Source organism: Sorex fumeus, unplaced genomic scaffold (genome assembly GCF_029834395.1).
Source record: "Sorex fumeus unplaced genomic scaffold, SorFum_2.1 ptg000072l, whole genome shotgun sequence".
In the NCBI taxonomy this organism is placed as follows: domain Eukaryota; kingdom Metazoa; phylum Chordata; class Mammalia; order Eulipotyphla; family Soricidae; genus Sorex; species Sorex fumeus.
The window spans coordinates 14256801-14321617 of record NW_026606129.1 but is presented as its reverse complement, the minus strand read 5'-3'; the positions used below and the strand labels follow the sequence as shown (position 1 = coordinate 14321617).

Here is a 64817-nt window from a genome sequence, read left to right as displayed (position 1 = left end):
GCAGGGCACGCTGACTCTAGTTCAATTCCCGGCACCCCAGAGGTTCCTTGAACACCACTGGGGATGGCCCTGGCAGTCCCAACACTATAGGACCCCTGCATCACACACCCCTCCTGGCCACGGCTGGCCGAGAATCACTGGTCTTCCCTGGACCCCCGCCCCCCTGAGCAGACCCTGGAAGGCCTCCCCAGAGAGAGAAAAATAAGGTTAATTTGCATGGGCTTATTCAACTACGCCACACAGGGAGTCTCAAAGCTGGTCAGAGCAGGAAAAAAGTCAGAGGATAGGAAAGACATAGGGTTCCACCTTGTGTTCTATCACCCCCAGGGACTATGGGGCGAGGGGAGAGCTCTGGGCCCCCAGCTAGGGAGGCCTGCGGCAAAGGAACCCCATGGACCCCCAAGGCGCCTGGGTGTCCAGACCCCCACCAGGGAGGAAGGAGGCCCAGACCAGCAGCCCCTCTGCCTCTGTGTGCCAGATGACGCAGGGTGAGGGGGTGCGGGGAGGGGGGGGCATTGGGGGAGTGGGTGCTGCCAGGGGCCTGCGTGCAGGGGGAGACGCCTAGTTCCAATGTGCCTGGTGGAGCTTTTTAGCGTCGTGGGCGGTCCGGACTGCAGTGATCACTCTCTCCTGGTGAGGAAGAGAAACTGCATTTGAAAGAGATTCACCCACAAAGTGAAGGGCCTCTTTGGGGGGTAACTGCGAGGCGCCACCCCATCAGCAGCTGTTGTGGGGCCCGGTGTGAGCGAGGTCTCTTGCTTTGGGGGATGTTTTCCTGCCAGCCCACAAGGTCACACCGGGTTCCAGAAGCAGGTTTGGAAAGCAACAAGGGGCGCTGGGAGGGACCCCGGGCTCAGGCTGGGACACTGCTGCCACCGTGTGGTAGAAAGCGGGAACAGCAGCAACAGGCTGTATGGGTCCGCCCTCTCTCTCTTTTCTCCGGGGGGGCTCCCAAGGGATAGTGGTCCCTTCTCTATCCCAGCGGCCTTTCCCCCAGCATGGGAGGCCGGCTTCCAAGTCATGGAGCGATCCGAACCTTGGAGATTTTGAAGGAGCAGGTGTTGGGCTGGGCTGCAGCAAACGGAGTCCAGGGGAGGGGAACCACATAGAAGGCAGAGCCCTCCCTCGACCCTTGTCTTCTGTTTTCCCCCTTTCCACTCCACAACATGCACACGTTACAGCTGCACCCCAGGACTGAGCCTGAGTAATGAAGTTTGTCCCCTACCCTGCCCTACCCAGGGGGATGGTGACCCCCAGGATTGCAGGACCTCCATTCTTACCCCCAAGACTTATCAGAAACCTGGGGTCCACTCGGGAGAAACACCAAATGTGTATTTGCTTAAACCCAGAAACCCAAATTCAAATGGGGGGATCCTGTGGGATGTCTCACATAGTTTGTCCTCACTGAGGCTGGCCTGGGGATTTTTTTAAAGACAGGTTTTTCTTTTAAGAGGTTTTAAATTTTGATGACGTGTCATCCATCATTATTTCCTCTTACGGCACCTTCATTTTATAGGCTAAGAAATCTTTGTCGACTCCGAGATTATGGAGGCTGTCTTCCATTATTGATGCTGGAAGTTTTAGAGTTTTAGCTGTATACTACAATCCATTTTAGTTCCTCTGAACTGAGAGGCTCTAAGTTCACCGTTCCCTCTTATGGACGCCCAATCATTCCAGCGCCATCCTTCATTCTGTGAAAAGATGATCACTTTCCCATTGATTTACCTTGGGTTCAGGTGTCAAAAATCAATTGACCGCTCCATGTGGGTGTATTTCAGGAGTCTGCTCAGCTATTCATCTACCTTTATGCCAATATCACACTCGCCTGATTTCTGCCGTGGTGGACCACGTGACAAAATTAAGTCCTCTATAATTTCCTAAGGTCGTTTTAGCTAGCTAGTGAATCAGGGCCTCTTGTATATAAATTGCAAATTAATTTTTCACTATTCCGTTGTTGTTAAAGGGTGCTGGTACCTGGAGCGGTTGTACAGCAGGTTGTACAGCTTGGCTGGCCAGGGGCCAGGCTGGTTTCAAACCCCAGCAACCCACAGGATCCCTAAGTGCAGAGCCAGGGGTGACCCCTGAGCACTGCCAGGTGTGGCCCCCAAACCAAACCAGGCAAAAAGAGTGCAGTGTCAGTATCTGGCAACAGCTGCCCCACCCTGTCACCCCATCCTCTCCCTCCACCCCGACCCTCCTGCTAAATGCAGCTTTAATACCCAGAGGGAGGGGCTGGAGCGATAGCACAGCGGGGAGGGCGTTTGCCTTGCATGCGGCTGACCCGGGTTTGATTCCCAGCATCCCATATGGTCCCCTGAGCATCACCAGTAGTTCCTGAGTTCAGAGCTAGGAGTAACCCCTGTGCATCGCCGGGTGTGACCCAAAAAGCAAAAAATAAATAAATAAAACCCAGGGGGGAACTTGGAAGTGGCCATTGGAGGCCTCTGAGAGTAAACAGTGGTGGAGCTGGGGAGGGGACAGGCTGCCTCGATCCATGGTGGCAGGGTCTGCAGCATCTGGGTCCGTGGCTGGCTCTGGAGCGGCAGCTTCTGTGTTCAGGTTTGTCACTGCATCTGCTCCCGAGTCTCATGTCTACGTGCTGCTTCAAGTGGGGTCAGGAGAGGAGAGACTTTCCATCACAGCGGCTGGTCACTGGCCCTGGGAAATTAATGGTGGATTTCTGGGCTCCTTAAAAGTCCCTCCAAACGTGTGATTTCCTTTTTAATTCCGTTTATTTTTGTTTTTGATGGACACACTCACGGCCCACTCCTGATGGGCTCAGGGAGCCAGATGGGATGCCAGGGATAGAACCTGGGTTGGCCGTGTGCGAGGCAAATGCCAACCCACTGTGCTATGGCTCCAGCCCAGAAAGTGCGATTTTTCTCTCGACACCATCAGGTCAGGTGCCAAAGCTTCACCTCCCTCCCATGTGCTGACGACTGTCCTGCAGGGCGCACCCCTCATGCCCCTGTGCTGCTGTAGTGTCAGTTACTTTGGGTCTCCTGCCTCGACCCCCAACCCTGTCCCAGTGGGGACATCCAGAGAGCAGCAAATGCCATGTCCACAGATGAACTGCATCCCTGGCCTGGAGCTGTGCTCAGGAGTCTGGAGGGCATGAGCACATGTCTACTATGCGAGAGCACACGCCTTCTAAGCGCAAGGCCCCGAGTCGCATCCCTGGCACCACCTTGTCTCCTAGCATCACCCAGAGCACGCTCTGTGGGGTCTGGCCCTGGTGGTCCCTGAGCACAAGTGCCACGCTGCCAGGTCTGGGGTCTAGCCAGGAGTTACCCCCAGAACCATTAGGTGTGACCCCTATAAATTAATAGTGAAAGTAAATAAAGGAAGGGCCCAGAAGGAAAGCTCAAAGACTTTTTTTTTTTTTGGCTTTTTCAGTCACATGCAAGAGAGATTACTCCTGGCTCTGTATTCAGGAATCACTCCTAGAGATGCTTGGGGGACCATATGGGATGCTGGAGATTGAACCTATGCTGGCCACTGTCACTGTCACTGTCCTTCCGTTGTTCATCGATTTTCTCGATCGATCGAGCAGGCCCAGTAACATCTCCATTGTGATACTTTGTTGTTTCTGTGTCTGGCATATCGAATACGTCACGGGGAGCTTGCCAGGCTTTGCCGTGTGGGCGAGATACTCTCGGTAGCTTGCCGGGCTCTCTGAGAGGGGCGGAGGAATAGAACTCGGGTCGGACATGTTGGCTGCGTGCAAGGCAAACGTCCTCCCTGATGTCCTATCGCTCCGACCCCGTAAGCTCATGCTTTGCATGTGAGCGGCCTGTGTTTAATCCCCGACACTGCACTGTCCCAAGCACCACCAGAAGGGACCCACAGGAGTAGCCCACAAGCACCTCAAGTACCCTCCCAGAGAGCCTGGTGCTGGGGAGCCCCGTGGCACGCAGCCCCGAGAGATAAGAGAATCCCCGAGGGTGGGGCCTCGCCGCCTTCCAAGGCCCGTCAGGAAAGAGCCTGTACCAGCGATCAAGTCACTTGGTCGGCACAGATGTAGCAGCAGAACCTTTTAATACCACTCGAAACGTGACGTGGAAAGAAACGGACATGTGTCGGGGAGCTGGTGCGCGGGGCGGGGGGGCCAGGAGAGTCCTGGAGGGGCGCATGGGCCCCCGCAGCCAGCATCCACGCACAAGGGGAGGCGACTTTAGAGTCCGTCTCAGGCAACAACAAAGCCGGGGAAGCCACACCGGCGATGGGGGGAAGAAGGGGGTCCACAGCGCAGAGGAGGGTCGGTCTCAGCTCGCCCCGCAGGGGGGTTCAGAGCTCAGACGTCAAGGAGGCAGGGGCTGCCCCTCCCCGGTGGCGGCGGCTGGGCCGTGGGCAGTGCCCGCTGCTGTCCTCTCCCTGGTCCCTCGTCTCTCTTCCGTGCTCCGGGGGAGCCTGCCCAGGGGCCCGGCCACCGCGGCAGGGGCCATGGGCAGACCCGACGCCCCCGAGCCTCGTCTTGGGGAGACCCGGGACGAGGAGCTGGCGGCAGCGGGGCTAACCTCAGCAGCCCTTCTGCAGGATGTCGAGCCCGGAGGCCTTGGTGATCTCCAGCGTCGTGAATATCTGCAGAAGGTAGAGAGCGGCTGTCACTGTCCCACATGGCTAAGACACCCTCTAAGGACCTTATCCGCAGAAAGGCAGAATCCGACAGGCGCTGTGGCTTTTCAGAGAATGCTTCCGGGGGCTGGGTGTGGGTGAGGCCCTGGGTTCATCCCAGGCATCACAAAAATAAATAAATAAATAAATAAATCACTGTCACTGTCCTCCCGTTGTTCATCGATTTGGTCGAGTGGGCCCAGTGACGTCTCCATTGTGAGACTTGTTGTCACTGTGTTTGGCATATCGAATATGTCGCAGGGAGCTTCCCAGGCTTTGCTGCGCAGGCGAGATACTCTTGGTTGCCTGCTGGGCTCTCCGAGAGGGGTGGAGGAATCGAACTCCGGTTGGCTGGGTTGGCCGCATGCAAGGCAAACACCCTACCCGCTGTGCTATCGCTCCAGCCCAAATAAATAAATAACTAAAAAGGAAAAAAACCCAGGGCTGGAGTGATACTAGAGCAGGTAGGCTGTTTCCCATGTGGCCAGGTTCAGTCCCTGCCTATATGATCCCCGGATCACTGCCGGGAATGATTCCTGAGTGCAGAGCCAGGAGTAAGCCCTGAGCATTGCCAGGTGTGGCCCAAGTGGAAAACAACTCAAATGAAAATAATAATAATAAAAAAACCCTAAAAAACAAAAAAGAAAAAACCCAAAGTTCGCCAATTAAAACTGAAATACAGTGACTGTATTTCAGGGTTCGATTCCCAGCATCCCAAATGGTCCCCCGAGCACCACCAGGAGTAATTACTGAGTGCAGAGTCAGGAGTAACCCCTGAGCATCACTGGATGTGACCCAAATAGTAAAAAAAAACCCAAAACAAAACAACAAAAAAACTGATTGACATCATGTCCTTAAGCCTTAGCACTGAACCTCTGACCCAGTTGGGTGGGGGGGGGCGGGGGAGCGAGTCCCTGGAAGCCGAGCATTGTTGGGGAGGGCCCGTTCAAAAGGCCGAGGTGAAAAACCCGGTGAACGCCTGTGTCCCCGTACCTCTCCACACGTCGGGTGGATCCCGATGGTGCTGTCCAGGAGTTGCTTCGTCAGCCCACATTTCATCGCAGCCGCGAAGCCCTGGGTGATCTCACCAGCGTTGGGCCCAAGAAGATGAAATCCTACCACCCGATCCTTAAGTACAGGAAGGAGACAACGGGAGACGCAGTGAGTTAATGGCCTGCTCAGGAACCCACTCGCTGCGAGTTCAGCCAGACTCCACGGCATCCACGGCAGAGACACAGTTCCAGAGCCAGTTTAGCGGAGAACATTAGCATGAATCGGAGCCGCGGTAAGAATCTTTTAAATGAGCCAGGAAATGCACAGCCCGTGTTAATTTGCACTCGGATTCACGAGAACAAGCAATTTGCCCGCTGTGGGAAGGAGTTCATTAGTGTGATGTGAATTTCTGAACTCTGCCGAGGAAGAGTCAAACAGCAACATGACAAATCTGAGTCAACGTTCGGCGTTGGGACAACGCTGACGGGGAGACGGGGAGCTCGAGGGCCACGAATCCCGGCCAGGAAGCGAGCTGCCTGGCTCCTCCCAACAGCACAGGGCTGGCGGGGGGTGGGGGGTGGGTGCGGCTGCCCCCCCCAGGATTCGATGGTGGAGGTAGAGGTGCCGGGATGGGTTGGCCACGGAACCAGGAAGTGGGATCTGCAGCAGGTCTGTGAGAGGACCCGCATTTTCCACAGTCCGTTTCTTAGGCCAACTCTCCTCTTTGACCCTGGGTGAGCGGGAAGAGGGCAGCAGGGGCCCCACCAAGGAATGTCTATGCCCGGGTTCTGGAGACAGCCTATGCGGCTCAGAGCAGCCAGCCTCACCCAGCCACGTCCCGAGGGCATTTCTGGAGACCCTGCGGCTGGGGTGTGGTCATGCTCCCAGGGTCTCCCCAAACCTCAATGGGGTGTATGCCGGCGGAGAGTGGAAGACAGGACTAAAAACCTCCACTGATAAAGGCACGGGAGGAGCAGGGGACAGCACATGGGAGCGGCCATCAGGGGTGCAATCCCCAGCACCCCACAGGGTCCCTGGAGCCCTGCCAGGCGGAGCCAGGAGCAGGTCCTGAGCATTGTCTGTGCAGCCCTGAGACAGAAAATACCAATAAAGGCTCAGGGGGGCAGCTCTGAGGGCGGGGGGCAAAATTCTGAAGGGGGGCACTCCTGGGGCGGGGCCAGGCGGGGTTCGGGGGCAGCAGAGGGAGCAGGTGGGAGGGGGAAGAGCCCCCGCTCTGTGTGGCTGTCAGGAGACTTGAAGGCCACCCTGAGCAGGGTCTCAGCAGCGGCTCCCGGGCCCCTTCTGGGCTGCAGGGCAGCGCACAGGCTGACCACGCTGGGAAGAACCCAGCCCCGACCCGCAACCCTCCCTGAGGGTCCTGATTTCCAGCTGCTCACAGCTCCCCACGCCTTTGAGGTGATGTCCCCACCTTGGGCTGCCCCTCCGGTTCTGGTGGTCTGGCCCGGCCTAGGATGCAGGTTCTCTGTCCCACTGAGAGCCAGAGGAAGCGGGAATGTCGCCCGGCAGGGTGGCGTTCTGTGACTCCCGCAGCTGCTCTGCCTGACACCCTATTTCTCTGCCCGGAAAGAAAACCCTTACGAGGGGGGAGCAACTTCGAGCCCCGCAGTCGGCACCCAGGGCTTGTTATGCTCCCCCCAGACCTGAACAAGGATGACCCCCCCCCGCCCCGTTTCCTGCAAACCGCTCTCAGCACACTTCTTCTTCTTCTTTTTTTTTTTTTTGCTTTTTGAGTCATACCCGGCAATGCACAGGGGTTACTCCTGGCTCTGCTCTCAGGAGTCACTCCTGGCGGTGCTCAGGGGGCCATATGGGATGCTGGGAATCGAACCCGGGTCGGCCGCGTGCAAGGCAAACGCCCTACCCGCTGTGCTATCTCTCCAGCCCCTCAGCACACTTCTAAATGCTGCTAATACACATTCCATTTACTTTACTGTCGGGTGGGGGGTGGGGTGGGGGGTTGAGGGGGTTGGGGCAACACCCAATGGTGCTCGGGGGTTACTTCTGGCTCTGCTCTCAGAGATTATTACTTCGGTGGGTTTAGGGGCCCAGATTGGGTGCTGGGGGTTTAAAACCCAGACAACCGTGTGCGAGGCAAACGTCACATCCGCTGCACTGTCTCTCTAGCCCCGAAACACGTCCAGGTTGGAAACGCACCCGGGACCTTCCATTTGATTTCATTCGCTGTTGAGCAAGGTTGTCACAGCTCATCTCGTTCTGAAGTCCCAGGAAGAGACGCCCTCCCCGGCGACTCGGAGAAGGCGCCGGGAAGCGGCCACTCCAATTGGTTACTACTTCAGCTCCACAAACTCACCAACCAGGTTACAATTTACCCAGCTGGAAGGATTTGGAGCAGGTACAGAGGGAACCGGGGGTGGCGGGGAGGGGGGCGGAGGGGGGGGGGGGAGGTCGGGTCGCAGGATGTCGGTCTTGCGCTCGGAGCTATCTCAAAAGCCCAAAGAATCAAGACTCCAGTGCAAGACCCACAGACACACTCATACATACGTTGTCGAATTTGTTGCAGATAATCTTGACGTAACAGGTGTTGTTGTCTCTGCCGGCTACGGTCCACTCCAGTGGCCAGAACAAAGTGTGATACACCTGGAAGAGAAGGCTTCAAGGTCAGTGCCGCCAATGACATGCAGCCCTACACTGAGTGCCTGGAACCAACGCAGCATCATCAACTCCAAAAGCCACAGTGGGAAGGAAAGCAGAAAAGAAAGCACGCCAGACGCCCGCTGAGCAGCGGCGAGACCAGGCCACACCGGCTCTTACAGACCTACAGAGCCCCGCGTCCCACGCCCATGCCTGACCGACAGGGCACACCAGAGCCCTGGAGCTGTGCTCGACGGTCACGTTCTCTAGTTCCATTCTCCACTGGCGTCCACTCACCGGGGCCAGGACAGGCCCTGCGAGGGCTGGGAGGAGAGTCGAGGCTGAGAGCTGGACTCCACAAAGCCTCCACCCCGACTGGGTCCTCACTTAAGCCTGGGAAAGGCAGAGAGGCTGGGACTGTCCCAGCCCCCTGCAGACGTGATGAATGCCACCGCTGACATCGGGGCCCCCACTCCAGCGCCCCGGGGACCCCCCACGTGCCACTAAGGCTCCTCAACCGAGCCCAGCCTCGAGAACACAGACCCATGTGCCACCCGGCCAGCGCCCCCACACAGATCCGACAGGTATGGACGGATGCCTGGAAAGGCCCAGAAATGGATCCTAAACTCGAACTCGCTGTCAAGGGCTTCAATACCGACTCCATAAGGGGGCTGTAGGCTTTGTATTTCCACGTCTGGTTTGGTTCGGCTTTTCTCTCAGTGTTTTGGGCCACCCTTGATGCCACTGAGGGCTACTACTGCTCCTAGCTCTGGGCTCAGGGGTCACTCCCTGGCAATGCTGAGGACAGTGCTCACCCTTCGAGCAATCTCTCCCACCCCTGAATTCTTTTGTTTTTACATAACTGACACAAGGTCATTATAAAAATGCAGTGCTAGGGGTGTCTGATAGATAGTAGAGTGGGCAGGGTGCTGACCTGGGTTTGATTCCCAGCACCCACATGGTCCCGAGTCCACTAGGAGTGACCCTGAGTGCAGAGCCAGGGGCATGTCCTGAGAACCAATAACAACACAACAGCAGCAGCTACAACAATAACAACGCATTGCTAAAAACACAAACTAAGGGAGCTAAAGAACAACAAAAGCCATCGTAGGGAAGTGACCACTTTCAACGTTAGGGAAGCAACGTCAATTTCAACAAAACACTGAAATTGTTAGGGAAAAATTTCAATTTCCAATATGTTGACACACATACAGTTAAAACAAAAGTTTTACTGAAATGGCATCATGGCATATACACGTACTAAAATATTTCATTGAAGCTTGTATTTAAGAAGGAAAAAAAGCCTTGTACATTTTTTAAACAGGTGATTTTATTTGGAGGAGAGAGAGAATAACACACTCAACATACTCAAGGGAGAGTGTGGGCTTCCCCAAAGACTGAGAAGCCTTGAAATGGCCTTTCGGACCTGCTTTTATATGTACATATTCTCTCTCTCTCTCTCTCTCTCTCTCTCTCTCTCTCTCTCTCTCTCTCTCTCTCACTTTTTGGGTTTTTGCACCCGGCAATGCACTGGGACCATTCCTGGCTCTGCACTCAGGAACTAGTCCTGGCGGTGCTCGGGGGACCATATGGGATGCCAGGGATTGAACCCGGGTTGGCCGCATGCAAGGCAAATACCCTACCCGCTGTGCTATCGCTCTGGCCCCCTTGTACATTCTTTAATAGAATCTCTTCAGGGAGGGAGGGAGGGAGAGAGAGAGAGAGAGAGAGAGAGAGAGAGAGAGAGAGAGAGAGAGAGAGAGAGAGAGAAGGGGTTCAGGTGCTTGTCTTGGATGTGGCCAACTCAAATTCCTTCCCTGGCCCCTCAAATGGTCTCCCCAGCCCTGCCCAGAGTGGTCCCCACTCGGGAGGTGAGAGTAAGCCCTGAGAACTTCCGGGCGTGGCTCCGAACCCCAAACCAACCAACCAAACAACCAACCAAACAAACAAACAACAAAAAACCCTTTTCAATCTCAGGAAAAGAATGTTCAGTGTTTTTCATCTGCGAGCTTGTTTCTGAAAGCCTAGGCGAGGAGAGCCCCGGAAGTCAGGGCTTTCTGCAGGAGCGTGAATCTGCCCTGCTCTGTCCTTCCAGCACTGAAGTCTGTACTGAAGTTGATGATCCTCTGGCCCAGAGCAGGAGTGAAATGTACTTTATCCTGTTCCCCACTGGCTATCCCACTGCCCTGGAGGAGCGTCTCAGAGCATTTGTGCGCGCTTCGAGGTCTATGGGTGCTACTGGCAGGCACTGCCATGCCAGCGCGATTCCATTTTTTTTTTTTTTTGCTTTTGCTTCTGATCTCTGCCTCCCACCCCTTTCCTGACCCTCTACCCTCTTTCCCTTCCTCCTCCCAACTGTAGTTACATTCATACACTAGAGTTTCCTTTATTAGGTGAAACTACTCAAAATTCCACATGCAGAAGAACGATGCTGAAGCCAACATACCGTACACAAACACTCACTCCAACTCAATCCCAGACCGAGGAGAAAGAACTGGAGTAACCCCAGCGATGCACAGGGGTTACTCCTGGCTCATGATGCACTCAGGAATGACTCCTGGCGGTCCTCAGGGGACCATACGGGATGCTGGGAATCGAACCCAGGTTGACTGTGTGCAAGGCAAACGCCCTACCCTCTGTGCTGTTGCTCCAGCCCCACGATTCCATTCTAATCTCCAACACAGCCACCACCCGCTCCCGTGCCGCGGCCCTTTTTCAGAACTTCTTTGTTGCTGCTTGTCCTTTCTTCATTTTAATTTCTCAGCGAATCGTGCACACTGATTCCAGATCCCATTTTCCAAGCTCTGCTGTGAAACACAGCCCCCCTCAACTCACCCTCCCCCCAGGCCTCTCAGAGGCTTCCGTTTTGTGACCGACCTCCAAGTTTTGGCATGACATGCTCGCACGGTGCCTACGTGACCTTTTTGGTTTAGGCTTTATTGATCGATTATATTATGGATGGATGGAAGATTAGTGTTTCCTTTCAGGTCTCCACCATGCACTTGGCCCCCTGATCTCTACCTCCCACCCCTTTCCTGACCCTCTACCCTCTTTCCCTTCCTCCTCCCAACTGTAGTTACATTCATACACTAGAGTTTCCTTTATTAGGTGAAACTACTCAAAATTCCACATGCAGAAGAACGATGCTGAAGCCAACATACCGTACACAAACACTCACTCCAACTCAATCCCAGACCGAGGAGAAAGAACTACAACACTAAAGAAATACACACACACAAGCATCAATTTTCACAGGAGTGGACCAGGTCTTAACTCATTGCATTTTGCATCAGAAGGACAAATGGTAACATAAAAAAAAAAGATAAAACTGCACTTCAGCCAGGTGTACGGGCTGTAAAGAAAACCACCAAGGGCAACTCAGATAACGGGCACAACATTTCATCAACCACTTCCCTGAGATGGGGCCCGTAAGGTGAACAATGTAAAGAAGTTTGAGAACTCAACAATAAACAACCCAATATAAAACAACATACATGGGATCTGAACATGCATGTTACCGCAGAAGATAAACAAATGGGTGGACTGGAGGGAGACAGAACAGCGGGAGGGTGTTTGCCTTCCCCACGGCCGAGCCGATTCAATCCCGGACATCCCATATGGTTCGCTGAGCCCTGCCAGGAGTAAGTCCTGAGCACAGAGCCAGGAGTCGGCCATGAGTACAGGCTGGGTGTGGCCCCAAGACATCCAGATCCAATCCCTGGCATCACATGTTCACCCAGGCACCACCCTGAGCATGACATCAGGAGGAACCCCCAGCTCCACTATGTGGGGTCCCCAAAGCAGAACAGAAAGACGTAACACCACGATGGTTCGGAAAATGGGGACCAAAACCATGGTGACTCTGGGGACTGGGCCACCCATCTCTGGGACAGTGTTGGGCAAGCACCACAAACCCCGCGGCTCACAGTTCTGCAGGCCAGAAACCTGCCTGCGAGGCCTCAGCGGGGCCAGGCTCCTTCTAGGGACCTCGTCCTTTCCCCGAAGAAGGTCACGGTATGGGGACCAGGGCTGCTCCTCTGGGGAGTCACCCTCCAACCCCCAAGGTGACCGGAAACCGCAGGGAAGCACTTCAGACGCAGTCACCCTGCTCGACCAAGCCATCAGGGGCCACACATGAATTTGGACATAGACGCTCACAGAGCTTTATCCACAGCGCTGAAAGGAAAAACCACAGACAGGGCAGCTGACCGATGAATGGATCCATAAGATGTGCTGCTATCCATACAGAGGGCTGCAAGGCAGCAGTGAGGAGGAATGACATGCCAGTCAAGCCCCAGCATGGGTGAAGCTTGAAAACTAGCTCTGCTAAGAGAAAGGAGCCAGGCACTAGAACAGATGCAGACAATCACACTCACACACTCACACACATACACACACACGCACACACTCATGCACACACACACTCACACGTACACACTCTCACTCACACTCATGCACACATATACACACTCACACACTCATACACTCACACTCATACACACTCATACACACACACGGACACTCACACATACACACACTCACACTCATGCACACACATACACACTCACACACTCATACACTCACACTCACATACGCTCACACAAACTCACACATACACACATTCATATACAGACTCACACATACACACACACAGAGTCCTTTTTTGTTGTTTTGTTTTGGGGTCACACCCAGAGGTGCTCAGGGATCACTCCTGGCGGGACTTGGGGGACCAAACTGGGTCCCAGGGATCGAACTTGGGTCAGTTCCATGCAAGGCAAGAATTTCACCCACTGTAGTTTCTCCGCCCCTAGAGTGATTCTATTTATATGAAATGTCTACCTTTGGCAAATCTATAGAGACTGAAAATCACTATTTACCTGGTGGGTATAAGTCTTTTTTCTAGAATGATGAAAATGCCCTTAAATTGATTGTGATTTTTCCAGAACTCAGAATAAACTAGAATTCACTGAACTGCTGATTTTGAGTATTAGAGCGCATGTGAACTGTATCTCAATAAAGAAGTTCTTTAAAAAAAATTAAATGAGGGTTGTTATAGCAGGTAAGGTGCTTGCCTTGTACATGGCTGACTTGGGTTCAATGCCTGGCACTTAACAGGGTTCAATCCCCTAGCACACAGCCTAAGCACTACTGGGCAAGAGCTAACTTCCTCCACCCCCCAAATTAAGCAATTTACAACATACATTGTGGTACATATATTCATTCCTAAAATAAACTACATTACTTTTCACTGTCATGAACTTTTACTTTTCTGTGGAATTGAAAAGTACCTTGTTTTGTCATTGAGTGGATTTTCCCTGGAACATCGCTGATTGTCAAGCCCAAATCTGAATAATCTTGTTTGCTGCTCTCTGAATGCATAAGTATCCAGTTACCTAGGCCTTTTATGTCTCTGAGCAACGCTTTGACATTTTCAGTACACAAGACTTTGGCTTCCTTGGTTAAATTTATTCCTAAGTGTTCCATTCTCCTTGACGCTATTAGCAATCTGTTTCTTACGTTTCTTCTTAGAAGGCTCATTACAAGTATACCAAAACGACTGATATTTGGGTATTGGATTTTAAGCCCTGTGACTCTCTAGGACGCATTTAACTCATTGGTGCTCTGGGGTTACTCCTGGCTCTGTACTCAGGAATCACTCCTGGCAGGCTCAGGGGAACGCATGGGATGCCGGGATTAAACCCAGCTATGCCATGTGCAAGGAAGGCGCTCTCCCTACGGTATCATCACTCTGGCCCCAACATGGCTGAATCCCTCCAAGACCAGGACAGTGGGAAACAGACCTCCTCAGAGGGACAACGGGGAGGAGACTCGGAGAGAAAACAACCGTCTACAGAGGCAGAGAAAGACTCGGAGCTGAGCCTTCCCTCAGCGCCTGTGAAGGACAAAGCCTCCACACCCCTTCACCTCAGATCACACCTCAGCCCAGCACTTTGAGAAAGAAACTGTTTCTCCTGAGTCGCATCTTTACTGAATTGAGGACATTCCTTCCTTCTGTTCCTAGTTGGGGCTGGAGCGATAGCACAGCGGGTAGGGCGTTTTGCCTTGCACGCAGTTGACTCGGTTGACCCGAGTTCGATTCCTCTGCTCCTCTCAGAGAGCCTGGCAAGCTACCGAGAGTATCTCGCCCGCACGGCAAAGCCTGGCAAGCTACCCCTGACATATTCAATATGCCAAACACAGTAACAAGAAGTCTCACAATGTTATTGGGCTCGCTTGAGCAAATCGATGAACAACGGGAGGACAGTGACAGTTCCTAGTTGACTAAGTCTTGTTTTTTTTTTTTTAATTATGAAAGTGTTAAATCTTGTTAAATGCTTTTTTGTGTGTGCTCAATTGTGCTGACAATTCCCTTTTTACAGTGCCTCAGTTATGATGCCTGTGTATGAATTCCCCTTTGCTCTAGGATCATGGTTAGAGACAATGACTGATGGTTTCACATGATGAACTAGCCTCCCCAAGCCAGAGACCCACCAGAGTCACCACACACGTCCTTAAGGGGCTGCTGACTTTGTGTGTCAGTGTTTTCATACTGATAAAGATGAACCCTTGGGGCTGGAGCGATATAGCACAGTGGGTAAGGCGTGTGCCTTGCACGTGGCCGACCTGGGTTTAATTCCCAGCATCCCATATGGTCCCCCGAGTACCGCCAGGAGTAATTCCTGAGTGCAGAGCCAGGAGTAACCCCTGTGCATCGCTGAGTGTGACCCAAAAAGCCAAAAAAAAAAAAAGAAGCCTTAGTCCTAGTTCTTGGGTGGTGTCTACCCAGGAAGAACCCCTTCTTTCCTCTTCACTTCCTGGAAGCACTGAAGTACCGTGTTAATTTTTTCAGTGTCTCACAGAATTTACCAAAGCAGCCACTGGCTCTGGGCTTCAGTTCGCCGAGTTTGATTCAGCACTGACTCGATGCCCCAGCGGTGAGCCTGCTCTCACTGTGCCCTTGCTGACCTAGTTTTGATTGCCTGTGCGCTTCCAGGGCTCTGTCAATCCCAGCGAGGCCTCGTTCAATTTGCTAGGCTAAAATTGTTCCTAGCATCCCTTTATACCTGAAAATGACTGCAATATCTGTACAATTGGAAGTAATCGCCCCACTTTCATTTATGATTTTAGAAATCGTAAGTCAATTTGAGTCATCTTTTTCCTATTCAAGCTAGTTAAAAGTTTATTTTTTTTAATCTTTTCAATAACCTACTGGCTTCCTTGATCATCATTGCTTTTCCATTTATTATTCTCTGTTCTCCTCCAACTCTTTCTAACCCTCTGGTGTTCTTTCTCCCTAATCCTACGATATTGGGAGGGGATGCAGACAAAAACTGCAGTTACAGCACCTTATAAGCACTTAAGAAAGTACTGTCCTAGGAGACTAACACCCAAGAATGGCCGAGATTAGTACCAGGAATTTTGCTCCATGGCTTGGAGGCCAACCACACATGCTAGGGGAAAAGGCAGCTCAGATAGAGAAGATAAATAAAGGTGTTGGGAGGATCCTCCCAGGATGGGAGAAGCATGCTGAAAGTAGACTATAGACCAAACATGATTGTCACCCATTGCCTCTTTTGCAAACCACAACACCCAATAAGAGAGAGAGAACAGAGGGGAATGCCCTGCCACAGAGGTAGGGTGGGATGTGGGGGATGGGGGGTAGGAGGGATACTGGGATCTGTGGTGGTGGGAAATGGGCACTGGTGGAGGGATGGGCATTTGATCATTGTATAACTAAAACCCAAGCACAAAAATGTGTAAGTCTGCAACTGTACCTCATAATGTCTCACTAATAAAAAAAAAAAGTACTGTCCACACTGCAGGGTGGCCCACCGCCCACTGAGGCCCACAGTCCTGGGGCTGGACAGCTGTCCGTACCCCCTGGAGCCTCGGGAAAACACAGGCACCCAATGAGAGTGAGTCTGCCCCCCCCACCATGCCAAGTGGTTGGAGCCTCCAACACCCTGTTCCATGAATGGGCTTGAGAATGAGGCAAAGGAATCACACGTTCCTCCAAGACCAGTAGGACAGAGCCATGGAGGCAGGGCAGAGGGCTCCAGTGACAAAGAAAGTCTGACGAGAACCGGAAGAGTGATGAGCACACAAACACACATGCATACCCCAGCAGGTGAAAGAAAACTACGAGGGGTTCCCCACTCCTGGGACCACCTAAGGTCGGATGCCCTCCCGCACCCCAACTGCATTAATTTCCGAGAAGCAGGTTTCGAGGGACTTAATTTCTAAATTTCCTAAGAATATGATTTTTCTATGACATAACCCTTCAGGAACTTGAGAAATGAGAAAATACAAAGCGATTGGGAGACAAGCGATGGGCAGAGACATTTTAAAGGGGGAACAATAAAACACTCTTACATCCAGATTGTCTTTTTTATAAATCTCCATCGCCTTCTCTTCAGATAACCCACAGCAGCCGTATTCCAAAGGCGTGAAAACTGTTGTTGGGACATTGATATAATCGCACTAGAAGAGAGAACAACGTACATTTTCTTACTGAGTTATAAGCACAATTCTCCCTCCCCTGCCCTCATCAAAGGTCACAGCCCACACTCACCACACTCTTGGGTTGGTACAGACCTCGCCAGAGGGGACCACTCCACCCCGCCTGCTCTGCATTCATTTGTCTCATAATATATATATATGTGTGTGTGTATATATATATATATATATATATATATATTACCCGGGGCTGGAGCGATAGCCCAGTGGATAGGGCGTTTGCCTTACATGCAGCCAACTGGGCCGATCCTGGTTCAATTTCTTCGCCCCTCTTGGAGAGCCCAGAAAGCTACCAAGAGTATCTCACCCGAAAGGCAAAGCCTGGCAAGCTCCCCATGACGTATTCGATATGCTAAACACAGTAACAGACGCCCTACCCGCTGTGCTATCACTTCGGAGAGCCCGGCAAGCTACCGAGAGTATTCGATATGCCAGACACAGTAACAACAAAGTCTCCAATGGAGACGTTACTGGGCCCGCTCGAGCAAATCGACGATCAACGGGAGGGCCTTTACCTTTACCTTTACCTAAACACAGTAACAACAAGTCTCACAATGGAGACATTACTGGGTCCGCTCGAGCAAATTGATGAACAATGGGAGGACACTGACAGTGATATAATATCCAAGTCAGGGAAAACAGGGGCAGGAAGACTTGTCAATGGTTGGAATCTACCACAAGTGTGTAGGGGTGGAGGGTAGGTAAGACAGAGAAGGGACCAGTATGACAATAATAGTTGGAAATGATCACGCTGGACAAGAACTGAGTATTGAAAGTAGGTAAGGGGATAAATACGATAGCCTTTTAGTACCTGTATTGCAAACCACAAGGCCCTAAAGGAGAGAGAGAGAGAGAGAGAGAGAGAGAGAGAGAGAGAGAGAGAGAGAGAGAGAGAGGGAGAGAATGCCTGCCTGCCATAGAGACAGGCTGGGGTGGGTATCGAGAGGGAACCTGGGGATACTGGTTACTGGTGCTGGTTAATGTGCACTGGTGGAGGGATGGGTGTTGGAACACTGTATGACTGAAACCTGATCATGAATGACTTTGTAATGGGCTCACGGTGATTCAATTAAAAAATTTGAAAAAAGGGGACTGGAGCGGTAGCTCAGCGGGTAGGGCCTTTTCCTTGCACGTGGCCAACCCGGGTACGATCCCCGACATCCCATATGGTCCCCTGAGCACCACCAGGAATAATTCCTGAGTGCATGAGCCAGGAGTAATCCCTGTGCATTGCCGGGTATGACCCAAAAAGGAAAAAAAAATTTTGGAAAAAAAAAAAGACCTCTGCTACCTGCATTCTAACAGCCCCGCCTTCAAAGCACACCCCCAGCCTTAGGCCAGAGACTGAGAGAAAGTCCTGGAGGCATCACCTGGCTCTGGGGGCCAGGGAGGAGCAGGCACCAAGCCAGCCGAGCCTCGGAGGTGCTGCTCCCCCAGAGACAAGCCAGCTGACCCCCTGCTGGGGAAGCCCTTCACACTGAACTGTCCCCTCCTCTGTGCCGTGCAGCACATCTTGCAGAGAGTGGACACTTAGAAACGTTTACAGGAAACCAGATGCAGCAGCCATCACCCACAAGGGAACTGGGCAAGGGGTCCCTGCACAGGAAGCACATGTGTGATCCAGACTGACGTTTTGTTTTGTTTCGGGGTCACACTTCATGCAGCTCAGGGCTGACTCCTGGCTCTGTGCTCAGGGATCACTCCTGGCAGGGTTCGGGGAACCCTCTGGGGGTGCTGGGATCCAACAGTGTTGGCCGCGTTGTGAGGTCAGCGCCCTTCCCACTGTCCTATCTGTGGCCCCAGACTCGGTTTATACTTTATCAGCATCTTGAGAGGCCGGAGTGACAGTACAGCGGGCAGGGCACTTGCCTTGCAGGCAACCAAGCCAAGTTTAATCCCAGCACCCTCTATGGTGCCTAGAGCCCCAGCAGGGGTGACCCCTGAGCACAGAGCCAGGAGTAAGCCCCAAGTGCCGCCAGATGTGGAAACCCCCTCCAAAACCAAAATAAGTCGATAAAAGCGTCATTTTTGAGAGATGGCATCTCTGAAAGAACACGAAGAAATTCACCTTTTCTGAGCGGCCCCCAAAGAGCCTCCGGGCCAGCAGCTTGCCCGCCTGGATGGCCACAGGGGTGAGCTCCAGCTTGCCGTCCAACACGTCCCCCACTGCGTACACGTGAGGCACGCTGGTCTGCTCCATGTCATTGACTGGGATCTTGCCGTTCCTGGGAGGTGTGGGAAGGACACACACGTGACTGGCTTCCAGTCGAGGCGATGAAGAGGCATCGCTCGCATGAGCACGAGCCCAGCTGGGCACCAGCGCCAGAAGGCCGTGGCCTCCGGGTCTCCTTCGGGGCTCCTGGGCCCCCCGAAAAGGGAGCCGGTGAGGCCACGGCCATCTCTGGGCTCCATGAACATCTCCCCAAAGTCACCCAGTTTGCACAAGACAGGCGGTGAGGCCTTTTTCACAGGGTTTTTTTTTTTTCCTTTTTTGGGTCACACCCAGCGATGCACAGGGGTGTTACTCCTGGCTCTGCATTCAGGAATCACTCCTCGCGGTGCTCGGGGGACCATATGGGATGCTGGGAATCAAACCCGGGTCAGACGCGTGCAAGGAAAATGCGCTACCCGCTGTGCTATTGTTCCAGCCCCTTTCACAGTTATTTTTTAAAATCAGTATTTAATGCAGGAGTATTTTGAGGCATTCAACAGCTATTGATTTTTTTAAGAGACTGTTATGACAGGTCTGGGGCAGTACTGACAAATAAATTGAAACCACTCAAGTTTATACCACAGGGCCTGGGATGCAGTTTTGTTTTGTTTTGAGGTTGTGGGGCCACACCCAGCAGTGCTCAGGGGACAATGCGGGATGCCAGGGATTGAACCCAGCTCATCCGCGTGCAAGGCAAGTGCCCTGCCCGGTTACCATCTCCCCGGCCCCTGGGATGTGGGTCTATGAATGCTTTACATGTATGAGGTCCCATTCCCGCACCCCCCACACAAACTATTTGGCCTCTGAATAATTAAACCAGCATTTTTCAAGAAAAGGTCTCCAGAAATATTATTTTGTTTTATAGCAACAATCCCACTTTACTTACATTTCATTGACTTTGACACCAATCTTCTCCAAACCTATTTTCTTGGTGCAGGCGTCACGGCCAATTGCTAACAAAACCTATTTTACCGAGAGAGTGAAAACACTATCAATAAAAGTGATCAACATTTGGAGGGGAAGAGGAACAGACGACAGAGCCTTCAGAGGGTGGGAAGGATGTTCTGAATACCCCCGCCAACACATTCACAAAGAAGATAAAACAGAGTCCTTGAAAGACACAGTTCCTAAGCTTACACATGCTTGCATGCACACACACACACACACACACACACACACAGATCTGATGAACCCATGAAAAGGTGCTACATATTCTTTCTATTCCCTAAATTCATACACAGCAGAGCTAATCTCTGGAACATCACAATGTGACTGCATCCGAAAATAATTAAGATTAAACAGGCAATTAGGGTGGCCCGAGTCCAACAGGATTGGTATCTCTAAGTAGAGGCAATTAAGACAGAGACAACATAGAGGATGATGCTCCTGTGAGCACATGGGCAGAGAGCAGCCTTCTACACCCCGGGCCATCTCCCGGGCAGGAGAGACAGTCCAGCAGAGAAGGCGGGGTCTCTGCACACATGGTCTGAGTCCCAACCCTGGCGTCACATATGGTCCTCTAAGCACTGCCAGAAGTGACCTCTGAGCACAGCCAGGTGTGGTCCAAACCTCTCCCCGCAATGATACCGACCCACAAACAAACCTGCCTGCCCCTTCCTCTTAGGCTTCCGGTCCCGGAGCTCTGAGAAGGTTTCTCATCCCCACACTAAGGCCCCGGGTCTGTGGTATTTTGTCAGATGGTGCGGCAGGTTAATAAGCTTCACTTTATTAAAGAAACTCAATTTTCAATTTCTAGATTTCCCATTAATTCCAGTCCCAGATGACTCTGGCAACAAAGTCCATGGAAGGAAGATTAAAGTCGAGCAGAACCTGAGGGACCCATAAACTCTTCCGGAAGAGGGAGAGGCCTACAGGCCTCTCCCCAGGAGACCCCAAAGACACCTGATACAGAAGTCAGAGCAGGACCTTCAAACAGAAGTAAACGCAGATGGAAACGCCTGTCTTCTAAGCAAACAGCAGTGTGTGAGAATAAGTGAGCCAGATCAAGAAAAATGACACGTGTGGCTAACACACAGAAATCAATGATTAGAATTTGTCATCTTAAGAGAACAAGAGAGGAAAGTAGCATGATCATCCCATGAGATGCATAAAAAAAAAATATGACACAACTTCGAGTCCCTTGAGGATTTTAATGAAATCCTCAGCACATGAAGGTAAAAGAAAGTTTCCCAACCAAATAAAAGGCAACTGTAAAAACAAAACAAAACAAACAAAAATCTACAGGGCTGGAGAGATGGCTCAGCAGGTAGGCGCTGGCCTTGCATGCAGCTGACCTGGGTTCAATCCCCGTCATCCTGTATGGTTCCCTAAGCACTTCCAGGAGTGATCCCCGAGTGCAGAGCTAGGAGTAAGCCCTGAACATTGTTAGGTGTGGCCTCCAAAACACCCCCCACCCCCGCAAAAAAAAAATTACAGGATACTTCCTAGCAAGGATAAAAGCCTTGATTTGGGGTGTTAGTACCTGGCTTTGCTGGTTCTCTCTCGACTGCCTTTTGGGGGGGGCAGCAGAAAGAGCACTGTGATAAGTGGACAGGTGGGTCATGGGGCAGATACTTGGGTTCCTGCTTTGCAGAGCTGTATGGGACCAGGTACTGGGAGCCAGCAAGGCCACTACAGCAGTGCTGAGGGGGGCCTGGGGGTCAGGAATAGCACCGAGATCCTTATGGAACTCAGGCTCAGGCCATGACTCCTGTCCCACCCTCAGGTCTCACACTTGACAACAAAAGCCCATCCTAAGCATATCTAAAACAAGCCCGAACGACAGTACAGTGGGTAGGGTGTTTGCCTTGCACCGTGGCCAGTCGAGGTTTGATCCCCAGCCCCAGATATGGTTTCCTGAGGCTGCCGCGAGTGGACCAGGGTGATAATGAAGCTGGTAGGGTGTTTGCTTTGCAAGCGGCCCACCCGGGTTCAATCCTTGGCATCCCATATGGTCCCCGACCCCACCAGGAGTGATCCCTGAATGGAGAGCCCAGAGTAAAACCTGAGCACTGCTGGGCATGCCCACTCCTCCCTTCCCCCAAAAAAGAAAAAAAGAAAGTATACTATTGATGTTTGAACTATAAACCACAGTTTACAAAAGAAATACTGGCATCTATCTCTCTTAGGTTTACATTAGAATTATTGCTACCTCAAACAAACCACAGACAGGTGACATTATTTGGAGATTTCACAGTTTGTTTTTGAAAATATCTTTTTTGCTGTTTCATATTTTAAAAAAATCTAATAAATGTTTATTTAATATAAACCAATGCAGAAAGGCTAACTTTCCCAGAAATAAGCACAGATAACAGTTGGGTCTATCTGCGTCCACAATTTGTGCCGTGCATATCTATACATACATGCCTCACGTACCGCTGAACGCTATCAGCTGTTGACAGCTCACCTACCTGCTGATTTATTACTCCTGAGAAACAAAAGTTAGGTTAAACCTGACATAATTTCCCAGAATGTTCAACTCTTCGACTAGGAACGTGCAACTGTTTTTAACAAGAGGTTCGACGATTTTCAGCTACTTGCTAACACATACTTGCTTCTTGCAAATACTACTCATTAAGGAGACTTACTGTGTTATATATTTCTTCCAAAGTGTCTGATCCTTCAGTAGAGTTAGCCACTACTTTTAGCTTTCCAGGTGAACCCTTCTCCACCTGTTGAATCTAGTGAGAATAAATAATGTAACAATTATCTAGAAAGATGACAACACTGAGAGGACCCCAGGGAGCACACGAGTCTGGGGACATATTTGTGCGTGTGTGTGTGTGTATGTGTGTGCGCGCGTGCGTGCACGGTTGGGTGTGGTTTGTTGGTTAAGCGGAAACAGAGAAAAGTGCGTTGCCACGAGTTAGTCTGCAGGTGAGAAGTCAGTGGCTTCGGTGGGGTACTGAGCTCCATCCTAACTGTGGTCTGCATCAGCCGAACCATCACTGGGAGGCCAGAGAGACTCCTTCCCTCCCCGCAGGGGGATACGTGTAGGTAGAAAGTCCATTTCATCTTGTCACATCTGAAATGCTTAGGAGGAATTCAAGCGGAGATGCCACCAGGTGGCTGGGCCCGTGGGTGTGTCACTCAGAGAGGCCTGTGTGGGCCTGGCAGATCTGAGACCCTCCAGCACGGGGGAGAGCGCGAAGAAGACAAGGGGTGCCCAGGCCCTGCAGCTGCAGAGAAGGGAGCCACTTAGCTGCTTCCAAGAGAAGAGGCCCCAGCCCATGGGGCCCACAGGAACTGAGAAAGGAGACCAAGGAGACCGTTTCCCATGGGAAAAGCAGCACCTGCTCCAGACGATCCCAGAGGCCGGGGAAGGGAGGACAGAGATGTGCCATGGCCTGGATGAGAGGGAGTCAGGCCACAGAGCCAGGAGGGGCAGATTCAAAGGGGCAGCACGGAGGGGAGCAGCTGGCAAGTGGGCTGTGGGGACAAGAACTTAGAGGCGGTAGGTCCAGAGTGTCAGCGGGGACAAGAGGGAAAAGAGAAGACAACTCGGCTTCAAGACACAGCGAGAAGGCGAGGGCACGGCTGACGCCCCATGGGAGCCCCAAAGAGGATGATGAGAAGCTGGGAGGAAGAGGGAGAGGAGAGGAACTCAGGACAGGAGCCAGGGGACCATGGGGGCGGGGGGGGGGGGGGGGGGGGGAGGGATTAGGACCATTGACTGATTTCTTAAAGGAGAAGGAGGGAGGAAGTGCAAAGGCATCCCCCGAGGCCCTCAGACTTACCGAGACAGGAACGAACCGTTTCAAGAACCTAACACCGTGCTGTTCCATGTAGGAACCCACTTTCTCCGCCATTTCCTGGTCAAAGCCGCGGAGCAGGATGGAGCGCACCATGACGGTGACTTCTAGGCCGAGCCCAGCCAGGAATCCCGCACACTCCAGGGCCACGTACGAGGCGCCCACCACTAACGTTTTGCCGGGGCAATAAGGCAGAGAAAAAAGGTCATCACTAAAAAGTAAAAATGAGAAATGAATCGCTAGGCGGCAGAAGCCGGGGGAGCTAGTCTGGGGGCCGTGTGCAACGGTCTCAGGTGGGGCTGGGGGGCAGAAACGCTCAAGGGAACGGCCGTGGGAGTGTGCGCTGGAAGCGCAGTCCTGGGGTCTCGAACATATCCGTCGGTCGCAAGCAAAGTCCTTCAAAAATACTCAGATTCCACTCTAAGGAATAACCGGAAACACTCTTCTCTCTGTTGTACATGGATGTGTGGGCTTATCCGAAGTTCAATGAAAACAAACCAATGAAAAATTAAATTTCTTTTTGTTGTTGTTGTTGTGGTGGTGGTGGTGGTGTTTTGGGGCCACGCCCAGTGGCTCAGTCCTGACTCTGTACTCGGGAATAATCCTCAGCAGTGCTTGGAGGACCATATGAGATGCCGGGGATTGAACTGGGATCGGCTTCATGCAAGGTAAATGCCCTACCCATTGGACTACCACTTGGACCAGTGGAAAAAATGAAATTTCTTAAGGAGTATGCAGTTGAATAAACTTGAAGGGCATGATACTGCATAGGACAGTGTCGCTTCTCTGGCCACCTGGCAACACACTCTTGCAGTCCCAACACACTCTTGCAGTCCCAGCACCAAGACCAGCGTGGCTTCTCCTGACACCCCTGAACCAAGCGTTTCACTATATTTTTTGGTCTCCAGGAAGATTAGAACCAAATTTCCAGGCAATCCCCAAATTTTACCCAGAAGCACACAGCCTGCTTTGAGGGGCTGTCACACACAGCATTGCTCGGGGAACCACCAGTGTCGGGGGTCTCGGTCCCCGCGATCCAGCCCTTGAACTCTCTCGCCTGTCTCATACAACATATGCTCCATGGTTCAGAAATGCCATCTTATTCATCTGATCGTTTTCTTTCTCCATTTAATTAGTGACCTAGCTGGCTGCACTGTGTATACTTCATAATCCAATCACATCTTGGATGAAATATGACAGGGAGTAAAGGCACTTGAAAACACACCATCACACTCGAGTTTCCAGGGGAAGGGCCTATTTCTCTCACCTGGTGATGCAGTATTCTTTATCTCCTTGGATCCCTAAATACCGCGGTCTTTCCCCGGTGGCTATGACAAACTTCGCAGCAGTATAGAAGGTTTCCTGTCTTTTTTTGTTGGTTGCCTTGAAAAAAGAAAGAAAGAAAGAAAAGTAAACTTGAACCCTTTCTACAAATACCATAGAGCCTCAGACACCCTGGACCCATGATCAGCCACAAAGGAAGAAATGGCAGGACAGAGAAGGCAGTGTGACCCGCAGCTACACAGCAAACCGGAGCTGGGACGCCGGAACCTCAGCGCAGAGCAGAAGGGGGGGACAGCGGTCAGGGGAATGGAATCCCAGCAACACCAGCACCCAGAGGTGCCGAGGACAGCCAGCAGTCAGGAGCCACCGGAAGGGAGGGGACATGACACGCAGACGTCAGAGACAGTCGCCAGGGAGCCAATCGGCCTGTCTGAAGGCTCAGGGTCTGGGTGGACGGTAAAGGCTGCTCATTGCTGGTTTGTTTTCAGTTTGACAAGGGGAGACAGTACAGAGGGGAGGGCACACTGTGGACTGGGTTCAATCCCCGGCACCGCAAATGGTCCTCCCGGCACTGCTAGGAGGAGGCTCTGAGCCCCACCAGGTGTGACCCCCCCTCCGCAACAAAAGCCAGACACGCTAAAGAATATCATAAATACCGTTAAAATATCACTTAAAAAGTCCAAATTAATGAAGGTTTAAAGGTGAGATTTAGGGGCTGGAGCGATAGCACAGCGGGTAGGGCGTTTGCTTTGCATGTGGCCGACCCGGGTTCGATTCCCGGCGTCCCATATGGTCCCCTGAGTGCTCCCAGGAGTAATTCCTGAGTGCAGAGCCAGGAGGAACCCCTGTGCATTGCCAGGTGTGACCCAAAAAGCAAAAATATAAAAACATAAAAAAAAATAAAGGTGAGATTTAGGGGGCTGGGGAGCAGGACAGGCAGGAAGGCCCTGCAGCAGGGCCACCCATGGGGGTTCTAGAATAAGGGGCCCAAAGTCACTGGGCCTATCATTTCTTTTTTTAGAAAAAAGTTCTCTAAGCGCCCCCCCTCCCATGCATCTACCTTCTTTCAGCAAACAGAAAACATCCCCAGCAGTTTCAGCCAGGCCAGAGGTATGGCCTGAACATGGGGGAAGGACACACGTGTGGCAGGGCCCGCTCGGCCTTCAACATGCCACGCAGGCTTCTGGCCGAGCAAGCACCAGGACCGGGTGGGAGTGAGGAACACAGTACCTTTATTTTGTGGCTCTCGACAAACTCCCCGAAGGCATTGACATAGGTCACGGCCTTCTCCCTCAGAGATAGCCTGTAGCTCCAGTTCAGAGAGCTGATGTGGTTCTGGATGGCTTCGGTCATCACCTCCCAGTTGTGCTTCACTGCAAAGAACCAGGCCAAGGGGCTTTGTGGGGACTCTCACAGAAAGATTTGTAACTGCTCGAGAGCCGTCACTTTAAGAATCAGGTCATTATTTTAAGAGACAAAAAGCAGGAGCACAGTGGGGAGTATAGGGCTCTGTGTGCACCAACCCCAGACCCCAGACCTGACACCAGGCCCCAGAACTGGTCTTATCCGCAGGGCCCCGCCCACAGCATAGCTCTGCCTGGCAAGCCACATTCCTAGCCTTAATGACTGAAATCAAGGGCAAGTCTTTCTCTAACAAACTTCACCTCCTGGGGCTGATGTGATAGCACAGCGGGTAGGGTGTCTGCCTCGAGTGCAGTACACCTGGGTTCAATCCCCAGCATCCCATACGGTCTCCTGAGCCCCCTCAGGAGTGATCCCTGAGTGCAGAGCCAGGAGTAAGCTCTGAGCATCACTGGGTGTGGCCCAAAACAAAAACCAAACCACAATAACGAAAGGCTCCTCCTTCTTGCTCCTTGCTAGAGCTATTTTTGTTATGTTCTGTTGGGGATGAACCACAGTTGGCTGCTTGAGAGACCAGCACTTCCCCAAGCCCTCTCTCTGTGGCCCACCTGCTGGGCTTATAGCCCTGGACCCACCTTGCTTGCTATACTCCCAGCCATATTTCCTTGAGTCAGTGAGTGCCTGTCCCAGAAGGGCGGCCTGGTGCATCAGTTTCTTCGGGATGCAGCCCACATTGACACACGTCCCGCCAAGACCTGGAGGAGAGAATGAACCATTCAGACTTCGCTGGTGTGGCTTCACGGACACCATAGACAAACAAAGGGTGAAATGGTCCACATCACCCCCCAGAATAACACAAACAACCCCAACTTTATTTCCAAGCAGTGCTCGGGGGACCCTGGGGCCACTTCCAGCTGGCCCAGCTCAACCCAAACTTTTGAGGCAAGGGAGCATGAAGGAGACCTAAGATGAACAAAATCACAGCTGTGCGTATCAGCAGCTTTCTGGGGACAGGGCCCAAAATATGCAATGGGTCTGGCCCACAGAAAGGATCAGGACTATTGGAGGACACAAACTAACCCCCAGGGCTGGAGCCCAGTAGTTTTACCAGAGGCTGCCTGGGTTCAGCACCTGGGAAACAGATCCCAATGCCTGGCACCCTCGTCCCTGCACCCACCCACAGCAGAACAGGAGGCCGAGACCCACTTGGATCCTGGCCTCTGGGTAATCCAGACACAGACATTTCTGGAGGGGAAGAGAAAAGGGAAGGAGGGGCAGGGAAAAGAGAAAGAAAAATGTAGACACACTCAATAGAAAATCAAAAGAAGGTAAATTAGTCTAAGTCTTAAGAATCAAGGCAATTAAGCACTGTCTACAATAGCCAGAATCTGGAAAAACCTGAGTGCCCAAGAACAGATGACTGGTTAAAGAAACTTTGGTACATCTCCACAATAGAGTACTATGTAGCTGTTAGAAAAGATGAGGTCATGAAATTTGTATACAAGTGGTACTACATGGAAAATATCATGCTACATGAAAAGATCCAGAAAGAGAGGGACAGACATAGAAAGACTGCATTCATCTGGGGAACATAAAGTAACAAAATAGGAGACTAATATCCAAGAATAGCAGAGATAAGTACCAGGAGGTTCACTCCATGGCTTGGAGGCCAGCCGCACACGCTAGGGGAAAAGGCAGCTCAGATAGAGAAGGGAGCACCAAATAAACGGTGTTGGGAGGATCCTTCCAGGATGGGAGATGCATGCTGAAAGTAGACTATAGACCGAACATGACTGCCACTCACTGCCTCTTTTGCAAACCACAGCACCCAAAAGGAGAGCGAGAACAAAAGGGAATGTTCTGCCACAGAGGCGGGGTGGGATGGGGAGGAATGGGGGGTGGGAGGGATACTGGGATCATTGGTGGTTGGAGAATGGGCACTGGTGGATGGATGGGTACTCGATTGTTGTATAACTGAAACCCAAGCACAAAAATTTGTAATTCAACACTATACCTCATGGTGTTTCACTAATAAAAATTTTAAAAGAATCAAGGCAATTTTTCTTTTTCTTCTGTTGGTAGGGAATGCCCACCTAGTGATGCTCAGAGGTTACTCCTGGCTCTGCACTCAGGGATCACTCCTGGTAGGCTCAGGGGACCATATGGGATGCTGCGGATTGAACCCGGGTTGACTGCATGCAAGGCAAGTGCCCTAATCCCTGTATCATCGCTCTGATAAAGCCCCCAAGGCACTATTTTTTTGAGCTAGCTCAAATGACAATGAATGATTTTTTTTTTTTATCAAGGACACCCTTAGGGTAACAGTGGTATTATCACAGAGAGACTATTATGGGGATGAGGGCAGGAAGTTGCAGAAGAGGGCCTCTCCTTAACCCCATGTGATGTGAGATGGTGAGACAGGTGAGTGCCACGGTGGGTGTGGGGGGCACCCCCTAGGGGAGGGGATGGAGCCAGTCATAGCGTCCAGGGAGGCAGCTGGGGAATCGAGACCCCTCCCTGCTCGCTCCTCTCCCTCTTCTCCCAGAGCCGCTGTCTGGCCAAACCCAGGCAGAAAGCGCGAGGCTGCCGGCTCATCAGCAGATGCAGGAGCGGCCTCTGGAGCCTGCGGCAAAGGTTTGGGGAGCACACACTGCGTTTTCCCCATCTGACTGACCAGGAAAGCGCACATACTCACTCGGATACCGTCCAGACATCCCAGTCAGTTACCATACCAACAGAGAAACAGAAAAGAGTCCAGGCAAGGCCGGTGAAACAGGCAACACAGACAGAGAGACGGCTGGGAGCCAGTAGGCGGGGACAGCAGCGCAGGCATATCTGGGGGCACTGAGGCCCTCCGCAAATATTTCGTCCTGTCTGTTTTCTCTCTAAATCGCCAAGCGCCAAGGTCGAGATCTTAGGCAGACTCAGTTCCCTCCCATCAGAAACAGGCTGGGGACAAGGACAGAGAGAGAGAGCTTACCCCAGGACGTGCCCTGGGGGGTCGGGACCACGAAGTCCAGCACCAGGACTTTCTTGCCCAAAACAGCAGCTTCCTACAAAAAAAACCAAAAAGCTCCATGTAAAAAGATCTCGTCGTGTTTTCACCACACCCCCAATTTTTCTCTCTCCTAAACATCTCCCCTAAATATCATGCTTGAGTGATAACCAACTTTGTTAGACCAGAGCCCACGCCCCCTCCTCCAATTTTTTTAAATATTGTTTTTGTTTGGCTTGGGGGCCACACCCAGTGATGCTCTGCACTTACTCCCAACTCTTCACTCAGGGATCACTCCTGGTGGGCTCAGGGGATTTTATGGGGCACCAGGGATCGAACCCAGTTTGGCAGCATACAAGGCAAGCACTCTACTCACTGCATTATCACTCTGGGCCAGGGGCCTTAAATTTATTGGGCCTACTGCCCCCTTTTCAGGTAAAACCCCCACTCAGTGCCCCATGGAATTCTACCATCTTGAAGCCAACAGATGGTGCCCCCGGCCCCAGCTGCCCCCTCACACCAGCCACCATCATCATGCCCAGACCCCGGGTGGTGGATGGCCCACTCTGGTCAACACTGGCTCACGTCACCCCCTTTAGTGTCTGTCTCAGCAGCACAGGGTCCGAGGTGGCTGTTTCCAGGAAACTACCTCGCGGGCATCTTCTTACCTGAGCGCATGCAAGGCCCCCGGAACCGCCGCCCAGGACGATGAGGTCGTAGTCGTACCCTGCCTCTCCTTGGAGGAGCTGCTTCAGCAGACCACTCTGGTGTGCCTGCAGTTCAGAAAGGAGGAAGGCGGTGAGAGCGCAGGTCACAAACTGTCACTCGCAGGGCCAAGCGACAGCACAGCGGGGAGGGAGCTTGCCTTGCATGTGGCTGACCGGGCTTCAATCCCTGATATCCTGTGTGGTCCCCCAAGCCTGCCCTGAGTGACCCCTGGGTGCAGAGCCAGGAATAAGCCCTGAGCACTGTTGGGTGTTGCCCATAAACCCATCGCACCCCCAGAATTCATTCATGCCCGATGTTAATCAGCATGGACTGAGTTTATAAAAACCTTAGAAATGGGGAGAGTTACATAAATATAAGGGATGTAAGAGCAAAAAGTTAATCAAAGTAATCATAAAGAAAGGAGTTTGCTTAGTGAACATCTGTTTTCAATTTGGGCCCACACCAGGCAGTGTTCAGGGCTTATTCCTGGCTCTGCACTCAGGGATCACCCTAGTGGGGTTCGGAGGACCATACGGGGTGCTGGCGATTGAATCTGGGTCAACCACGTGCAAAGCAAATGCCACACCCGCTGTACTATCCCTCCAGCCCCAATAAGCGTTGCTTTCTTTTTATGTGAGTGATTCCTGTTAACTTCTGTACCATAGGAACCAAAACTCTCGTTAATGGGCCTCACCATGCCCTCTAAGTTAGCGGCTCTGACGGAAGACCCACGTGGCTGACGTGAGACAAGAGTTTGGCATTGACCTCATCTGCTCACACCCTCTAGAGGGGCGGAAGAGCCCAGGGGGAAACAGCAGCTTCTCCTGAGTTTCTCAGTCAGGGTTGCTGAAACAGCTCATTTCCCTTCTCGTGGCCAAGATTACCTGGCAACCAGCCTATTCACTTTTTTCACTTCTACATCTTACAAGAGGGCTGGAGCGCAGCGGGCAAGGCGTTTGCTTTGGACGCGGCCGACCTGAGTTCGATTCCTCCGCCCCTCTCAGAGAGCGCGGCAAACTACCGAGAGTATCTCGCTCACACAGCAAAGCCTGGCAAGCTCCCCGTGACATATTCTATGTGCCAAAAACAGTAACAATAAGTCTCACAATTTGTTGTGAGATGTTACTGGTGCCCGCTCGAGCAAATCGATGGACAATGGGAGGACAGTGCTATCTTACAAGGAAAGGACAAGGAAGCAGGCATCTGAAAAATGCTCCCTGTACAGAAGTAGCACCTGGGCATACAAAGTCTCTTAATACCTGCAAAGTTCGATCGTATCCACCCATGTGAACTTTATTCACAAAAACATTGGGCACCGTTGACTGATTGGTCATCTCCGTCAGAACTTCTTGAATGCCGACCCCATCATCTAAAAGACAAGAGAATACATAGGACCTTTAAGAGGTTTCCTTCAAGCCCTCTGCACCCCAACCTTTAATATAACACACACACACACTCACGGGTGCCCTCCTGATAAGCAGGGGGTAGGTACCTTCAGGAATGTTGACTCAGGAGAATTCAGGGAACCCCAAAAGATAATGACTGGAGAGCACATGACTGGATATGGCCCTGGGTTTGATCCTTGGCGTCACACACACACACAAAACAATAACACATACAATCACACAACATATACACACACTCTTTCACACCTACTCAGAAATGAATAAAAGCCCAATCCACTGTTTCCATTTAAATAAGCTATTTTAACTTAGAGTTTGACAGATGGCTATGTTGAGACAAATGGAGAAGAATCTTCTTCTGAAAGCAAACACCACGACAGCATCTGCTTCGACAACAACTTGGAAAGCATTTCTGACCCTTGCATTAGGAAAGGCCTTATCTCCCACCCCTCAGCACACACCGGCAGGGCAGGTAGGCTGGACACCAGGGTCCCACCCCCAGCACCACATGCCCTCCTGAGCATCAAGGGGTGTAGCCCAGAGGCCCCAAAACTGCTGGGAGGACCTGGGGGAGCCCTGACCCACCATGAGCTGAGCAGCATCCTCAGGCCACGGCACTGAGTGCCGGCCCCAGAACTGCCAGTGGGGCTCCCACCTAAGAAAACGCCTTAACTTAGGGTGACTCTTGTTTGGTGTGCTCTTTAGAACCATCTCGAAGATTCAAGAACACTGCACTGATGAAGGTGACTGAGTGACAAGAAGTTGGTGAAGTTGCATGAAGGCAGAGAACATGTTCTGTTCTGCTCACACGAAGTCTCCCAGACTGCATGTATAAATGAATCACTAGAGGCAGGCAGGGGCATCGATGCCAAGAATGCCAGAGGGGGAGGTTCCTCCTCGAGGGAAAAACGACCAGGAAATAGCAGAGAGCTCTTCTCCACCACCTAATCTGAAAGGCCTAGAGCCCTCGCAGGCTCACCCAGCTACCCCTGCTCCATGCCCTCAGATACCCAAAAGATGGCCATGAGGAAGCTACCCACGCGTACCATAGAGAGGGGCATTTTCTGCAGGGCTGAATGCAGACAAAAATAGTTTGTGCAATCCAGCTACAAGAGCCAGATGACCAGAACAGAGAGCAGGAAAGAAGGCGACCTTGGGGACATTTGTGACTATCCACCAGGTGTACTAACCACTCCACTTACCAACTTGATCGAGCTCCAAGGCATTATATTCAGCTCCCAGAGACGAAAAGAGTTCTTTCACCTGTAACAAAAATTCATCTCCGTTTCACTCTCAAAGATTCAAAGGGGAGATATGATACATGGCCACAGTAAGAAGGGGTGTCCACAGTCTCACTGGAGGGCCAGGGACGGGCGCGGGGGCAGAGCGCTTGCCTGGCTGAATGGGGCCCTGGGTTCCACCCTCAGCACTGCAAGAACCAAACAGCTGCTCTCCAGGAGTCTGAGTTCGCACCTCTGCTTCCTCTCCGCTGCAGCATCTGCCCAGACTCTCTCGGAGCACCTTCTCACTTCTGTTTCCACCATTATCTTTGAATTCCAGACCTATAACTTTTGCCCTGATCCCTTTTCTGAATTCAAACTGGGCCACACGCCTTTCTCTGCTGGACACCCCAACGATTCCCAAGGTGAGTTCTTCTTCTCTCATGTTATCTTTCCTCTTTGGTTTCCTTCGGTCACTCACAAACGCTTCTCCCTCCCATGAGCCCGTCTGCCACTCTCCTATCAGAGAGAACGCAAACTCTGCCCTCAAGCGGGGGAAGCAGACTTGGGACAGTTACTTCATTCCACAGGTCAGCTGTCAGGGGCCTTCCTACACAGAGAGGGGACAGAGCTCCAAGCCAGGAGCACTCCTGGGCGCTGTCAGACACGCAGAAACAGACCCTGGATCAGAATCCGCATTTGGATGACTTTGCAAAGACCTGCTCATGAGTCATGCAAAGGCCTCCCCGTCTTGCGCCATCTCGCTCTCCGCCCACTCCAGCGCGTCAGAAAGTCTGAACAGCTCCCTTTGTTGGACTGGGTCAACTTTCCAGCTCCCCACAGGTACTCTCTCAGCCTGAGCCACCCACATCTATGACAGCGATTTTGCAGGAGCGATTTAAGAGTTGTCTTCGCATCCAGCCTAGTGCCCCCCCCCCCCCGGCCTTGAAATTGCAGAAACTGCAGATGACCTTGATAGCTGTCTTTTCCCCCCACTGCACTCCCATTTCGTCTTTTTTTTTTTTAATTCATGTCACACCTGGGCTGAAGCGATAGAACAGTGGTAGGGCGTTTGCCTTGCGCACAGCCAGCCCTGCCGAGCCGGGTTCAATTCCTCCACCCCTCTCGGAGAGCCCGGCAAGCTACCGAGAGTATCTCGCCTGCATGGCAAAGCCTGGCAAACTACTCATGATGTATTCAATATGCCAAACACAGTAACAAGTCTCAAGATGGAGACATTACTGGGCCCGTTCAAGCAAATCGAGGAACAATGGGAGGACAGTGACAGTGACAGTAACAGTGATGTCACACTGTTGGTGCTTAGGGTTCTGCCCTCTGGGATCATTCCTGGCAGGGCCCGGGGCACTATATATGGTGCCGGGATAGAACCTGAGTGGGTCGCATGCAAGGCAAGTGCCTGCTGCACTATCTCATTGGACCCCTCCCCATTACATGAGCCCCTGCAGTGTCCTGCGCCCTTAAGATCAAGCTCAGAGGATGGAGAGATGCTTGCAGGGCCGCAGAGCAGGCTTTGCACATGGGAGCCCTGGATTTTACCCCTGGCACCTCAAGGTCACTGAGTACCGCCAGGAGTGCCCCCCATACACCACCTGCTGTGGAAGGCACCCCACAAAAAAACCACGGAGATCAAGTCAAGATGTTTTTTTCTGAGACAAAATCAGTATGAGCTTGGTAGAGATGCTTCCTGACAAATATTTACTAGCGGAGAATTTTATTATTATTTTTTAATATTATTTATTTATTGATTTTTATTGATTGACTGATTTTCTTTTCTTGCTTTTTGGGTCACACCCGGCAATGCACAGGGGTTACTCCTGGCTCATGCACTCAGGAATTACTCCTGGCGGTGCTCAGGGGACCATATGGGATGCTGGGAATCGAACCCGGGTTGGCCGTGTGCAAGGCAAATGCCCTATCCGCTGTGCTATCACTCCAGCCCTGAATTTTATTTTTTTAAACAACCATTTAAAGCCTCTAAGTTGTCCTGACGGTGAATAAAGAATTTTTTTTTTTTTTCAGAAACTCAGATGTCATCGGCAGGGACGGAGAAAGTCTGAGGCACCGACACAGACCCTGACCTTCCCACCCACACCCAGGATAAGCCTGGGGAATGTACCAGTGTTGTGGGCATGGCCAAGAAAGGGGGGTTGGCACAAGGTCTTAATCCAGAGCCTGGCAGTTTGTGGCAGAAAAGTGAATGGACCATGAGTTAAACTACGGTGCCATACCTCCCTGGGAGGGAATGGGTGTCTATCCCTTCCGCCTTTTTCCACCCCAGCAGCAAGGTGGCTGCTGCCTCAGAGCTTATTGGAAAGCCAGGTATGAGCCGGCGGTGACGGGGCAACTGCAGTCTCATGGGATGAAAGATGGTACCGGCTTGTCCTTCACGCCCTACCAAGGTCACAAGTTGCCCCCCACGAGCGGCTCTCCGGACGGTCATAGCACCAGATGCACAGAAACCAATCTCATAATTATCTGGCTCTTGGCAGAAATCCTTCCAGACTTAATTAGTAAAATATCAGAAACCCAAAATCGCGCGGCCGCAATGGTTCTCATAACCAGCTATAGAAAACAAATTATTTCACAATGCCTTTTCAGCAGTTCTGATTGTTGGGGGGAAATTCTCAACAATAATGGTGCATCTTTTGTCGAAATAATGAATGTAATCAAAGTAGAGAGAGAGTTAAGTAGAAATCATCTACCTCACAGGCATCGGGAGGGATGGAAGGGGGTATATTGGGGTCCTTGGTGGTGAAAAATAAGTACTGGTGAAGGGAAGGGCGTTTGATCATTGTATGACAGAGACTTAAACTTGAAAGCTTTGTAACTTTTCCCACAGTGATTCAATAAATAAATATAACAAAAAAGAAAGAAAGAAAGAAAGAAAGAAAGAAAGAAAGAAAGAAAGAAAGAGGGGTCCCTGAAATCCCAGCCTGGGTGCTCCAGCTTCCAAAACTCGGAGGCGGAAAGGCTGCAATCCCTGCTAAGTGTGGCCTAATCACCGAGCTCCATGGGGTCAGAGATTACGGTCCCAGCCCACAGAGATGGGGATGGGGCCCCTAATCACCTCCCCAGCCCATGGCAGGACAAGCTTCCAGGCCAGTGGGAGAGGTCTGCCAAGAGGACCTGAGGCTAGCGCCCACGGGGCAAACCCAGGAGACAGGGCTCTCCCCAAGGGCTGGGTGACTGTTCCCAGCCCAGCTCCGGAGCAAGGGGCAACCCTCACTTTTGGGGAGAAGTCAGTCCTGGGGTCGCTGCTCTACCCACAGGGCTGACATGGCCTGAATAGGCTGGGGAGAAGCAGAGCTGGAGAAAGTGGCCAACACCAGAAACTCCGGGCCAGGCGGAGCCCCCATGGGTAGCACAAAGACCACAGCCGAAGGACATGTGGGAAGTCGGGTTTTTTTGTGGCTTTGGGTCACACCTAGCAGTGCAAGGGGAGGCTACTTCTGGCTCTGTGCTGGGGGGTCCTCCCGGTGGTGCTCAGGCTCTGGGCCTCCTGCACGCACACAGAGTCTGTGCTCAGTCACCAGAGGAAGGTATTCTGAATCGATCCAGGGTTCTCGTGGCAAGGAGAACCATGTTTTAATTTCCTTGTGTCAACTCTGAGTGTGAGCTAATGGGTGCTAAGTGGACCTTTCGTGGCCACCATTCCATGATAAATGTGAGAAACCATCTTCCTGTACACATTGACTTTACACTAATGCACGTCAGCTGTTTTTCAACAGTGGCACGGTGTGGAGAGGAGGCCGAAAGCTCTGTTGGAGCAATAAACTGAACTGGGGGGCCAGAGAGTTAACGGAGAACCAGGAAAAGACACAGAAAGAACAGCCCTTCTGAAAAGGCAGCTCAGATAAAGGAGCACCAAATCAAGGGTGTTGGGAGGATCCTCCCAGGATGGGAGATGCATGCTGAAAGTAGACTATAGACCGAACATGATTGCCACTCAATGCCTCTTTTGCAAACCACAGCACCCAAAAGGAGAGAGAGAACAAAAGGGAATGCCCTGCGACAGAGGTGAGATGGGATGGGGGGAAGGAGGGGTGGGAGGGATTCTGGGATCATTGGTGGTGGAGAATGGGCACTGGTGGAGGTATGGGTACTCAATCACTGTATAATTGGAACCCAAGCACAAAAATTTGTAAGTCTACAACTGTACCTCATGGTGTTTCACTAATAAAAATTAGGAAAAAAAAAAAAGAACAGCCCTTCTGAGGGCCAGAGAGATAGCACAGTGGGTAGAGCATTTGCCTTGCACACACACACACACCCAACCCAGGGTCAATCCCATGATCCCAAATGGTCTGCTGAGAAAAAAGAAAGATGGAAAGGGAAGGGGAGGGAAGTGGAGGGAAAGGGAGGAGAAAGGGATGGGAGGGGAGGGGAAGGGAATGGGAGAGAAGGAAAGGGAGGAGGAAGATGGGAGGGGAGAGAAGAAAGGGGAAGAAACGCATGGTTATGAGCGTCAGCCATGGAACTCGTGCCAAAAGACAGAAAACAAGCCGTCAGAGAAAGTCCCGGCTGACATTCGCCTCCCAAGTGACAGCCCCAACTCAAGTTGTGCCTCTAGGAGAGGGACATCTGTCAGCAGCACCTCGGCAGCAAACAGCCAGTATGACCCACGTCACCGACTAAAGCCAGCCACAGGCTGGGGGCGTTCAGCCTCTGGAGTAGTGACTCAGCACCAAATGCCCAGGTCTCTCAGCAGGACAGTTTACTAGAGGGGTCGGAGAGACAGGACAGGGGGTGGGGCATTTGCCTTACACGTGGCTGACCAGGGTTGGATCCCCGGTATCCCATATGATCCCCCGAACACTGCCAGGAGTGATTCCTGAGTGCAGAGCCAGGAGTAAACTCTTAGCATTGCTGAGTGTGGCCCAAAATTTAAAAAAAAAAAAAGGTAAAAATAAATAAAAATTAAAAGGGAAGATTTAAAAAAAAATCATTTACTAGATATATGAACAGGAATATAAGCTGTGCCCACAAGGGAAAAAATGCTACAAGGAGAAAGCACCTTTGAAAGCAAACTGAATAGACAAAGGAACCATTATAAATACGTTCACAGAATTAAAGGCTTAGAGAGATTAAGGAAGGTGAGGCAGTGGTGTCTCATCCAACAGAGAAACAGCACTGAAGAGACAGGGACTGTATAAAAAGGAGCCGCACGAAGGGCCGGAGCTATAGCATAGTGGGGCGGGCGCTTGCCTTACACGTGGTTTGATCTCCGGCATCCCATAGGGTCCACCGAGCACCAGCTGGAGTGATCCTTGGTTGCAAAGCCAGGAGAAACCCCTGAGCACTGCTGGGTATGGCCCCAAATCCAAAACCCAAAAAAGAACCAAAGAGAACTCAAAACACCCAAGGCCTAAGCCAGGTCCATCCGCGAAGTCCCTCCTGAGCAGATCTGAGTGAGCAGCACAAAGGGTCTTGAGGCAGGACCAGGCAAGACCACTCAACCTGAAGGCACAGTGAAAATCAAATTTGAAAATAATGAGCCTTTCTCAGAGAAGATGCAATACTATAAGGTTCCCCCACGGGCACATTGGCACGTGAGAAACAGGGAAAGCAGGAAAAAAAAAGTTTGCGGAAATGCCAAGAAAAGGCCTCGAATCTGATTAAGAAGCAGCAACCAGCTTTTCCAAGCAGCTCAGCGATCTCATGATAATGTTGCTGGACATTCTGCCCAGTAAATAAAACAACTAAAACAACTCACTTCTCTATTTCTTATTCCTGGGATGTGGGGAAGGGGTGGGGCGGAGGGCGGGAGTGGGGGTGGGAGGGGGTGGCAGCTGCAGCCTAGCGGGTGCTCCAGGCAGTTCTCCGGGTGCTCCCGTGCTCTGGTGACTCAATCCGGACTCCTGAATGCAAAGCAGGAGTTCCAGAGATGTCGCATCTGTGATGAAGGCTGAGGCCTGTGACAGTCACTTCATTCAGGTGGTAAAACGGCCGCAATTCCAGGACTGGGGCTGTGGTGCCCACCGTGCGCAAAGCTGGCAGTGCAGGGGCTGGTGGGAGCCCGGGTGCACTGGGTGCTCTTCTGTCTGTTCACTTAAAGAAGGTGGGATTCCCCACGTGCTGAGCCCGGACAACCGTCGGGAGTGACTCCCAAACAAAACCAAAACCTAAAAGAAGGTGGATTCCCAGGAGCCAGTCCTGCGTGATTTCTTTTCTGGAAAGTGGGTGGTGAGCCTGGTGAGTTTGGGAAGCCCCAGGGAAGCTCACGGACAAGGCTCCTGGAATCCACCTGCAGCCTGCAGAGACCCGGGGCAGGAGGTAATACAGAACCGCAGTGGGGGCCCGACACCCTTTCAGACACCTCAGTAGTCAGTGCACGGAAGCCCTAGGGCTGTATGCCAACTGCACATGACCAGACTCAGGGAAGACTGAGGCACAGGAAAGGACCCACATTTTTTTTATTTTTTAAAGACCCAGAGACTATAAAACCCAGAAGAGAACAGCACAGAGTCTCCTGCCCCCGCGCCTGGCTGTCCTTGCTGGGGCCCCTTGGAGGGGGGCGGGTTGAGTTTCCCTCCCCGCCCCCAGCTGGGCTCCAGCAGTCGAAGACCTCCAGAACCAGCCACCACCATGCTGAGACCACTCTCCACACGCATGAAGGTACTGGCAGAGGAACAAAGGCGTGCGGGTCCCGGGGCTGAGATCTCCAAGCCTGCTTGGACCGGGGCTGAGCATCCTCCACCCAGATCCTCCATCTTCCAGTAGGCAGGGGTCACACCCACCAACTGACCCCCTGGCGCCGTGTAATTCCATCAATGGCCAAGACCCAGAGACTATAAAACCCAGCTCCTGGACATCTTATTATCTCGTTCTTACTTTGGACAACCTGGCAGGCTACTGAATGTAACCTGCCCACATGGCAGAGTCTGGCAAACTCCCCGTGGCAAACCCAATATGCCAAATACTGGTAACAATGATGGGTCTCATTTTCCTAACTCTGAAAGAGCCTTGAATATGGCACTTTTTAAAATCTCAGGGCTAGGGTGAAGGAGACGTTACTGGTGCCTGCTTGAGGCAATCGACGAACAACAGGATGATCGTGATCGTGATTTTTTAAATACTTTTTTTTCTTTTGGGGTTACACCCAGCGATGCTCAGGGGTTATTCCTGGCTCTTCACTCAGGAATTACTCCTGGTGGTGCTTGGGGGACCATATGGGATGCCGGGGATCGAACCCAGGTCGGCCGCGAGCAAGGCAAACACCCTACCCGCTGTGCTATCGCTCTGGCCCAATTTTTTAAATACTTTTACGGGTCACACCCGACCGTGCTCAGGGTTTACTACTGGCTCTGCGCTCAGGGTTCACACCTGGAAGGCTTGGGGAACCACATGGGATGCTGGGGATAGAACCTGGGCTGAATATGTAAAAATTTTCGATTCTGAATGCAGTGGGGAGTGTGGGTCTGGGGGCTGTGCTTGGCTACGCTGCGGGGCTTACTCCTGGCTGTGCCAGGGATTGAACCCAAGTCCGTTGCATGCAAGGCACCTTGACCGCTGTACTATCTCTCCAGCCCCTAAAAATGTCGGGTTTTGCAGCTTTATTGTGCTTGTACGCCACACAACTGCCCATTCGGAGTGTGTAATTCAGTGAATTTTAGTAGCAGTGAATTTTAGTAGCAAGCTACCGAGAGTACATTCAATATGCCAAGCACAGTAACAACAAGTCTCAAAATGGAGATGTTACTGGGCCCGCTCGAGCAAATCGATGAACAATGGGAGGACAGTGACAGTGTCACAGCTATGTGCAACCACCCCATAGACAGTTTTCGGGTCTTTCCACCACTCAAGCAAACCATGATTCCTTAGTTCTCCTCCCATTCCCAGGCCTCTAAAACCACCAATTTATATTTAATGTGTATAGATTCTTCCACTCTCAAATTTAATATGAGTAGAATCATATAATATATAGACTTTATGACTATCTTCTTTTCTTAGCAGAACTTCTATTTTTCTTTATAGGTTAACTTAAGAAAAAAAACACTGTCCGGGCCAGACAGCACAGCGGTTACCTACTGTCTTGCACGCAGACAACTCCATTCGATTCCCAGCACCACACAGTCCCCTGAGCCCCACCAGGAGTGGTCCCTGGGCACAGAGCCAGGAATAAGCTCTGAGCACTGTTGGTGTGGCCAAAAAAAAAAGTTTCTTTTTAAGTTAAGTATTACCATCAGGTGTAAATTAAAGGATTACAGGTTATTTATGGATATTAACAATAATGAGGAACTTTTCCCTAATCTCTAATGAATAGCCAGTTAATGCTGAGTCTTTATTTATGATGTGCAAGATACTCCTTAGTTTTTTATTCAGGGGCTGGAGACAAAGCACAATGGACAGGGTGCTTGCCTTGCAAACAGCTGACCTGGGTTTGATCTCCGGCATCCCAGAGGGTTCCCCTGAGCAATACCAGAAGTGATCCCTGAGTTCAGAGACAAGAGTAACCCCTGAGCATCACTTTCTGTGGCCACCAAATCCCCCCAAATTAAAAAATCCAGTTCTTTATTCAAGGGCAGAGTGAAAATACAAAAATAGGGCACCTACCTTGCACATGGCCCACCTGGGTTTCATCCCTAGCACAACATATGGTCCCCTGAGCCACCACCACCTACGATCCCTGAACCAGGAATAAGCCCTGAACACCACTGGGTGTGGTCCAAGAACAAAAAAAAATCTTTATTCACTTATCTTTTGTCATCTACACACACACACACACACACACACATACACATACACACACACACACACTGAGATTATTGTCTTACTCTTGTGGTGATGCTATACCAGCACATCACCGGAGTGCCAGGATCCTTCCACCATGATGCCAAGGTCCCTCTCCCACCCTCAGTTCCCAGTTCTATTGAGCATGTCTCAGGATTTGCCAAAAACCCAAAACGGTCTCCTTTATAAAAGAGGGAGAAAACTTCACCAGATAAGCAAATGGTGAGGAGCTCCAAAAACACTAGATCTGCCTTACCCACCAAATGCTCCCAGGCGGTCTTCAAGTGAAATGAGAGAACGCTAGGCAAGAAGTTGAAGTCAAAGGTAAATATCTGAAGTCCGATACAAATATAAAACTCCCCACTGCAGGTAAATGTGGACAACTATGCAGAATCAGTGTGACTCCAGTTGACAATGACATTCTTTTCCTCTCCTACATGAGTTGAAAATGAAAAGCAGGAAAGTACTATGCAACCATCACAAGGGGGACACAATACATAAAGAGATGGTTTGTGCTAGGAAGAGGGAGACAGCCTACGAGGGAGAGCAGTTTTCATGTGCCGCAGAGGTTAAATTCCCAACCATGTGGAAACAAATTTTCTTAAACAGCAGATCAGAGAAGAAACCAGGCGGGAAACGACAAGTAAAAGTGGAAACATCGCACACGAGATTTCACAAAGCTGAGTCCAAGCAGTGAGAGGAGACAAGATTCAGAGCTGTTGGACGGGCAGTACTGTGAAAGAGCTCCAGCTAACAGTTATTACTTCTTGAGGAGCTATAAAAAGAAAAAATGGGGAAAAAAAGAATGAACTAAGAGGATTACAGCTGAAATAAAGAATAGAAAAACCAATAGAGAAAATCAATAAGAGCAAGATTGGTTCTTAGAAAAGATCTGTGTAGATACGGCCATCTGTGGGAGGTCGACCGGGTCTGGGCAGGCACTGGGCAGCTTTTGGTGACATCATGACACAATCAAAATCAGTGAAAGAGAAGGTGCTAGAACCTGTGAGGAAGCAGGGCTGCCAGACAAGATAAACACTCAGGAAAAATATGGATGGGAGTTTCATTGGTTTGTTTTTGTTCTTTTGGGCTTTGTGGGGGGAGGGGGGGACATACCTGGTGGTGCTCAGGGCTGATTTCAGCCTCTGCTCTCAGGGATCACTCTGGGTGGTGCTCGGGGGACCATATGGGATGCTGAAGATGGAACCCAGGTTGTCCACATGCAAGGCAAATGCCCTACCCACAGTGCTATTGCTCCGGCCTCTTGGAAAAAATATGGAGAGCCCAGGCCTTGCAGGGGGAAGGATGTGAGTCTCTGGGCACAGGAGCAACAATCACCTCTAAAAGGGAGTAAGCAGGGCTGGAGTGATGGGACTGTAGGGAGCATGCCTGCCTCGCATGTAGCCCTCCCGGGTTCCAGCCCCGGCATCCCACAGGTTCCCTTGAGCACCGCCCTGGTTCAGAGCCAGGAGTAACCCCTGAGTATCACTGGTTGCTCAGCGATTCTGTGACTGGTATGATGAATGACAACTATTAAGTATCAAATGCTGGTAGGGATGTACAGTAACATCGTACTACTACTGGGAAGTCACTGTCACTGTCACTGTCCTCCCTCTGTTCACTGATTTGCTCGAGCGGGCCCAGTAACATCATCATTGTGAAACTTACTGTTACTGTGTTTGGCATATCGAATACATCACGGGTAGCTTGCCAGGCTTTGCCATGCGGGCGAGATACTCTCGGTAGCTTGCTGGGCTCTCGGAGAGGGGTGGAGGAATCGAACCCGGGTGGGCCAGTCGGCCTCGTGCAAGGCAAGTCAAATTGGTACAACAGAGAGAGAGAGAGAGAGAGAGAGAGAGAGACTGACACCGTCTCGTGAATGTTGAGATCCTGTATCCGTGCTCCAGCCAAGGACAAAACTACCAACACTTACAGGACAAGTGGCAGTGGAGAAGTCCAGGGCTTTGGAATGTTGGGGAAGCAACATGGTTTCATAACTTCCAGAGGTGAGGAAGTTAGGTGGCTTCTGGGTTTGGGAATCAGTAGATGCTGTATGCTTACTGCTGCCTTCGCTATTATTAAGATTTCAGGGTATTCTAAAGTGGACTCTCTGGAAGCCACAGGAATCTCCCTGCTGACAGTTCCAGGAACCAAAGGCTGCTGACTCGTGTCATGGTTCAAAGAGCCATTTTCCTGAATGTTAACCTAGGAGAACTGGCTACAGAATCCCAATGGTTGGCCCCAGAAAAAGAAGATTGAAAGTTGAACAACTGTGGAGTATTATGTAGCTGTTAGAAAGGATGAAGTCATGAAATTTACATACAAGTGGTATTACATACAAGTGGTACATGGAAAGTATCATGCTAAGCGAAATGAGTCAGAAAGAGACGGACAGACATAGAAAGATTGCATTCATCTGGGGAACATAAAGTAACAAAATAGGAGACTAACATCCAAGAATAGCCAAGATAAATACCAGGAGGTTTACTCCATGGCTTGGAGGCCAGCCACACACTCTAGGGGTAAAGGCAGCTCAGATAGAGAAGGGAGCACCAAATAAAGGGTGTTGGGAGGATCCTCCCAGGATGGGAGAAGCATGCTGAAAGTAGACAACAGACCAAACATGATTGCCACTCAAAGCCTCTCTTGCAAAACACAGTACCCAAAAGAAGAGAGAGAGAACAAGGGGGAATATCCTGCCACAGAGGCAGGGTGGGACGGGGGGGATGGGGGGCGGGAGGGATACTGGGACCTGTGGTGGTGGGAAATGGGCACTGGTGGAGGGATGGGTACTTGATCATTGTATAATTGAAATCCAAGCACAAAAATTTGTAAGTCTACAACTGTGCCTCATGGTGTTTCACTAATAAAAATTAAAAAAAAAAAAGAAAGTTGAACAACTGTCAGCGTGACATACAAAGAAATCTTTTTGAAGATTTGGTACAGTTTGAACCAAGTAACAACTTGCTTGTGCTACAGTCTCTATAATGGTCACTCCTGACCTCCTTATATGAATTAATCCTTTGGCCCGTCATGAAAACAATGGCACTGATGGATCAATATCGATGGGGAAATAGTAATAAGGCTGCAAACAGTGCTGACCTAACTTGTCCCACCTGTCCCAAATCCAATCCAAAAAAGCCTGTTCCTAATGCTCCAGAACATTTTAATTGCATAATGTGTCATTGGAAGTGTGGTAATTGGATTTTATACGGTTGCCCCAATCTCATAAATATCCAAGTTTTAGTCACAGTCTGTATGTTTTCTGACTTGGCACGGCCTTGCCTGGTGAACAGGCAGTTCCCTCTTCAGTGGTCCCAGTTCTTCTGGAAAAATCATCCCTGCCTGGGGAGCCCCTCCAGAGATCCACAATGATCATGGAATTCGTTTCCAAGTTTATGCCATTTGGCCAGTTTCACATTTTCACTTGTGCTCACCATCCCAAGTCCTCTGGTTTCATTCAATGCATCAAAAAATATTATGTGAAAACAAAACAGAACTTCATTGGTCAAACGTGTTGACAACCTTCAAAACACTTGACCCAAAACCCTTGACTTAGGGCCTTCTAAATCTTAGGTCTATCCCTTTCATACTCATAAACTCTCTCCCTTGGAGACAGTCCCAAGGTGCCCAACGCACCTCGCCCTTGCCTCTTTTGAGTCAGAGCTGGCTACAGAAGAGACACATCAGCATTGGAGAAGCCTAAGATGCTTCTATCAAAAACTGTTGTGGTCTTGTGGAGCAAGTTGAATGACGTGTTCACAGAACCCTTCCAAGGAAATAAAGACTTTAAACAACTCCCAGGCCACCTAATGATTCCATCTCCTGAAAAGACACCTCCAGAAAGATGACAGCCCCCCAGGAAGCATCTCGATCAAGTGCAAACGGTACATGATGCCACCAAAGTTCACGGGAAGCAGACACTTCAATTCATGGGACATGTCTACAGAAATCACCAATTCCTGAGGGGTCTATGTGCCGTTTATAGGGACCCTAAGGTAAGGCTAATCCACAATGAGACTCTTTCCCAAATGTCACCTCCTAATAGGTCACAGACCTCGATAACAAGCGCCAACAGCATCTTTCTTTCAACTCCTTCAACTCTAAGGTGACTTCAAGAAGTTCCTAACACATCGGGGCTGGAGCACTAGCACAGCAGGGAGGACATTTACCCTACCCTGACCAAAGTTCAAGCACTGCCAGGAGCAATCCCTGTGTACAGAGCCAGGAGTAACCCCCAGAGCATCGCTGGGTGTGACTCAAAAACAAAACACCCCCAATGTGAGAATGACCTAAGAAAGGTCCTTGCTCACAAAAAGGAGTCTGAATCGAGAATAAACCTGATGCGCCATCAAAAACTTGTTCAGAGAGAGATAGACCTTGATGAATCTGGGGAGATGTAAAACTTCATACACAGAAATGCTATTTAGGGGAAGGATGAGTTGGGTCACACCCAACAGTGCTTCTCCTGGCTCTGTGTTCCAGGATCACTCCGGGCGGTACCGCGGGCCCTAGTTCCATGCCTGCAATTGAACCAGGGTGTGCCCACTGGCAGGCAAGCACCATCATCCCTGTGCTCTCCCAGTGGCTCATAGAAACGCTATTTAAATGAGGCTGGGTGGCTGGAGGGGTTCCCACGCACCAGCGATAAGCACACTACAGGATCCAGCACGCCTGCATGTCGAGGGGAAAGCAAGCTGCTCCCCTGCCCCAGCAGAAGAAAGCAGGAACTGTTCCCGCCACAGCTTTCCAGGGTTCCCGGATAGGATGCAAGATTTGGTCCAGACAAGCGGGGGGGGGGGGGGGTGTTCTCGCTGGGAGACTGCCCTTCCCACATTGCCTTCTGGCTGCTGCGTGCAAATAGACCCGTTTTATTGGTGAAATAACCTCTTGCTTTTTGTCTAAGTCGACAATAGGCAGAGCCCTATTGTTTTTCTATCTTCTTTAATAGGGCTCCAAACTACAGCATTGGGGCAGGAGAATCGCTACACTGGGGTGTGAGTCATCACACTGAGGAATGAATCATTAACAAGCTACAGATACCGGCATGCACTGATCTGGGAAACCCTAACTCGGGGCTGAGCAATGTGGAAGGTACAGGCACGATGCTGCGTACAGAAGGTACCAAACAGCCAAAAGACACACAATAGTGTGAGGAGAAACAAGGATTTGGTAAAACTCTACAGAGCAAGAAATTTTGGATTGAGTTTAGCCCTGAAAGGGATGGAGGGCACTTCATTAGCATCCAAGAAGGGTTCACCTCATGCTGCTTCAGTATCTCTTAAAATGCATACAGAAGGGGGGCTGGAGCGATAGCACAGTGGGGAGGGCGTTTGCCTTGCACGGGGCAACCTGGGTTTGATTCCCAGCATCCCATATGGTTCCCTGAGCACCGCCAGGAGTGATTCCTGAGTACAGAGCCAGGAGTAACCCCTGTGCATCGCCAGGTGTGACCCAAAAAGAAAAAAAATGCATTCAGAGGATACGTGCATTTTCTGAGACAACATGGGGTAAAGTCAATTTTGAAATAAATGTAAAAATCAGAGCCCGCTCCACAATGTCAAGAACCTAACCCAAAGGGTTATGCATCCTCAGGGGCTGATTCACCTTCCTGAGAATGTGACGTCAAGTACAAAATACCAGAAGGACCCATCTTATTATCAAATTATAATAATATCAAATTAATCATATCATTATCAAATAATATCAAAATACATAATATCAAATAATCAAATTATTGTCAACAATTTGACATGGATAAATTGATTTCCCAACAAATTATTTCTAAATGGGTTAGTATAAAGCTCTGAAGCATGTGCCCACGGAAGTAATGTGGCACTCCTAGCTCGCCTTCCAAAGGGCGTGTGTGAGGCAAGCAAAATGCCCCAGATCACCCCACATAATCCTCCCAACCATCTTATAAGACTTGAAACCTGGACCAGGAAGAGGTTGGTGACTTGGATAAGGTCAGCTGGTAGGAAGTGGCATTTGGTTCCAGTCAGAGCCTGTCGGAATCTGTCCTCTTATCATTCTCATCAGGACAAAACATTAATAAATAAATAAATAAAAATGAACAACGTGGAGCTGGAGACAGGAGAACAGCAGGTAAAGCTGCTCCCACGTGGCTGGCTGGGGCTCAATTCCCAGCATCCCATACGGTCTGAGGAGCACTGCCAGGAGTGACCACTAAACAGAGAGGAAGGAGGATATGGTCCAAGCATAGCCGGGTGTGGCCTCCAAGCCGAAAATGAAGGTGATGACGATAATAATAATAATTAACTAATAATAAAAAACAAAAGATCTTTCTTCTTCCCTGTTAAAATTGACAAAATCAGGCAACACCAAGGGAACCGCAGGGGAGAGAGAATTCAACCCCGCACCAGGGTCCCAAAAGCAAGTGGGCAAGAGTCTAGGCAGCTGGGGGGACAGTGCGTGGACACTTGTCATCCCGCCAGGACCCGGGCCGCCGCGCTCTCCTTAGACCTCCGGCTCGCGCCCGCGGTAGGGACCGACACGGACGCCCCCAAACCCAGCCCGCGGCGCTGCGGGAGGGAGGCTGAGCCCGCGCCCCCCGCGCTGTTCCTCCTCGCGCACCCCGCCCCGTCCCCGGCGCCCCTCGCGCTGTCCCCCGCGACCCCCGCGCTGCCCCCCACGCCCCCACGCGCCAGTCCCCGGCGCTCCGCTCCGTCCCGGAGCCCCTCGCGTTGTCCCCCGCGCCGTCCCTCGCGCCGTCCCCGGCCCCGCCTACCCGCGTGCAGTGCGGGCAGTAACTTTTGCCGAAGATCATCACCCGGTTGCCCTCGATGAGGCTCACGAGGCGGCGCCGCAGCTCCTCCCGGCGCTCGGGGCTCCCGGCGGCCGACACGCGGGGCCGGCGGCCCGGGGGCGACAAGGGCGCGCCGCGGACGTTGCCCAGGCGGCGGTTGGCGCCGGGCCCCGATCTCGCCGGGCCCGGCGACGCCTGCGCCCGCGAGGGCGGCGGCGGCGGGGACTGCTCCAGGGTGTCGGCGCCGCTCCCGGCCGGACCGGGCCTCCTCACGTACCCAGAAACCGCGCGGCCGGCGGAGGGGACACTACTGGGGCCACCGCTGCCCGCCCGGCCGCTCAGGCGCTCGCCCCGCCCCGCGAAGCCCCGCCCCTGGAACCGCCCCCGAGCGAGGCCCCGCCCTGGAACCGCCCCGGCGCCGCGCCGCGGCCAGTGCCGCCCCGCCGCCCGGCCCCGCCCCCAGATGTAGCCCCGCCCTGGGCCCGCCCCCAGGCGAGGCCCCGCCTCGGCGCCGCGCCGCGGCCAGTGCCACCCCGCCGCTCGGCCCCGCCCCCAAGTGTATCGCCGCCCCGGCCCCGCCCCCAGGCGAGGCCCCGCCTCGGCGCCGCGCCGCGGCCAGTGCCACCCCGCCGCTCGGCCCCGCCCCCAAGTATATCGCCGCCCCGGCCCCGCCCCCAGGCGAGGCCCCGCCCCGGAGCCGCTCCGCGGCCCGGGCAGCTCCGCCGCCATGTTCCGCCCCCAGGGGTAGCCCCGCCCCTGGAGCGGTGCCGCTTCCGATACGGCCCCGCCCCCTCCCCGCCCCCAGGTATAGCCAACCCCCGGAACTGTGCCGCTCCTAGGGCGACCCCGCTCCCCGGCCCCGCCCCTCAGACGTAGTCCCGCCCTCGGAGCTGAGCCGCTTCCGGTATAGCCCCGCCCCGGCACCGCCCCTCGAATATAGCCCGGCCCCCTGACCCGCCCCGCCTCCTAGAGAAGCCCCGCCCCAGAGCGCCCCGCCCCTCGGCATAGCTCCGCCCGGGGGCCGCCACGCCACGCCCCCCGGAGCCGTTGCGCCCCTCCCCCAGCCGCCTGGGATCTAGGCCTGCAGGCCAACTGCAGGCCGAGTTCGCAGGCGGCTAGTCTGCATTATTATTGTTGGAGCAGCCCAGTGTCATCCACTCTCCGTGGTGCCATCCAAGGGGACCTCCTATGGAGTGTTTCCTAGTCCCTAAACTCTCCACTGGCGTCCTCAAGCCACAGTCGTCGTAGAGAAATGTTCTCATCTATGAACATCAAGCCGGTTATATGAAAAATGCAAACAAAACACACAGGCAGGAAAGATGATGATTTAAGACCTATAGCCCACAAAACAAATTACAATATTACTTTTAATAAACTGTTATCCCTAGAATCATTTTGCCAGGCCTGGAATTCTGTCTCCATCATTTGGAAGGATCCCGGACTACACTCCCTTACTGTGACTTACAGTAAGTTGTTACAGTGAACAAAAGAAAAGTCAATAAAAGGGGGACCCCCATCCCTCCCTGATCTCTGCCTGACTCTCAGGTGTTCTCTCTCCCTGAACCCCTTCTGCTGGCATGGGCTTCAGCCATGCTCACTTTCGCCCTGGGCCAGACAGAATAAAACCAGCCCTGCTTCAGAGCCTGTCCATTTTCTGCTTCCTTGGTCTAGAAAGTTTTCCAGCCTCCAGCTTTCTTGTCGACCAGATGTTTGCTCAAATGATGCCTTCCTACAGAACATGGTGCTGTCGTCTCAAAACAGAGTTACCCCTAATCTCCCTCTCAGCACACTTTTCCAGTTCCCGCCTATCACATTGCTCTTTGTGGAGCTGGAGAGGTAGTACAGCGGGTAGGGTCCTTGCCTTGCACCCAACTGACCCGAGATCGATCCCCGGCATGGCATATGGTTCCCTGAGCACTGCAAAAAGTAATCTCTGAGCATAAATCCAGGATCAACCCCTGAACACTGCCAGGTGTCATCCAAAAAGCAAAAGCAGGTGAAACAGAACAAAACAAATCCACAAGCATTACTTGTACACTGTCTCAGCCCCTCTTTCCCATAACCACTGCCAGATCAGAGCTTCCAAAGGGGAGACTCTCACTCATGGCTCTCCAGAGCCTATGACAGTGTCAGGCATGCAGCAGGTACACATGAGTGAGACTTGGCACAGACTGCCACATTCCAGTGGGGGAATAAAATCAGGCATTAGCAGGGTGTTATTTGAGTTAGCCATAAAGAGAAAAGTCTTCCCTTTCCGGCTGTACAGGTGACCTGAGCCCTCCGACACTGTTCCCAGGTTCCCTAGCTACAGACACTGACACTGCATGTAGCCTACAACGGGCTTCATCCCTGGCACTGCATGTGGTCCCCTGGGCACTGTCAGGAGTGATCCTTGAGCATAGCCACATGTGGCCCAAAAGCAACAAAACAAAAACCAGATCTCCAGCACCACTGCCATGAAAGCTTGTCTACCAGCTTTGTTCCAAGACTCATTTAAAAAGTCTCGAAAGATCAAAAAACTGGAAAAAATTTCTCTGGAAGCTTGAGAAAGGCTGAGATGTTCAGGGTACCCTGGAGGGGAGCAGGTCAGCCCCGCACCTGCCTAAACAGAGCCCCGGCAACCCCTTGCTCCCACAGTCCAAAATCACTGCCACGCCCCTGGTCAATTCCACTGTCTCTGGACCAAGCCTTACCCAGAAATTAATCCGCTGAAAAAATCAGGCATGTGGGTTTTGTGACTGAAATCTCCAGGCTTTTCTCAGAGTTGGGATGGGCTACCTCTCCCCACTTCCCAGTACTTCCAAAGCACCAGGCATGCCCACACCCCATCTGCAGCAGGCCACATCTCAATCTCTACAACACTAATAGACCGATAGTAGCACACCAGATTGGATGAGCTGTAATGTACAAGGCAGCCAATCTCAAGTAATGAAACAAAAACACAGAAGGCATGACCTGTAACAACATCTTAATAATCTCGCATACAAGGCCTTCATGATGGGATAAACAATTTACACTAATTTTCTTCTAAGGAAACACTTTTTGATCATTCTGTTAGCAAAATTATTAATAAAAATCAATATAAATTAAATTATTGAGAGCCTATTGTGGAGGTAGGCTTAAGGGGCAGTTGGGAAAATTGGAGATAATGGTGGAGGGAAGGTGTCATGGTGGTGGGATTGGTGTTGGAATTTTGAATGCCTGTAACAAATCATCATGAACAACTTTGTAAACCACAGTGTTTATATAAAGTGTAGGGGGGAAATTTTACATATGTAGGCTTTATCTATTCCATGTAAACTCCTGTATATTAATATAGAATTGCTTTAAAATTTTTATTAATGACATGATTATTACCATAACAAGGTCCAAGTATAAAATAAAATTTAATTTAATATACTTTAGATACCAGTGTTGAAAACTTACATATGTAAATGAGAATAGGCATTTTAATTAGATTATATTAAATGGTTTAAATTTTCTTATTTACATAAGCCAAACTCATATAGTAATCACAAATTGACTCTTACTGATTTATTTTCTGATCATTCTATTTGTCATTTCTTAAAGTTTTGTTGGAATAAGCAATATAAAGTAAGTTTGTTATGAGCTTGAAGAGGCAGGTTGGGATTGGGAGAAAAACTGGGGATACAGGAGGAGGAAATGTCACACTGGTGGTGTTGGAACACAAAATGTTTGAGACAACTGTATAATGAACAACTTTGTAAAGCATAGTGTTTAATAAAAATTAATTTTATAACTGAAATAAATCATCAAAAATCTAGTAAAAAGCTTTACAATTGTCTTGCTTTTGTTTTTATTTTTTTATTATTATTATTTGTTTTTTGGTCCATCCCCATTAGTGCTCAGGCTCTGTGATCAGGGCTTACTTCTGTCTCTGTGCTCAGGGATTACTCCTGGCTCTGTGCTCAGGGATTACTCCTGGCTCTGTGCTCAGGGATTACTCCTGGCTCTGTGCTCAGGTTTACTCCTGGTGGGGTTCAAAGGGCCCTATGGGCTGTCAGGTATTGAATCTGAGTCGACAATGTGCAGAGCAATCACCCACCCCATTGTGCTATAGCTCCAGCCTCTGCTTTATTTTTTTTCAGGACCACATATAGAAGACCAGATGTCGCTGGGATCAAACCCACATTTGAAGTACAATCCTTTGGACTATGTCTCTGACCCTCAGATTTTATTTATTTATTTATTTTTTGGTATTCATCATCATCATTTCACATGTCTATGTAACCCTTTAAACAGATGAAAGCATATAGAGAGAAGTCTAATTTGGGATGGGGAGGTTGGCCCACAACCAGCAGTACCCAGGGCTTACTCCTGACTTTGTTCTCAGGGGTGTTTATGAGGATGTTCATATGTGGCACCAAGGATTGAAACAGGCGTGGCTGTGCCCAAGACAAGAGCCTTAAATCCTGTACTCTCTCTACTACAATAGAGAGCAGATTTTAACCAAATATAATCAGGTTCACTTTAAAAACCAACACAAATAAAATTTTAAGGGAAAAAAACTAAAGTAAAATTAGGAATCATCTATTCACATTCACAGTGGGTAAGGCGTTTTCCTTGCACACAGCCAACCAGGGTTCTATTCCTCCACCCCTCTTGGAGAGCCCGGCAAGCTACCGAGAGTATCTCGCCTGCACAGCAAAGCCTGGCAAGCTACCTGTGACATATTCAATATGCTAAAAACAGTAATAGCAAGTCTCACAATTTGTTGTGAGATGTTACTGGTGCCCACCCGAGCAAATCGATGAACAACGGGAGGACAGTGCTACAGTGCCCGATTTTCCCCAGAGAATATAGTTTCTCAAAGACCTCTGTAAAGGAAAACAAGGATGAACAATAAAATTGAAGTCATTATATTTTTAACAAGTTCTAACATTCAAACTGTATGATTTCAATTTCTGGTAAGAAAAATACAGAAATTAGAAGTCCTCTACTTCCTCCCAATTTACCCTGTTTCCTCTCTCTTACCCAGGATTCGTACGAATCATGCTATTATTTTTACATTATCTAGCTTTATAACATTTGTATTCTTTGTGATAAATAGACCACTCACCACTTACTTATTAAAAGAGATAATTAAGTGGATTTCCTGTCTAAAACCAATCTTCTTGCCATATCTTTTGTATTCCTGAATTTTAACATTTTAATCACCTCTTCATTGTTCGGCTTCAAATATCCTGAGTAAAATGTTTCAGACGGCTGCTAACGCTTTGTGTGTGACATGTCTGAGTATGCCTGTCTCTTCTCTACGTATGTGAATAACTCCTCTAGCTCTCACGTTCTGGCATCAAACTTCCTTTCCCTCCAACTTTATTGGTTTTACTCCGTATCTTCTGGGCTGGGTATGGGTATGGACAATCCTTGGCACAACGGCTCCTTTCATGCATCCAGTGACAGTGATTTACTGGTACAGATTTAAGTACCTCCCAGGACGAGTTGCTGAAAACAGCAACAGTCATATTTTATTACTATTATTATTACTATTATTATTACTTTGGGGGCTACACCCAGCGATGCTCAGGGGTTACTTCTGGCTCTGCACTCAAGAATTACTCCTGGTGGTACTCAGGGGACCATATGGGATGCCAGGGATCAAACCTGGTATTGACCACATGCAAGGCAAATGCCTTACCCACTGTTGTGGCTCTCTGGCCCCAACAATGTTCTTATCTCACTGATTCAGTGGTTCACAACGCCCAGAGAGTGAGAACGGGAGAGAAAGTGATAATAAACAGGTCACAATATATACATGTTTGTAATACAGTGGGCCTAATGGAAACTCTAAAATTCTGAAAATTGGGGCTGTAGCAATAGCACAGCGGGGAGGGCATTTGCCTTGCAGGCGGCCAAACTGGGCTCGATTCCCAGCATCCCATATGGTCCCCTGAGCATCGCCAGGAGTAATTCCTGAGTGCATGAACCAGGAGTAACCCCTGAGCATCGCCGGGTGTGACCCAAAAAGAAAAGAAAAATTCTGAAAATTGAACTAGCCCTATCCTGTGATGAAGGCTGTACCAGATTGGGCACAAAGAATCGAGGACAATGATCCTGGCTTGAACCTTCACGCAACCCTTCCTCAGACTCTTACTATACTATTTTTCAGCAGAGTCCATTTCAAGGGAAGGTAAGTCACCCTTAGCAAAGAACTGGCCAGGCGCTCCAAGGCTGACCTTGGCATGGCTGGCAAAACAACTTTCTCTTCTTCTCTCTGTACCATCTCCTTGGAATTACAGATAAGAGACACGGGTTATGATGTGTCTGCTCTCAGGGCTGGGTTTCCCTCCCCTACGGGTCTGGACCTGCCTTTGGGGAGCCAAGAGTTGACATCATGTTTTACACCAACCCGACCAGAAGAATGTTGAGACATGGGCTGAGAAATGGATTTGAGTGCTTTGGAGTTCAACTCTCTCGTGGCATTCAGGCCACCGACGCATTTGCTCTCTGGGTTTGGGAGCGTGTGACGATACTGTGTCACGACTGAATGGCAGTGATGGTCTCAGAACACAGCAATGCTTTCCTCTCGCTCTCCTTTATTCAGAGTTGTGTGCTGAGCCAGGACTGAGTCACAACTAATTGCTGCTTCCCTGGCTGCAAGCTTGAATCCAGGCAAGGGAAGGTGACACGCCGACTCTCGGGAAAGGATAGCTGGGACTTTTTGGAGGGTGGGAGTTAAAGGGAAAGAGAAAATGTTTGATTTCAGAAGCTTCCAGAAGCTACTCTCTGATCCGGCTTTAGACAAAATGAATGCCCTGAAAGTAAGGATGAGAGAAAGAAGGAAAAGGGAGGATTTGAGGGATTTCATCAAATCACCAGATCAGATTTCACCTGTAGCCTGACTTGCTTTGGACCACGTGACCTGCAAATTCCCTTCACTGCTTAAACTAGACTCAGGCCAAGCAAAGGTATACTGATAGGACACTCGCCTCGCATGCGATCAGACTGGGTTTAGTCCCCGGCACCCCATATGGTTCCTCGAGCCCCACTAGGAGTGATCCCTGAGTGCAGAGCCAGGAGTAAGTCCAGAGATCCACTGGGTGTGGCCCCAAAACCCAAATAATGAATAAATAAACTAGTTTGACTCACGGCTTTTTTTTTTTTGCTTTTTTGGGTCACACACGGTGATGCTCAGGGGTTACTCCTGGCTCTGCACTCAGGAATTACTCTTGGCAGGGGACCATATGGGATGCTGGGATTCAAACTCGGGTTGGCCGCGTGCAAGGCAAATGCCCTACCCGCTGTGCTATCACTCCAGCCCCAAATCATTTTTTATTAGTGTAGGATTACTGCTATTTATTCAGCCACTGATGAAGCTGATTGAATTGGGCATGAACTCCACCTTACTTTTCTTTTTTCATTTTTTATCATTTTATTTATTGAATCACTGTGAGAGCAGTAACAAAGCTTTCGGGTTTAAGTCTTGATCTTACAATGAAACACCCGCACCTTCACCAGTGCCCATTCTCCACCACCAAAAACCCCAGTATACCCCCATCCCACAACCTCTCCGTACCTATGGAGCAGATGATTTCCTCATTATTCTCTCTCTCTACTTTGATTACATTCAATATTTTGACACTAGGCCCACCATTATTATTTGGGATTTTACCCCAATACTCAGATCTGTCAAAAAGGCAACAGTAGACAATTTGTTTTCTATTACTGGTTATGAATAATATATGATGTTGCGCGGCTGCTGTAGTGGCTGCATGATTTTGAAATTCCAAAATTTTAACAATTAAATCTGGAGGGATTTCTCCCCAAAACTGCTGGGTTCTGAGATTTGTTCCTGAGTCTCTGGAATTATGGCTGTTAAGCAGCTTGATCAGGAGCCAGAGAGGACGTTCGTGGGCAGCGACTCAGTATCTCGTTGGGGTGGGGAGGAAAGGGCTGGCTCCATCCCCATCCCATGAGGCCCCACATGTCTCGTCACTGCAGGCCCAAACCTGACTGTCCAGTGGCCTCTGGAGGATGGCAACCACGTGGCCACTGGGAGGAACAGGCCAAGGTACGAAACCTATTCCCATCTGGGGTGGCCCAGCGCTGGTAATCTACTTCAGGGACCGGATGCATTTCTGCCAAAAGCCGCTCAGTTCTGAGATTTGTTTCTGAGTCTCTGGGATCATGGCCGTTAAGCAGTTTGATCAGGAACCAGAGAGGCCATGCCTCCAATTATATAGCTCAGCCGGAAGTGGCTTGTGGGTGTGTCTCCCACATACCTAACTTTTGGCTGTTTACTTTCTTGGTAAACATTGCCCCAAGTTTTTGGGGTCTGGCCGAAGGCACAGCAGCAATTTGGGGTACCTGGAAGTCTGAAGGCGCCATGAGGCTGCTGATGCACTTGCCTCACAGGTACAGATTGACCTGCTGGCGGCACCATACCCCTGTGGAAAGCATTTTGAACAAGGCACAAAACTGTCAGTTATGTTAGGTGCAGAAAAATGCATGACTCATAACATCTTAACGGATTGCATCATTCATCCCCAAATCTTCTTTTCTTCTAGTTCATGCTTTAATCCTTAAGTACAATTCCCCCCCAGATATTGCAATGGTCAAATTTCCCTTTTTTTTTGGGGGGGGGGGTCACACTCACCGATGCTCAGGGGTTACTCCTGGCTCTGTACTCAGGAATTACTCCTGGCGATGCTCAGGGGACCAAATGGGATTCCGGGGATCGAATCTGGGTTGGTCACATACTTTTTGTTGTTAAATTTTGTTGTTACAGATCATTTCCCATTCTTTTAGTTTCAGCATAATTTTATTTCTTTCAAAGATATCTCTGAGGACAGACTATAACCTAATTAATTGATTCTTATCCCTTATAAGTTCTTAATTAATTGAAGACAGTTTTGAGAAATTTGATGATAAAACCAAGAATCCAGTGCAACAGAAAGTAGATTAGTGATGGCCTCGGGCTGGGTAGCAGGGGAAGAGCATGATGGTTAAGGGTAACAGGCTTTATATTTTTTGAGTAATAAAAGTGTTCTGAAATTGATTATGGTGACTGATGTACAACTCTGAATTACTAACAGTCATTGGATTTACACTTTCAAGGGGGGAATTGCATGGTATGTGGATTATATTTTAATTAGGTTTTATTTATTGAATAAATAAAATAAGAAACAATGAGAAAACCAGAAACTTAATAAATTTTGGCAACAAGACTTCAAATTGATAGGAGTCTTTACTTTCTAGAATGTTTTTCTGTGCATAATGTATTCTATGATAGGAAGTAAGAAAAAGTATTAGACCTTATATATTTGGGGACCACACCCAACTGTGCTCAGGGCTTACTCCTGCCTCTGTGCTCAGGGATCATTCCTGGAGGGATTCGGGGACCAAATGGGTACTAGGGATTAAGCCTGGCTCAGTCATATGCAAGGCAAATGCCCTCCCCACTATACTAACAATCTGGCACCCTATTGTTGTTATATATTTTATATTGCCCATCAATGGCATATGAACATGATATATAATTTGTTATGGACTATCTGTACTTTATAGTTGTAGCATGTAATATGTGTTTTTAAGGAATATGTACAAAAGTATTTCTCTGTATAAGGAAATTCCTCACAATATAATGCAATTTGGTAAAGTGGAAAAAAAATAAGCCGGAAAAGGTAAGAAACCCAAAAAAAAAATAATCGATAGATTTTTTTTCCCCCTCTGAGTAGAGGAAAATGGACAGGCATCATAAATTAATAGTAATAATAATCATCACAAAAGGCAATTTCCTGGGGGTTGAATTACATGAGCCTCTGATCAAGGATAATGGAAACATCCTTGGTGCTTCTAGAAAAGATGGATGGGAAACCTATGTAGAACTGGCCAGTTACCCCAGGGCTGGGGAAACGGTGGGTGGAGAAGAGGGCTGCCTTTCACCGTCTCTGGAACCAGAGTTTTGAAGCTCGACATCTGAAACAAGCCAAGGGGAGATGTCTTCAGGGGTGGCCCCCTCCCCCCCAGTGCCCAGACTTGTTGAGCCACGGAGGGAGAAAGGAGGAGAACAAGCAAGTACCATCCTTCGTGTGCCAGCTGGGAGCTGCTTTCCTCACACGGAGCCCCCAGATAAGCAGAGGGTGGGGAAAGCCCCCCAGAGACACAGCTGCCCCCCACACACTGCTGGTCAACCGGGTCTGGGCAGGGCTGGTGTGTGGGGGTTGCACTCAGTCCGGGGTTTGTTCATGTGGCCACAGGCTCCTTCCACCTGGATTGGGCGTCGCCCCTCAACTCCTGGTGACCTCTCCTGCCCCAGCAAGCCAGGGCTGACGGGAAGAGAAAGTGGGTATGGGCAGGACTTCCTAGAGCCCAGACTCAGGACAAATTCTGCCCCTTCTCTAGGCCAAAGGAAACTGGAGGCCAGTCCAGCCCTCCCAGGTGAGAGCACGTTGTATCCATGGGAAGCGTTGAACCGTCTCCTCCAAGAGCTGGGTTCGATGCTCATACTGGCAGTGCTCTGGGACCAGGTGCGGTGCAAAAGCAAGTATCTCTAGAACCCCCAAAAAGGAATTTTCAACGGAGCCTACGGGTACCTCTGTTAGCTGGAATGGCTGTTGCTGTCCACCATGCATGAGCCAGCAGGTCCAGGACCGGGCTCTCTGCGACGTGCAGTTCCCACTGTTCTTATTTCCCTGCATCTCTCATGCAGGGACACCTCTGGACACCCGCTGCCAGGCTTCGCTGGGTTGAAAGGCACTCCCATCAGGAAACTCAGCAGCGGAGCAGAATCCTGGCGGAGGAGACCCCCTCGGCTCTCCCTCCGCTGCGTGGAGGCGCAGAGGGTGAGATTGAGGCTCCCAGGGGGAGCCACGCTCAGCCTGCACCCCCTCCCTGGAGTGGAGCTTTCCAGAAAGCCAGTACGAGGCACAGAGGGTAATGGAAGCGCCCGCTCAGGCGGAAACTTAAAATGATACAGCTGCTCCCCCTGTCTGCAGCGGGGACCTGAAATCACCTGGGAACAGATTTGCCATATTATCTTTGGAGTTCCCTTAAGTTGTACAAATGCCCGGGGAGCGAGGTGAGTGGATCCCGCTCTGCCTTGAAAGAGGGTGCAAATATCTCCCGTTGCCTTTGCTTGGAGGGCACCTGTCCCTCTAGAAGCCCCCGCCCAGGACACCGGGGAGGGGGTGGTGCCGATCTGGGGGTCCTGGGGAGAAGGGGCTTAGGGTGAGCTCTTCTCTATGGGAAGCAACCCTATCACAGAGCGGAGTGGCCTCTGAAGACTCCCCAACCCTCACCAGACACCTGATCAGACCCTGGAGAAGGGTCTCCCCATGCCAGCCTCGGGGGCCAAGTGGAGCGTGACCCCAGCTCTGGTCTCTGGCCACCAACTGCACCTCCTGAAAATTTCTGACCAGGAGCCCAGCTGGGAGATGAGGACTCTCTCTAGGCCTCCCCTGGGATTCTAGAACTCTGTGTGTGTGTGTGTGTGTGTGTGTGTGTGTGTGTGTGTGTGTGTGTGTTGGGGGGGTGGGTGGGAGGGAGTAGAACCAGAGGGTGGAGCAAGGGTCCACTGTGTTGGGCACTTGCCTGGCATATGACCAACATGGTTCAATCCCGGGCACCCCATATGCACCCCCCAGTCACACCAGGAGTGGTCCCTGAGCACTGCAGGGTATAACACCACCCCACCCCCGAAAAAAGCGCTGTGCCCTCCTGGGGGCTCGTTGGCTGAGCGAGCTCTAAGCGTGGAGCAGTCAGTTCCGGCGTTCAGCACAGGGCGGTCTGGTCGCGTCCGGTATTGCCCGCGCGACCCTTCCCACTTCCAGGGGTCCAGTCCCTCTTTCCTCACTGAGGCTCAGGGACCGATTCCAATCCTGCTCCTGCCGCCGGGCCCGGTGTGCACTTCTGCTGCCGGCCACTAGGTGGCAGTGGGCCCCTCGGGAAGCGGGCGGCTCAGTCTCGGGCTGCGCCCAGCGCCCGGGGCACAGCATCTATGCAGCCGGCAGCCCCCAGCATCCCAACATCCCGGAGTCCCAGACCCCCGGAGCCTCGTGCATCAGCCGCCGCGCAGGGGGTCTCCGCTCATGCTGATTCCCTCTCGGGTCACTGAGGCGGCCTGACCCGGATTCCCCGAGCAATGGAAAGGAAGTCTGAGGGTGGGAGCAGAAATCCCCGCGGAGGATTATGCTTGAAGGGCTCTCCCTGGCCCGGGCCAACCCCTAAGTGCCACAGCACCAATCTGTGTCCTTCAGCACCCGTGGGCGAGACGGCAAGTGGCCAGCTGGGAGCAGGGTCTCGCTGTTGGGAGCAAACCGGAAAAACGGGGTGCAACCTCAGTGGAAGGGACTGACTCACAGAAACCCCAAAACGGCCTTTGGAATCCTTCTGAACCACTTCAGCAATGACCCCTATTTGAGGACAAGGAAACAGGCCCAGTCTGCGTGTGACACCCCCCTCATGCTAAGGAGAGGCTGAGCTGGACGCAGAGTGGACATGGGGAGATGGAGAGATACCAGAACAGGGACCCCTTAAAGAGAGGGCCAGGGAGAGCAGTGATCCAGAAGTAGAGTATGTGCCGTATGTGTGAGACCCTGAGTTTGACTCCCAGTGGACCCCCCTGCCCTTCCCCCACACCTTCCATACAAACCCCAGTTGGGTCGGGTCCCCTTGCAGGAGACCTAGACAGGGACCTGGTTCTTGGGCAGCCAGGCAGGGTCTCGGGGCCACTGTCTCCCGGGTGATGGCTTCTCGATGCTGCATTGTGTGCATTTCTGATGCATGTCTGGCACCACCCACCCCCTAGGCTGGAAGCTCTGCCGTGTGTCATCTGGGCTTGTTGGCACGTGGCATACCTCCTGAGTGCTAGGACGGAGAGGAAGCCCAGCAGGGGGAGGGCGTGGGACCTGGGGCCCTCGGGTGCTATTGGCACCATCATCTCTTTTGTCTCAGCCCCTTCTCCCTTCTCGCTCCTTCTCGTCATGGCTCCCTTCCGCTCACAGCCCAGGAGAGACTCTGGGGCGGAGGAGAAGGTTTGGGTTGGGGAGCAGAGGAGGTCAAGCTTGTAAGCCCTGAGGTCACCTGCTTTCCGCAGTTGCTCCATTTCCCAGCTCAGGGGTGGGGCCAGGAGGGGATAGAGACCCCCAGCCCTGAAGGATTGTCCCTCCTGAGTCCCCATTCACCCCCTCGCCAGGTATAGGGCATTTGGGGGGGGAGGGGCAGCTTGGAACCGCCTGCTGACACCGGAACCAGCGTTCTGGCCTCTCCACATTGTTCTCCATCCACTTGCAGGCGTCCTTTCCTTTACAAGGATTTATCAACCGCCTGTGTGATGGAGGCGTGAGTGGCTGCTGAAAGGTGTGGGGAGGAAGCATCGCTCGGGATGTGACTGGTTTCTGCAAGTCCCAGCATGTCATTTGGGAGGCTAGAAATTGTAGTGTCTCCAAGGCTTGGCGGTTTTATTTCTCTCTTGATCGACCATGCGGCCTTCGCTGTACTTCCAGGCCTTAAACTGTGATGCCTCTCCGAGACGAGTGTCCTCCTGCCTCTGCCTTCCTGCCTCGTCAACCGCTGCAGGGATGAGGGTCTCTGTCAAAGCAGCCGCCGGGCATGCATGCGTGCACACCGGCACTTTATGGATGTGATAGGTGAGGGATGCGGGCAGCAGACCCGAGGAACCGGAAGCCTCTAAAACGGGCCTCCAAGCATCATCTCTCCTTTGTCAAGTGGTGATGAAGGATATCTATAGAGTTGGGGACGAAAACGCCACCAGCCAGGGAGAATGGGTGAGGTTTTTTTCTTTCTTTTTTTTTTTTTTTTAGTCTGGCAGACAAGATGTTTATAACGCGCACGAGACTGAAATTCTAAGATGCAAAGATAGCCAGGCTCAGCTTGGAGGAAGAGCTGGGATGCTCTCCATTTACAAACGTCTGTGAGTTGGGGATTCGCCTGCATTTATCCCAGCCTCGGGGAACAAAAGCCACGCAGCCTGGATGTTCAGACAAGGCAGAAAGAGGAGAACTAGGGGTCTGTAAGGGCTGGGATTCTGGGACCCAACCTGCCCAACCTACTGGGGCGGGCGCTGGACCTGCGTGTAGTTTTGTTTGTTTTAATGTGGTGCTGGGGCTTGAACCCAGGATCTCACCCAGGCAAGTCCTGTGCACTACCACAGAGTCACATTCCAGGGCCCTGAGGGTAGAAGTTTGTTCAGCCCAAGAACCTTGAGACTGGGGCCAGAGTGATAATACAGCGGGGAGGGCGTTTGCCTTGCACGCTGCTGACCTGGGTTCGATCCCTGCCGTCCCATATCGTGCCCCAAGCACCGCCAGGAGTAAATCAGTAATTCCTGAGTGCAGAGTCAGGAGTAACCCCTGAGCATCACTGGGTGTGAACCCTTCCCCCCCCAAAAAAGAACCTTGAGACCCACCCCCATTCCCAAAGGCTCACCTAAGGTCAGCATGGACAGGCAACACCAGCCACAGGAACCACCAGGGGGCGCTGTCTCACCTGCCCGCCCGCTCCTGTGTCCATGCCCAACTCCGCCCAGCCAAGGCTCTGCCCTTTTCAGCCTCACAGCATACATACGGGCATCTGTCAATAGCTTTGATTCTCTCGACTCATTCCCGAGCTTCTGTTTCTTCCTCCAGAGAAGACGCCTCCCCTACCCGTGCTCCTGAGAACACATCCCTTCTAGTGCCCTAATGAATGGTCCGACCCAGCCACCCTCGAAAGATGGTCCATGACTTAGCACTGGGGGCAGTGTCTGGGGAGAGGCATGTTCGCCTCCAAGACTCCCACTCTTGAGCCAGAGTCAGAGCATAGCAGGAAGGGCACTTACCTTGCTTGCAGCAGACCCAGGTTCGATCCCTGGGACCCCATATGGTATCGCTCCAAGACCACCAGGAGTGATCCCTGAGGGCAGAGCCAGGATAAGCCCTGAGCACTGCTGGGTGAGTCCCCCCTAAAAAGATGGCCACTCTTGGTGGCCCTGCTCCTTCTCCCTTGCCCCAGCTGCACCCACCCACCATTCCATTTCATACCCGGGCTCCTAACGTACAGCTCTGGGGTGCGGTGATTTGAAAATCTGAGCATGAGCCATGAGAACATCTTGCCACCGGGTTTTGAAATAGCAACGCTTTGAAAAAGAACCATCAGATGCCGTCAACAAATGAGGCACATATTTCCGAGGAGTCTGAGGGAAGGAGCGCGCAGGGCAGGATTCTGAAGGCACGGGATGAATAATGCTGAGCGGCATGAGGGAGATTGTCTTCCCCCAAAAAAAGGGCGTGCAGAAATTGACGGTAAAATGGAGGGGGGATTCGAGAGGTGGATGGAGAAAGGGGATGAACACAGTAGAAGATCCAATTGGCAATCTAGAAAACCTAACTGAGGAATTAGCCTAGAGCATGCTGGGAAGGTACAAAGAAATAGGAAGGCTGAGATCAAAGTTAAGGAAAATGGGAAATAGGAAATTTGCAAAGGCCATTACATAGGAGCCTTTAAACTCCAGTAATTGAGAAAGAGAAGGAGAGAGAGAGGAAGAGAGGAAGAGAGAGACTAAATAGAATGGAAGGGAGATCGCGTTCTGCGAAATAGTAGGGAGAAGTCTCCCCCAAATAAGGCAATGTGTGAAGGCTGATGGAAAGCCCGTCTCAAGAGATGAGCGTCAGAGAACAATAGCTCAAGGCCCCGAGTGACAATCACTTGGAGCCTATAATTATGCCCCAGCCTGGCTATTTCTTGCCTCTCCCGCGTTGTGAAGACAAAGTCAAGTTTTTTTTTTCCCCTGCACATCAGAAGCTGAACATGAAAGACGCCAAGATATGCTCATAAAAAGCCCAAATAGTAGAAGATGAGCCCTAGCAAGACGGAAAAGGAAAACATGCCAAAGAAATAGGGCACAAGAACCGAGGAGATCAAGCCAGGCAGGAAAAGCTAAGTGTGGCTTGTGGAATGGCAAATCGTTCAAGTACAGGGTGGGGTGCCGAGTCGGAGGAAAGCTGGGAGCCCAGGGGCAAGCTAGCGTGAGGGTTCCCCTCGGACCCAGCTCTCTTCCCGGGCACGTCACCTGAAAGGAAACAGAGATGGTTGGACCAGATATGTAGGGGCCAGGCTGTTCAAGGCAGCGCTGCCTGCAGCCCCCACCCCAGGGAGGAGCCCATATGCTCATCGGCTGCAGAATCGCTCACCTGTGGTCCGAGTGAGCCCGGGTCCGAGATCCTGACTCAAGGGAGGAGAGCATAAGCTTTGCCTGCAGGAGACCAAGGTTTGACCATGGCATTGCAGGTACCAGGCCGTGAGTGAGGGGGTGGGTGTGGCCCCCAACCCAAACCAAAACCAAAGGCCAGGGGGTCCGAATGATAGTACAGATTGTAGGGTGCTTGCCTTGCACACAGCCACCAGCCACCCTGGGCTTTGATACCCAGCATCCAGTATGGTCTCTGAGCACTGACAGGAGTAATCCCTGGAGTGCAGAGTCAGGAGAAACCCCTAAGCATCGCTGGATGTGACCAACTGTGCACCCCCCAACAAAACAAAACAAAAACACGGCGGGGGGCGGAGAGAGGAGAGAGAAAAAGAGAGAGAGAGAGATTAAGAAAGGAAAGGGGGAAAGTTAACCCATAGGTTAGATGAAATAAAAGTGAATTCCAAAGGACTGAGTGAAA

The 64817-nt window shown here is 51.2% G+C and overlaps 1 protein-coding gene across 1 annotated transcript; it reads right to left on the bottom strand.

Moving 5' to 3' along the window:
• Nucleotides 1-4085: 4085 nt before the first annotated feature.
• On the bottom strand, nucleotides 4086-48351 carry TXNRD3 (thioredoxin reductase 3). Its single transcript, XM_056129254.1, has 15 exons — nucleotides 48172-48351; nucleotides 32655-32715; nucleotides 31309-31418; nucleotides 30010-30114; nucleotides 29327-29399; nucleotides 26982-27101; nucleotides 26215-26357; nucleotides 24968-25083; nucleotides 23686-23911; nucleotides 19836-19912; nucleotides 18806-18962; nucleotides 16594-16701; nucleotides 8131-8226; nucleotides 5608-5742; nucleotides 4086-4581 (listed from the first exon to the last, which is right to left on the bottom strand). Exons 1-15 carry the CDS (start codon nucleotides 48208-48210, stop codon nucleotides 4519-4521), a joined length of 1629 nt encoding a protein of 542 aa, XP_055985229.1. The 5' UTR covers nucleotides 48211-48351; the 3' UTR covers nucleotides 4086-4518.
• Between the last annotated feature and the right edge of the window lie 16466 nt (nucleotides 48352-64817).

Bases quoted from the DNA above. Each gene is read 5' to 3' on its own strand.
- TXNRD3 (XM_056129254.1), bottom strand. From the start codon at position 48,210: ATGATCTTCGGCAAAAGTTACTGCCCGCACTGCACGCGG. The intron at 25,084-26,214 runs GTACTGTGTTCC...TCTTTTTTCAAG, and splicing joins TCGAGAGCCACAAAATAAAG to GCAACCAACAAAAAAAGACA. The intron at 19,913-23,685 runs GTAAGTCTGAGG...TCGGTAAAATAG, and splicing joins AACGGTTCGTTCCTGTCTCG to GTTTTGTTAGCAATTGGCCG.